Source organism: Quercus suber, unplaced genomic scaffold, assembly GCF_002906115.3.
Source record: "Quercus suber isolate HL8 unplaced genomic scaffold, Cork oak 2.0 scaffold_10, whole genome shotgun sequence".
Taxonomy (NCBI): domain Eukaryota; kingdom Viridiplantae; phylum Streptophyta; class Magnoliopsida; order Fagales; family Fagaceae; genus Quercus; species Quercus suber.
Window position 1 is genome coordinate 1,902,705 of NW_027069476.1, and position 70,295 is coordinate 1,972,999.

The window sequence follows — 70,295 nt, forward strand, 5'->3', positions numbered from 1 at the left end:
GTTAGGCTGAATTTGAAATTTATGAGCATTTCTTTGTAAAAGGCTTTTTACTTGTAAAACTTTGAGCTTTTAATTAGGGTTTTGTCACGGATTGCCAAAGGGGGAGTTTGTTAGGTTCTAAGGTCTTAGGATTTTATGTATTTAGAACTCTAATTTGTAATGTTGGCAAACCATGATCAAAACAATGTATTTAGTCTTGCTTAGGCTTGCTCAAAGTTGGTTTATTATTGTAAAGTTGGAATCGAGTGGCTGCAGAAGTACTTGGGACTTTCGACCTGGCTCGATCGATCGAAGAATAGACTCGATCGATCGAAAATCGCATAAGTTGTTTTTTCTGCAGAATTTCCAACTCAGCCCTACTTCATTAAACGTTTAGGGTTTTATGTTTTTACCCTAGGTATATAAACAAAATCCTAGCCACGTTTTTGAGGGTTGCTCCAATTGTATTATTGCTCATACATTGCTGTTTTGTGTAAATCTCTTGTGAGATCTTTGAGCAGTTTTCCTTTACACAAAGCTTAGTGTTTTCAAGTTGGAGATATTATCTACATCTTGATGATCAACTTGGTTGCTACCATTGAAGCTTAAAGATAATCAAGCGGGGGTGCTTGTAGCTGATTGAAGAATCCAAGAAAGAAGGAGTCCGTGGATTCGGAACTTACACGTGGTCGTGTCAGTAAGTTCTACTGGTGGGTAGCATTAGGAATTCGAGCGGGGAGCTTGTAGTCCTTTTGTATGAACTTCTATTATTTCATAGTGGATTCAGGTTTGCCTTGAGGATCGGTGGGTCAAATCCTCCCCAAGTTTTTACCGTGTGGTTTCCTGGGTGATCATATCATTGTGTCTTTTATTTTCCGCTGCTTTATTATTTTGATATGATTATTTGATTACTTTAACCTAGAATTGCATAATTTGACTAAGTAACAACTTGGCTAATTAACTAGGCTACGCAATCTGGTTGGTTTAAGGGGTCTAAATTTCCAATAGAATGTGAAAGGTTTGTTGAAGGTAAGTGACTCTTGAGTTTTCGTTCCATATTAAATGCGCAGTGGCGGCATTTTCCAAGTTGTAGCCCACGTGGCATACATTGATTGATGAAGTTAATGCACCATTTGTTGGGACTATTGGTCTTTCCGCTCCTTTTTCAGTTTCCAAAGCTTTGGTTTTTAAACCTCCTTCCTTCTCATTTTCCCTTTTCACTTTTCTCGAAAATTTTCAATCATTTCTCTGAGTGTCTTCTTCGCCATCCTTTCCTTCTGCAATTCTCCTTCCAACCGGTGCGCAATGCGGTAGTTTTCTTGTTTGAGGTATGTTCCTCTTTCTACTTCTTTTCATTTTGCCTATACGCAATATAGTAGATTTCTAATTTTCCATTTCTTTTGTCCTTTTTTTTTATTTATTTGGCTTCCTTTTGGTCTTAGGGTTTCTAGATTTTTTCTTCTTGCGTTTTCTAGTTTCCCCATGGTTAGTAGTTTTGAGGTCAGATTAGCTTGCCCTTCAATTTCATTTCTTTTTGCTCATTAGGGGGGTCGTTAGGAAGTTTTCCATACCTTGAGAATTTTGTTTATGAGGGTAGTTGTTTGACTACTGTATTGGCTGATTTACTACCTTTACTGCGTCAGTCAATTGATTGGTTTGATAATTTGGTGAAGGAGAGTAGGACGATGTCAAAGATTAGGTCCAGTGAGCTCAAGACTGGGTTATCGTCTAGCGGTAACCCAGTGGAGGAGGATACGACCCTTTCTAATCCTCGAGAGGTTAGGGCTTTTTATGCTCATGAGGAGGAATGTGGGTTGGACGCCGATACACTGGGTAGATTTAGGGATAGATTTCAATTCTCAGATCGAGTTAAGGTTCGTCTGCCTGGTGAGGGAGATCGGGCCTGTCACTTCTTTCCCAGGGAGGTTTATTTCTACGAATCTGCCTTTGTCTATGGATTGAGGTTTCTGGTCCATCCTTTCCTTATGGAGCTTTTGGACCGTTTTGGTATTGCTCCTGGGCAGCTTATGCCCAACTCGTGGAGGATTTTGGTGAGTTGTATGGGGATTTAGTTAGCTGCTAATGACGGGGACATGCTCAGGGTTGACGAGCTTGTTTATCTTTACCGTCTAAAAGTGTTTAAAGAGCATGGGTACTATGAATTGGTGCCCTGGGAAAGAAGAACTAGGATCGTCAAGGGTTTAACGTCCTCTTTCAGGTACTAGAAGTCTAGATTTTTCTTTGTATGTGGGGATGATTTTGAGACACCCTCTGGCGAGTTTTGGGGTGATCTCCCAAGGTTACGTCGTCAGTGGGAAACCCTGACTTTAGGTGCGTCAATATTTCTCTTCGCCTCTTGAATTTTGTTGCGCTTACCATTATGGCTGTTAAATTTTTTTTTTTTTGGCCAAGTTAAGAGACGACCGAAGCTTAAGAGCAGGTACAGAGAGCGGGTGCAGAAGGCCATTGAATACGCGCAGACAATCAAGAGTTGGGACGATCTCGTTGATCCCAGGACTCTTGCCTTTTACTGCCTTGGGCCAGAACCTTTTGCCTTCGTCTTTCGTAACCTCGATATAGAAGGAAAAAAGAGTAAGTGCTAGCTTCGTCAGTATTGACCTTCTTTTCTCTCCCCTTTCTTTCTTTTGTGTGTCTTTATTCGAGACTAACATTCTTCTTTTGACAGAGATGACGTCCAAATTTAATAAGGACATGTATGCAAAGATGAAGGCAAAGAAAGACGAGCCCTTGTTGAGCATAGGGAAGAAGATTGTGCGTGTGACCGGGAGGGGTCCTTCTTTTACTCCAACGGCCTCCGTCACTCCCCTTGTCTCCGGCACTGAGACGACAAGGACCGCTTCTCTGTCTACTTCGGTGGAAAAGCTCATGACGCCCGTCTCTAAGAGGCCACGCCTGTCGGAGAAAGAGAAGGAGAAAGGGGACTCTCGTTCGTCCACTATCTGGAGGGATGAGAGGCTGGCAGTTGAAAGGGCCCACAACATTGTAACGGCTGATGATTTGAGGGTTTTCTTTGGGGTTCCGTTTAACATCGTCGCTAGTGGCCACTTCCACAAGCTTCTTCAGGTATAGTGTTAGATGAAGAAAGTATTCGTTTGAGAAAAAAAAAAAAAAAAAAAAAAAAAACTGACGATTTGGTACTTCTTTTTAGGTGCTGGGGGAAAGCTTGCACATTGCTTCTGAGTATCTCACTCAAGAGGCCAAACTGGCATCTCTTACATCAAATGTGCAAGCTCTGGAGGGTGAAAATTCAAAGCTGAAGAAGAACCTCATTGATTCAATGGACGAAGCTACTACCCTGAAGGAGAAGGTCAAGGCCCTGGGTGATGATCTTAGAGTTGAGCGCCAGTTGAACCTGAAGAAGGATGAGCAGCTTCAAAGCGCCAAGGAATCGCTTAAGACAATTGCAACTAGGTTTGTTGAGGCTTTTCAAACCACTGACGAGTACAATACTGTGCTCTTCAGCTGGTACTTCAAAGGCTTTGAGGTTCTTCGAAGATAACTGGTCAAGCATCCAACTGGCGTTGACATGGAAAGCCTGGACTTGGAAGAGGTGGATAAAGAGATGGCTGTCGACGAAGCTACTCAATCCGTGGTTCCTGCAAGTGACGCTCCTCTAGTGTCTGAAGCCTGAACCTGTTACTTATGTTTGAAAGAAATATTTCCTTTTGTCTTTTGGTTATTGCCCATCGTGGCTTTTTTTGTAAATCTTATTTTGAAACACTTTTTCTTTCATCGATTTTGGGAATAATATTTTAACCCAGCGTTTATGGGTTTTGTAAAAACAATGGTAACTTGCCTGTTTGCTTTTGGTTCTAATTTACTTCTTGCACTTACCTGTATTTGTGATTTGCATGCTTTTAATTGCCCATGTGGTGTGCTTGGTGAAGCTCTTATATCTCCTTCTTTTCACCAGTATTTTTTGTTCTTGTGAGATGTATCCTTTTAAGAATAACATACGTCAGTGACTTATATACACCCCTTTTTTTTTAAGGGGATAGTAATCGTTAGTAGCTTATATCCGCCAAGGTGGAATTTTGCTACTTAGCCAATTTTTTTTTTTTTTTTTTGTTTTGACTGATACCTTTTTTAAGGATCTCGTCATCGTTGGTAGCTTATATCCATCAGAGCAGAATTTTGCCACTTAGTTATTTTTGGGCTTTTTATGACTCGCACCTTTTTCAAGGATCTTGTCATCGTCAGTAGCTTACATTTGTCAGAGCGGAATCTTGCTATTTAGCCATTTTTGGCCTTTTTATGACTTACACCTTTTTCAAGGATCTTGTCATCATCAGTAGCTTACATCCGTCAGAGTGGAATCTTGCTATTTAGCCATTTTTGGCCTTTTTATTGGATAGACTCCCAGAGACACGTTAGCTGAATACTTTCTTTATTAATCGTCAATAATGAATACATGTAACTGCTACGTCTATTGATGGTATTTCTTCAAGTGTTCAATGTTCCATAGCCTCGGGAGTCTCTGTCCGTCTAAGGTTTCCAAGTGGTAGCTACCCTACCTGGAGTAATGGATTCTGTAAGGTCCTTCCCAAGTGGGGCTGAGTTTTCCCTGAGCTGGGTCTTTAGTCGCCAGGGTTACTTTTCGTAGGACGAGGTCACCAACGTCAAGCCGTTTGAGTTTTACTCTATTGTTGTAACAGCTAGTTATCTTCTGCTGATACTTTGCCATTCTGCTGTAGCCTGTGTCCCTTACTTCGTCTAGACAGTCCAGGTTTTGCTGCAAACTATCGTCATTGGATTCTTCGTTGAAGACTTCTTGTTTGGTGCTAGATACCCTTATCTCGACCGGGATCACTGCTTCAGTGCCATAGGTGCGTCTGAAGGGGGTCTCTCCTGTCGGGGTTCTCGCTGTGGTTCTGTATGCCCACAAGATGTTGGGTAACTCTTCCGGCCAGGCACCCTTTGCGTCGTCTAGCTTGGTTTTTATGATCTTGAGTAAAGTCCGGTTCGTCACCTCCGCCTACCCGTTCGCCTGTGGATGTCCTAGCGACGAGAACTGGTTCTTAATGCCCAGTCCTGAGCAAAAGCTTCTAAAGCCTTGGCTGTCAAATTGTCGTCCGTTGTCAGATATGATGGTCCTTGGAATCCCGAACCTGCAAATTATATTCTTCCACACAAAACTTTGGATTCTAGCTTCAGTGATGGTCGCCAGTGGCTCTGCTTCAACCCATTTCTTAAAGTAATCAATAGCGACAAGTAGGAACTTTACCTGACCTTTACCTATGGGCATTGGACCAATGATGTCAATTCCCCATTGTGCAAATGGCCATGGGGATGTTATTGTTGTCAGTTTCTCTGCTAGAAGTCGTTGGACATTCCCGAACCGTTGACACTTGTCACACTTCTTGATGAACTCCATTGCGTCCACCTGCATAGTAGGCCAGAAATAACCTGTTCGAATGATCTTACTTACCAAGGATCTGGGGCCAGCATGGTCCCCACAAATTCCCTTATGTATCTCTTCCAGGATGTACTTAGCCTCTTCTTCGTTAACACACTTCAAGTAAGGCATGGAGAAGCCCCTATTGTATAGGATGTCGTTGAGGATAGTGAAACTGGCCTCCCTCTTCTTGATCTTCCTGGCCTTGTCATTATTCTGGGGAGGTGCCCGTTCTAGAGGAAGGATATGATGGGCGCCATTTAGCTGTTTGCGCTCTTAATTGCGAAAGTTTGAACTTCTTCAATGTTGGGGTTCTTCTGGATCTCTATCATCACGTCTGTGCTGATCGTCGCTTCTTCTGACGATGCCATCTTTGAAACTTCGTCTGCTTGAGGTACTTCTGCATTCTCTCTTCCTTTGCCTCATACCCTCCCTTAATCTGTCCAATTACCAGTTTTGAATCGCTTTGGACTAATAAGTTTTTAGCCTCCAACGCCTTTCCAAGTCTTAATCCCGTCAAGATTCCTTCATATTCAGCCTCATTGTTGGTAGCCGAAAATTTCAACTGAACTCCATACTTTAGCATTTCTCCGTCGAGGTTAATTATGACGACCCCTACTCCTCCCCTCTTTTGGGCTGACGAACCGTCAGTTTGTATCGTCCATTTCTTAGCCTCGTTGGTGAGACTATCCTCGTCTAGGGCAGTGAATTCGGCAATAAAGTCCGCCAAGGCTTGTGCTTTAATAGCTGTTCTTGGATGGTATTTGATATCAAATTGGCTAAGTTCAATTGCCCACTAGACCATTCTTCCAGCTGCTTCAGGTTTGCTCATTAACTTCTTAATAGGTTGGTCCGTCATAACTAGGATTGGGTTTGCTTGAAAGTACTGTCTTAGTTTTCGTGAGGCAACTATTAACGCAAATGCAATCTTCTCAATTTTCGGATACTTGGACTCAGCTCCTTGGAAAGCTTAACTAACGTAGTACACTGGGAGCTGTTTTTTGTCTTCTTCTCGAATCAGAGCTGCACTCACGGCTGTGTTTGATACTGCCAAGTACAAATACAGGTTTTCCCCTTCTTTTGAAGGACTCAAGAGGGGTGGATTGCTCAGGTAACGCTTTAGCTCCTGAAATGCTGCTTCGCATTCGTCTGTCTGCTTGAATGCCTGTTTCAAAGTCTTGAAGAAGGGGAGGCACTTGTCCATTGCTCTAGAGACGAACCTGTTAAGAGCTGCAATTCTTCTTGTGAGCTTTTGAACTTCCTTAACAGTCCTGGGTGATGCCATGTCCATTATGGCTTGTACCTTCTCCGGGTTTGCTCCTATTCCTCTTTGGGACACCATGAATCCCAAGAATTTGCCTGAGGCTACACCAAAGACACACTTACTAGGATTCAGTTTCATCTGGTATTGGCTGAAGGTGGCGAACGTCTCTTTTATGTCATCCAGGTGGGTGAGTTCTTCCCTACTCTTGACGAGCATATCATCTACATAAACTTCTATATTCTTACCGATCTGTTTGCTAAACATTTTGTTCACTAACCTTTGGTAAGTAGCTCCTGCGTTCTTCAGCCCAAAAGGCATTACCTTATAGCAATAGAGCCCCTGGCTCGTGATGAAGGCAGTCTTCTCTTGATCTTCGCCAACCATTTTTATCTGGTTGTATCCTGAGAAGGCGTCCATGAATGTCAACAACTTATGTCTAGCAGTAGAATCCACGAGCTAGTCTATCCTCGGTAGAGGAAAACTATCCTTCGAGCACGCTCTATTCAAGTTTGTAAAGTCGACACACATTCTCCACTTCCCATTTGCTTTCTTCACGAGGATGACGTTTGCGAGCCAATCAGGATAGTATACTTCTCGGATGAATCCTGCCTTCAACAGTTTATTTACCTCGTCTGTAACAGCCTGGTCTCGTTCTAGAGCAAAGACCCTTTGTTTCTGCTTGACGGGCTTCTTCTCTGGGTCCACCTCCAGCTTATGCTGGATGACTTCTGGGGATATACCAGGCATGTCCTCATGGCTCCAAGTGAAGAAATCCTGGTTCTCTTTTAAGAACTGGACTAGCCTTGATTTCATCTTAGGGCTTAGCGTCGTCCTTATCCTTGTCGTCTTGGTTGCCTCTTCCTCATCCAGCTTCACCGTTTCCAAGGCTTCCATTTTGTCTTCCTCTTTCTCTTCAATTGTTCAAGTGTGATTTTCTTTCACAACCAAGACGGCCTGGTAGCATTCCCTGGCCAAGACCTGATCACCTTTCACTTCTCCAACCTCGCTGTCCATTGGGAACTTCACCTTCAGACAATAGGTGGACGTAGCTGCCCTCCATTTGTTGAGTGTGGGTCTTCCAATAATCACATTGTAAAACGAAGGGCGGTCTACCACCAAAAAGTCTATCTGACGAGTCAACTGCTTCGGGGAGGTCCCCACTGTTACTGTCAACGTCACCATGCCCTTTGGATATACCCTGTCTCCGTTGAAACTGACGAGAGGGGTGTCAAATGGGCGCAGTCTCTTTGGATCTAACTTTAGCTGCTGAAATGCTGGGAGGTAGATGATATCTGTTGAACTACCATTGTCTACGAGGATTCTTTTGGTGTTGAATCCTTCCATAATCAACATTATGACCAATGGATCATTGTGAGGCTACTTCACTTCTCTGGCATCTACTTCATTGAAATTCATATCCTGATCTGTCCGTCACTGCTTGGACGGAGGCATCATGTAGACACTGTTCACTTGCCTTTGATATGCTTTCCTAAGGGATTTGAATGACCCACCCAGGGACGACCCTCCTGTTATTGTATTAATTTCACCAATAATATCCTGGGGGGGTTGGGTGGTGTTACCTTCATCTCTAGATGTGGATTCCTTCTGATTTTTGTTTTCATCCCTGAATTTGCTAGACTCTCATTTCTTTACATATCTTTGTAACTTTCCTTTCCGTATTAACTCTTTTATTTGCTCCTTAAGGTCCCGACAATCTTCGGTGTAATGGCCATGATCCTTATGGAACCGGAAATATTTGTTCTTGTCACAGACGTTTGGAGATGAATGCAATGGCCTTGGCCATTTGAGGAAATGTTCATCCTTAATCTGCGTTAAGATTTTGTCAACAGGCATTACCAGAGGAGTAAATTTTACCTATCAAGAGCTTTTATCGTCCTTCCTCCTGTTACCGTCATTGGTTCGACGATCTGGGCACTCCTTCTTATGTCCCCTATGTTCGTCCTCCTTCCTTCCTTTATCTCCTGACCTCGCTGTATCCTTTATGGCTGCTAGTGCGTCTTCAGCATTCATGTATTTCTGTGCTTTGAGGAACATTTCTGCCATCATTTTTGGGGGATTCTTAGCGAGCGAGGCCACGAGATCTCTGGATTTGAACCCTGTTTTGAAAGTCGTCAACTGTACCTTATCATCAACTTCGTCCACCTCTAGGGTCTCCCGAGTGAAACGCTTAACGTATGACCTCAAGGTTTCTTTCAATCCCTGCCGGATAATAAGCAGGTAATCTGCTGGCCTCTTGGGACGCTGTCCCCCAATAAAGTGCCGTAAAAAGGCATTGCTCAATTGGTCGAAGTTGTCAATGGACGATGTTGGCAGCTTGGTAAACCATTCCCTTGCATCTCCTTTTAGAGTGGTAGGGAAAGAACGACATAGTATCTCGTTAGGGGGCTGCTGGAGGCCCAGTGTTGTCTTGAAGGTGTTAAGATGATCCTGCGGGTCTTTGAGCCTGTCAAACTACTCAATTTGAGGAAGGCAAAATTTTGTTGGTACGGGGCATTCTAAGACAGCTGCTGTGAACGGGGAATCCATGGCTTTGACCATCCTGTCTACGCTCTGGTCCGTTTTCTCCTTGATAGCATTTCTTAACTCGTCCATCTCTTTCCTTATTTCTCGTAAAAGATCTGAATTCTGCTCGTCAGGAGTTGTGAGTCTGCGTGGATTGCTCCTTCTATGGCTATCTTCCTCATCTTCTAAGTTGCCCTTTGATTGATTCTCTTTCTGTTGGAGCCGCAGCTTCATTTCTTGGTTTTGTCTAGTAAGTTCTTCAATAGTGGCTGCGAAGGCCTGGACTTGCTGAGCCAAGGCTGCAGAGTTTGGGTTAGATTCCATCTGAATATAGAGATTTTTAGGGAAGCAACGTTTTCAAATGTAAATGTGAAAATGTCACAACAGCTCCCCACAAACGGCACCAAACTGATGAAGCGTAAGTTCGTCAGTCGAGGTAGTCAGATGGAAGCACCCTTCAGCCTGCGTGAGTGTGCTTTCAAAAAATGGTCACCAGTGTGGTGCCTGCCATAGCGCCTCCGATGCCAAAGTTAGTATATGGATATCTTTGGATAAAAATGCAATATATCAAGATAAAAAGAATTACAATCTATTTTCTATATGTACCTTCTGCTTGGTGACGTGTGGTCTTTATATACATTCTTAAGGCTCCTAGCCGTTGGAGCAGTTATGGGGGTCTAAATGCTCCTTTTAGTAACGCTTGGTACTGTGTAATGGCCTTTAATGTGCTCCAACGATTCGTACAGTTGGCCTTGTAACCACCCTGCATTGAATGGTGGATTTTGTCTTCGTCAATGATGTGGGAGTCTTTGCTCGTCTAGGAAAGTTTGTCAGTATTGTTGACTTCGTTTATGGAAAGTGAGTTCGTCAGTCCTGTCAGATAACATACTTACAATTTCTCTACTATTATAGAAAACAACATTTATGTGGATTAAGGTCGACCTTCAATGCCCTCACTGCCGCAAGAAGATCAAGAAATTGCTTTGTTAAATCCCTCGTGAGTCTCTCTTTCTTAAGTTCAATGTTAGTGTATATATGAATGTGCAAGTTTGTGTTTTTATGTGACTAAATAATAAATAAATAAATAACGAAAACTGAGTTATTACGTGTTGGTAATTTTTGTGAACAAAAGAAGTGCAAGACCAACAATACAAGGAGAAGGAAAACTTGGTGGTAATAAAAGTGGTATGTTGCAGTCCTGAAAAGATAAAGCAAAAGATAATTTGCAAGGGTGGTGATACCATTTTGAGCATTGAGATCAAAGAGACTGATAAGAAGACCAAGCCACCACCTAAGGAGGACAACCTACCAGCAAAAACTGCTGAGAAGGAGGAGAAGCCACCACCAAAAGAATACACTGAACCGGTTTCAAAGCCTCCTATTGAACCGGTTTGTGTGCCTGTACGGCCGGTTGGATTTGGGACGTGTTGTACGGAATGTTCTGAGGGTCGCGGTGGGGGGCCATGCCTTTATGGTCTTGGTAGGCCACCAAAACCGGTTCCAGTGCCGGTTCCTGTACCTGTACTAGCTTACCCGGTTGGGTTTGGGACGTGTTGTACGGAATGCTATGAGGGTCGTGATGGGGGGCCATGCCATTATGGTAGGCCACCCCCAGGTTATGATGGCTACTATTATGGAAGGCCCATTTATGATAGTTATGGTGGCGGGTATAGGAGTTGTTCGATGTGAAGAAACTTCCTCTGGATGCACCATCATGTAATTGGGAATTTGCATGCGTGCATGATGATGATAATGGTGATCATGTTCTAGTTGGCTACTTGCAAGTAAAAATGTATGTTCTAGACTCAAGTTGCCTATGGCTATATATGTCACATGGTCCGCGTGGGTTTGAATTTTCTTTTGTTGGTTTGTAGGATGTCTATGATATGGGTTTGGTTAATGAGTGTGCATGGTTGGGGACAAATGATTGTTCATTTTAGTGTTACTTTGCTTGAGTTGTAATGATTTTTTAAATATTAAAAACCTTCTATTAATCATTCCCTCTTCGATGTGCACATCATACTGTTTTGATTTCCCGTTGTAATTAATTTTAATGACATCTTTCTTGCATTAGGCCACTTAGGCCACTTAGGGCCTACTAGTAGTGGAAGGCCCCAAATGTGAGAAAAATAGGGACACGTGTCACAATTGGTGCGGCTCCAATGCACTGAAGCACCGGACATAAGCCACACCTAGAAAAATATACATTGCATCAGGTGTATGTTTCTTACCTCTTACAGTTTAATGATTTAAGTTAGTTCGAGATTATTCATGATTAACTTCTAGGATATTAAAGTGGATTCTCCGTGTAATGTACTTTTAGGGAGACCCTGGTTGCACACAGCAAGTGCAGTTTTGTCTACTCTCCACCAGAAACTCAAGTTTATATTTGAGAATCAGTTGGTGACTACCAAAAACTCAAGTTCATATCTGAGAATCAGTTAGTTACCATCATGGCAGAGAACCTATGCCTATTTATCAGGAGTTGTCCATACCTTACATTGATGATAATGCTTTTTTGGAAGCATCTTTCCACGAGCTATTTTCTATGATCCCCAATGCTTCTGAGGCTAATCCAAGATGGCCCGCAGCAATTTTGATGGCTGCTAAGGAGACGCTCAAATTTGACTACAAGTTAGCTAGGCCAAGGTCTTGGAGGATATACCCATTGTAAGGTACACATTCTCCCAAATAAGAGGGCAAAAAATTATTTTCTTTTATATGTAAGTATATATTTTTTGGAGATATAAAAAAATATTACTTTCACATTTTTCCTCTAATTTTAAAAAGACTCAAAAATTTGAGTAATACCAAAAATAATACAAATTAAAAATATATATATATAAGATCATGTGTACAACAAGAAGGAAAACTCGGGGGTAATCAAAGTGGTATGTTGCTGTCCTGAAAAGATTAAGCAAAAAATAATTTGCAAGGGTGGTTTATTATTAATTATCCTCAATAGCTACTCTAATTTGAGATCCGTCATCCCTCTTTCAACTCTTTGATTTGAGGTACTCCAAGTCCTTTCATCTCAGCCAAAAAAAAGAAAAAATGAGAGGTACTCCAAGCCTAACTTTGAGAATCCAAAAAGACTAGTTTATTGTTATCCTTAGATAACTACGAAATGTCTCTCTCTCTGTGCCGTTAAAATAGAAATATATATCGTGCAAAGTGGCTGGACTGGGCCTAGGCCCATATATTGTAATTTACCAAGAAATTTTTTTTGAGAATACCATGCTCGGGTTTGACCATTAGTGGCCCTACCTGCCCTCGATTCAAGTTGATATATATATATATATATATATATTATATAATTGTACTAAATCATATAACTTCAAACTTTGGACATTTCAAATTTGAATTTTACTCTTTTGGGGATTTAAGTTGATAAAATTTAAAAGTATATGATTCAATGTTAAATTAACAAAATTATTATGTTTAATTTGAAATCTACCTTAAAGTATGGGGCTGAAAATGTAACATACCTTTTTAAAAGTGTCTTCTATTCTCATTTAAGTTTTTTTTTTTTTTAGATAGATTTTTTTAAGAGTAAGTATGATAGAATTTAAATATATAACATTCACTCTATAATGATTGTTTTTTATTATTATTCGAATACTTTAATTGTTCGTTTAGCGATATGTAAACTCAATTCTCTTAATTAATTGCAAAAAAACTTTATTAGTTTTTTTTAGTAAAACTTTATTAGTTGAGTTTATTGTACATATAGATATCTAATTAGAGAACTTACTATTTTTTTTTTTTATGGTATACTAAAATTTTAGAATAAATAGTGTGTGGTCTTCAACTTTTATTACTTTCCCAATAATAATTAAATAATGAGATAACAAAACAAATTAAACTGCAATGCAATAAGATGTACAAAACAAAACCTATCACAATATCACTTATATAAATATAATAAAATAAAAATTCTAAAGTCATATTTAGATTGGATCAGTCTAGAAGATGAGCCCACAACTCTGACTAGAATGGGCGGAGTTTGTTAGGAGTTATGATAGATTATATACTTTCAAGTTGCAAAAGCCTGCAACTAGTTTTCTATTTTTTATATTTTTTTCAGAAGAGATAAATAGAAGGTTATGGTTAGGCTTAGCCAAACAATTTTGGACAATTCTGACTGCATGCACAATTGCACAAACATAAAATCAAGAGGTTGGGTGAAATTGGTGATTGTACAATATGAACCAGTACCTTGTGATGACAGATCAGATCTGGCCCAAACTTAAGCAATACTCTAAGAAGCCTGGGGGTTGGGGACACATGTAGGGTTCCCATTAAGGGTGCATGGCCCATAATTTCACAGGCCAAACTATGTACAGTGCCTTATATTATTATTATTAATATTAGTATTATTTTCCTTGATAATGTAGGAAAAATTGGAAGGTGAGGTGGGTCAATCAGATCCAATCCAGCACATGGAAAATGACAGATTGTAGAGTCAGCAATCAAAAAAACGAAAGTGTAAAAACCACACCCTGCAAGTAAAATAACGACAAGTTCTTTAATCTTGATGGAGCGTGAAAATTCAATGGGAAACCCCACGTGTCTGCATCCCATTGGGTGTAGACTACGACATATGACGTTTTGACGTTTTTCACGTCTTCTTAGTTAAGATGTGGTTTAGCAAAGTGGCATATATGTACTACTCTTTCTAACTCATCTCGTGGCCTATTCATTATACTTACACTCTGATTTCTCAATCGAGCGGTGTTTGCCCCTTCAATACATTTTTGGTTTGAGTTTTGAGATCTGAATTCAAAGCTGTACAGCCATGGGGGTGGATAAGGTTTGTCAATTCTGTAATCATTTTTCTCTTTGATTAATACCCATTTGATGATAACTTTTCCAGTCTCTTCTATTTTTTTTGTGTGGTGGGGATTTTGTGTCAATAGTTACTCTTTTGTTTTTGGCTCCTACCACTTATTCTTTCGCTGAAACTCTTTGTTTATGTCAGAACCTGATACTGTTTTTTTTCGTTTTCTGATTATTCTGTCGGCAACATCTCCAAGTTTCTCTTTTTTGCTCATAATTGTTCTTTGGCTTTTGTATTTTTTGTCTTAAATATGGATGATATATATACCAAAATTTCTTTGCTTTTTATAGAAGACAACATTGATGGTGATCAAGGTCGACCTTCAGTGCAGTCGCTGCTACAAGAAGATCAAGAAAGTGCTTTGTAGAATCCCTCGTGAGTCTCTCTTTCTTAAGTTCAATTTTTTTTTAGGTGTATATATGATCGAATGAACAAGTTTGTGTTTTTTTTTTTCATGTGGCTAAAAAAGAATTTTTTTTTTTTTTTTTTGGTAGAAAAGGATTGTAACATTAAAACTAAACCGGAAATACAGAAGCAGGACAAAGCCTATTTACATATAACCCACGGCAGTCAGCCTCAACAAAAGAAATAATGTCCACAGGAGGACTAGAAAAGAAAACAAAATCAGTCTCCATGGATGCTCCTAGTTTCGCCAAATGGTCTGCACACATGTTTGCTTCTCTATAAACATGCTTAAAACTGACCTGGGGGATCTGTGTTGCCAAATCTCTGTAGTCTTCCCTCAAGGAAGAAACAATAGTATAAGCTTTAGTCTGGCTTGAAAACGCATCAACCAAGGCTTTGGCATCCATCTCTACCATCAGTGCTTGAACTTGGGCTTGCACACAAAGGAATAACCCATCTCTAAGGGACCACAACTCAGCTAGAAAGCTATTCACCGAACCAATTTTCCTGGCATATCCAAGCACCCAATTCCCCTGTTCATCTCTTACTACACCTCCACCTCCAGCCAATCCAAGAGAATCAACTGAAGAACCATCCGTGTTGAGCTTTTTCCAGCCGGTATTGGGCTTCTCCCATCTAATGCTTTTCAACACCACGCTTTTTGCTGCTGTGTGACTGCTTGCACAGTAGTTGTATTCCATGGCACGGGCCAAAATCTCCTTCGTTACATTCGGGTTCTGCACTTCACCTTTAAACACATGATGGTTTCTAATTTTCCAAATCATCCATATTGCAAATAGAAAAACCTGAAACCACGGTAACTGACCAGGCCTATGACCCGGCTTAGCATTGCAATTAGAAAACAACCACTCCTTAAGATTCTCTGTAAAGAACGCAGGGTCCGAAGAAAGAACACCAAGTTGGTGCCAAATGGCTTTAGCTGATGGACAGTCCCTCAAAACATGAATTATACTCTAAGTACCATTATGACAGATGGGACACGAATTATCTACTGCCATGCCTCGTGCTGAGAGGCACTCCCTAACACCAATGCTTTGGTGCATACATTGCCAAACAAAAAATTGGATTCTTGGCAAGGTTTTAAGCTTCCAAATCCACTTCCCCCTGAAAGGCACCTCCAATTTAGACTCTAAGGTCAGAGAATACGCTGATTTTAAGTCAAAATCTCCCTTGGTTGAAAGCTTCCATGCCAGTTTATCTTCTGATCTCGCTGCAATGGGAATGGGAGTGGCTTGAATAACTCTTTTAATATCATTTGGCAACTCCATCTGCATTTTTTCCCAATTCCAACCACCAAAATGACCAACATCCTTAACTTTAAACCCGGCAGATTCTAACGTCAGGGGACCAATAATGGCCTGCCTTAACGGCCCAATCCCTAACCAATTATCATGCCAAAAATCCAAGTTGCTTTCAGCCCCAAGTAACCATCTGATGCCTTTCTTGAACACTTCCTCACCCTTCTTTAAACTCTTCCACACTCTAGAGCTGGATAGCTTGTTAACATTCCTCGAATTGACCCGTTGATGATTACAATATTTCATTCTCAACACCCTAGTCCACGGCGCTTTTTCCTCGGTGTGAAACCGCCAATTTAATTTTGCAAGCAAGGCTGTATTCCTACCCCTGGCTATTTGGAGGCCCAGCCCCCGTCTTCCTTTGGTCTAGTAACCTTTTTCCAACCTATCCAATGCATTTTTTTGTTATTTTCCGAGGAGCCCCAAAGGAAGTTTCTATTTACTCTGTCAATTCCCTCTAGCACCTTCCTAGGCAGCATACAGCTTTGCATCACATAAGACGGAATGGTCGAAGAGGCAGTTTGAATTAAGACTGATCTCCCAGCCATAGATAGGAGGTTTGCCTTCCATCCGGCGAGTTTCGACTTAACTTTGTCTAGCACAAAATTAAAATCCTGATTCGATCCTCTGCTGTGCCTAATGGGAAAGCCAAGGTACTTCCCCAAACAATTAGTAGATTGAAACCCAAGAATGGAGACCAAAGTTTCCTCTTCATCTTGGCCAATATTTGGGGAAAAGAAGACTCTAGATTTAGCTTCGCTTATAACCTGACCTAAATCTGTACAAAACTTATCAAGAACATCTTTAATAGCCAAACAATTCTCAGTATTAGCTTTTGCAAAAAGGACTAAATCATCGGCAAAAAACAGATGAGAAAAAGGAGGGGCCACTTCTTGAGGCTTTCACTGGCTTCCAAACACCCTCTTCACACTTCTCTTGGATTAGCTGACCAAGATACTCCATGCACATGATAAAGATATACGGAGAGAGGGGGTCCCCTTGCCTTATTCCTCTAGTTGGTGTAAATGGCTCCAAGCTACCTCCATTGAAGAGGATAGAAGTTGTGACGGTGGTAATGCAACTCATGATAATCTCAATGAGGCAAAAAGGAAGATTGAATCTACTCAACATACTTTTAATAAAGCTCCATTCAAGCTTATCATACGCCTTCTCTAGGTTAATTTTAATTGCCATGTACCCCACTTTCCCTCTCGTTTTACCTATTGTATGAATGACCTCTTGGACAATGATTGCATTATCCACCCCCCGTCTTCCTGGAACAAAGGCTGCCTGACAAGGGGAAATAATCTTATCCAAATAAGGGCGAATTCTCCCAACCAACACTTTGGAGATGATCTTGTACACTGAATTACAAAGGCTTATTGGCCGGTAACTCCCAATTGTCTTCGGACCTTGAACCTTCTGGATAAGGACAATGCTTGTGTTATTGAGATAGTCAGGAACTTTCCTCTCCCTAAACACTTTCTTGATTTCTTCTCTAACCGAGTCTCCCACAATGACCCAAAACCGCTGGAAGAAGCCTGCATGTAGGCCATCCGGTCCAGGGGCTTTAAAAGCCTTCAAGGACCACAAAGCAACTGAAATTTCCTCCTCTGACACCATATGGCTGATACTTTCTTTTTCTTCCTCCGAAAGTTTGGCCTGCCATTGAGAATGGTAATTTAACTCCCCTGTGGCCGAGTCCTGAGAAGTGGTGTAAAGCTCATGGAAACCTTTCCTAAAATAATTCATAACTTCTCTTTCCTCAACAATCCAGTCCCCGACCATATTTTTAACAGACACAATGTGGTTCCTTTTCCTCCTGGCAAGAGCTGATACATGATAGAAAGAAGTACTGCGATCACCCATCACCAACCAATTCATTCTAGCTTTTAAGGCCCAGAGCTCCGTTTCTTGGCCATTCACCATATCCAACTCCTTAAGAAGCTGATATTCCAACTGAATCAGAGGGGGGAAAGGATTGTTCGCCATTGCCCTTTGGACCCCATCTAGCCGCGCTATGATTCTCTTCTTCTTAGCAAAGATATTCCCGAAATGATTCTTGTTCCACAGCTTAGTCTTCTTAGCAAAATTCTCTATATTCTCCGGAAGTTCCGTCGACCTCTTCCATGCCTGATTGACAACTCTCGGAAAAGAAGGGTCGGAGAGCCAAAAGCTTTGGAACCGAAACGATCTGTTCAGATAATTCATCCTACTAGGCAGAGTTTCAAGAAGAACTGGGCAGTGGTCTGAATGGCATCTCGTGAGGTGCGAAACTCTAGCTTCTGGATATAGGAGACACCAACTTGGATTCATGAAATATCTATCAATCCTTTCCTGGATAAAACAATTCGCATCTCTCTTATTTGTCCAAGTGAATCTTGGCCCATTGAAACCTAAATCCACTATATTACACCTATCTAAGCACTCCTTGAATAGAAGGGATCTGTTGATGCTCACTGGTCTACCCCCCAGTTTATCCTCATCAATTAAGGGTTCATTAAAATCACCAGCTATCACCCAGGGTTTATTATGCATCTCTGCTACTCTGGACAGATTATTCCACAAAACACATCTCTCCTCACTCCTAGGACTAGCATAAATTGCAGTAAAAAACCAGGAGAGGTTAGAGGATAGTACCTTAACTTCAACATGAATCTCTTGTTCTATAGTAGCCAACTGCTCAATGTCCACTATATCAGTGTTCCACAGCAACCATAAACCTCCCGAGAGGCCAATTGTCTCCGTATGAATTGCACCATCAAAAGGGAGCCTGTCAGTGATCTCCCTTGCTCTATCTCCTCCAAGACGGGTTTCCATAATTACCATGATTGCCGGATTATGGATCCCAACCAAATCCCTTACATGTTTCTGAAAATTAGGCTTCAAAACACCCCTGCTATTCCAAACTATAATATTCATTATTATATGATTTATGAGAAAAGGAACCACATCAGGCAGGAGCAATAACTCCACCACCATCCTCATAATCCATCCCAGCTTCACCATCATTTTCTTTATCCAACCCCTCCCTGAGAGCAGAATCGGACACTACAACAAAACCCCCCTGTTCACTAACCTTACTGTTGAGAGTCAGCTGGACAGCGGGGTCGGCTTGAACACCTGGCTTGGAATAAACACCTGTCACGGCTTGGTGGCAAGTCAGATACCCAGTACCGTCACCAACCTCACACCCACTGGATCGGGCTGAGCATTCAACGGAACCTTCTCCTCCTCCGGAATCTCCACTACTCTTCCCCTTAACTCTAAGCCCCACTTCGGTTTGAATCGGAGTTGTAAACTGAAAGTTGTTATCAGATCTACTCTTACTGCCATCAGAGATGCGCTAACTCCAATTCTGGGTGTTAAGAGCTTCTGACTTTGTGTGGGTAGATATGGTCCTACTCCTTGCTAACCCCTTTTTACCCCTTACTGACGGGCTCAAGTGTGGGCTGACCACATGTCCATTCGAACTAGTCCCCACACGAAATGGGTCCAAATGATTTACCTTAACGCTGGGTTCCAAAGAACCATTCTTCTACGGACTAGTCTCCTTGGCCCAGCCCAATGGATTGGGCTCCATTGAAAGCCCATGTCCACCTACCTGGTGAACCACTACTCTCCACGATCCTGTGTGTCCTTCCACAACTGTGGAATTTTTTATGCCACGCTGTCCAGCTTTCTTGCGTGTCACTAACATCCAAGGCCCGTACGAGTCGTTATCCTTAGCTGTTCCACTACCTTCTGACATGCCACCCCCAGCGATTGTACTATCCATGTCATGCACCATGCGTGACCCTGCAGAATCACCATGGTCATCGTTACCTCCTATCTCCGGCGATGTAGCGGTCCGGATGATGTGTGGGCAATCATCTTTCTTGTGTCCTAGCCTACCGCACGTGAAACACAACTTCTGGATCCCCTCATAGCTCACCGGCTGCTCAAACTTACCTATAAGCACTGTATTAATGAGAGGCTTATTCATATCCACTTGAATACATAATCTTGCGTATTTCCCTCTCGCTTTCATGGCAGTTTGTGCATCAATCCGTAAAACTTTACCAATGGCATCCCCAATCTGTTCAAGTACCTCCGTTTCATAAAGTTCCAACGGTAACGCATGTAGCCGGACCCACACCGCTATCGATGAAACATTGGCCACCGCTGGTTTGAAAAAAGGCTCCCAAGGTCGGATCAATAAAAATTGCCCTCCGATGAACCAAGGGCCTTTCTCTAAAACTGAATCCATATCCTCTTTCAGGGTGAACCGAACGGAATAGAAATCATATCCTAGATCAACGCAGTCCAACCTTCCGGCTGGTTTCCAAAGAAGTTGAAGCTTGCTTTGGAGAAAGTTAAAACCCATGGATCTTCCGTACAGTTTGATTATCAGCGTTTGAGACCACGGTCCTCGAATTCGCAGCTTGGTTTCCTTGGATAGCTGCACCGCGGCTAAACCTTCCCGGAGGTCAGCAATCTCATCATCTGACTCGGCGTCATCGTCCATCAAATCCGTAAAGTCAAAAGCTTTTGCGAACGCTCCTGGGATTTCTCCGACTAGTTTGTCCCTAAAGGAAGTTTTAGGCGACCCCCCCATACTCTGGTGTCTCTGTGGTTGACTACCTTCATTTGGACCGTCATTGAATTAGCATGGTGAACGTCTTTCACCTTTTTTTTGCTTCGCAGTAACTCAGCTTCCTCCTCTCTAGAGAGAGTCCGGTGTTTGGAGGGACTCATATTTTTCCTCTTTTTTTTATGCCACACACTCTCCCAAAATTCTTTCTTATCACATACGTATTGTTGTTGCTATTTGTGTGTGTGTGTCATTTTTTTTTTTAATAATTTTTTTATAAAGTTTTTAAATTGTTTATACCAAATAGTACAATTCAAGTGTTTCCACCCCCTAATAAGAACATTTAAGTTGGTTCTTTGGCAAATTTGTCCTTTACATAAATCAATGTTTATTTTTTGTCATTGAGATGTATCACACCCACTCTCATGTGAGAGGGGTATCGCACCCATCCCATGTGAAAGTGGCATGATGTATCTCAGTGATACTGCCAAATTCCTTCTAGTGCATAAAAAATGAATGATATTTGATGTTTAGAAATATAGGTTGGAAGAATGACTCCAAAAATTGGCCTAGTAGTACTTCTGGCTCTTCCTTAAAAGAGTGAGCTCGAGTTTGGACCACTTATTTACTTTCTCTATTGGATGAGCTTTACTTTCTCTATTGGATGAGCTTGACTTTTTTCTAACCCAAAAAAAATAAAAATTTGACTCCATGAATCATACACTCACAAGTCACAATCGAACTCTTAATCTTCATCTTTACACGAAATTACCTTTAGAAATATATGTGAATTATGAAATTCACTTTCTTTGCAATGATGGATGTGGATAAGAAAGAGATTATTGAAAGGTGAGCTGTAAGCAACCATGTATATGATAGATCAAAAGGTTGAAATAAGTGTAACGAAATTTCTTTACATCTCTTTTGAAAAGCCAAAAAGAGAAAAGAACTAATAAATTGAGGTAAACAAAAGTGAAAGGGACTGGGCAAAGTGGACTCTGGTGTTGCTTCACCTAGCAGAAAGCTTTTCTTTTTTCTTTTATATATTTTTTTTAAGATAGTTGATGTTGCTCTTGCTAATTACTCTTTATCATCAAACTAATAATACCAATTAGTTTTTAGTGTAATTGTAGATCAAACCTCAAATATTTTATTCAAAGACAAAAGTATTTACCAGTTAAACTAACTGAAACTCACACCTAATGAAAGCTATCTATTTTGCTGTAAATAATTGGGCATTGTTGGTCCAGAATGTAATTGAACCAGAAAAAATATTTTATATATATGAGCCCCTTGTAACATTGTCCCTTTATCCAACTTTTACATGACTTTAAACTTTAAAATGACACATAAATCTTTTCTATAAAGCCACTAGAAAGCAAAGCACCATTTAGCACTATATTTTTGCGCTACTTTCTTCCTTTAATGAAAAAGGTCTACAAGTTTTCTTTAGCATCACTTGTCAAAGGAAACAAGAGGCGGGGGAGAAAAACAAACAGCTCTACCTCTACCAACCAGATTCACACATGTATAGAAAGATTGGAAACAGGGTAGTTGGCTAATTTAGTACCATTAAAATGAATCAAAATAGTGGGATTTGGAAGATAGCAAAATCACTTTGGCTCTCTCTGAATGGACACAGTATCTCCTATGCCCACTGTATGGAGTAGGCTAAGAAATTTACAGCTTTTTGAATGATCAAATAGTTTCCTATTTACCAAGATATGCTTTTTTATCTCAACACGTTTATAAACTTTTTTTTAAATTAGATTTAAATGATTATAGAGCATTTGGACAATAGGACTGAAGGTTACATAACAAGGTAATCTTGGCTCCACTATAATCAACGACAAAAAATATATCACATCAGGAGGGCAATAATTTAAAATAAAGCAGATTGTACAAGGAATAATGCTTAAAATATGGCATATTGCACCTTCTAGTCCTCTTTCATTATTTTTATGAGTTTGGCTGTTCATGTGCACCCATTTCGTTTTATTAGATACCATATAATTTGGAATTGTAGTGTGAATTTCATGATGATTCTCTTTACTATAACATGTTTAGACACTAACAGTTTTTTTTTATTTTATTTTTTTAAGTATAGTATAGGCAAAATTCAATTACAATTTTCTTATTCAACAACAACAAATTTGATCAATTAAAACTCACTGCGCCTATTTTAAATATAATAAAATTTCAAAAGTATTTTACTATTTTTCATATGAAGAAATTTTATACTATTTTGTTTATAAAAATCAATTTAATTGTTAGATACGTTTCCCATCAAAAGGTGTATCACTCTAATAAGTCTCGTCCAGTTCATTTCATCATGTGGCCTATGAAAATACAATGAACGAGTGATTCAAGCAATGAGAATTAAACTGATTGAGGTGACCAAGCCAGAGTGTCAAACCAACCCTCAGGCTTTTGGTTCATGAATTGTCAGTTTTTTGTTTAGGCTACGAATGAATTGACACTACAAGATAATATACAAATAAGTCTAGTCACTAAAATAGTACAATTTGATAAATTTTCGTTTGGTTGAAGTTAGCTTAATTGGTAATATAGTCCACTGAGAAAAGACAATTATCACGGGTGTGTTAAAATTCTATCTTATCTATAAATAAAAAATTTAAAAAAAAAATTCATGGCCTTTTCCTTTTGTCAATTATAGGGATAACAACGTATAATTGACTTATAATAATTACAATAAAAACAATGTAGATTCATGTAAAAATAATGTTGCACAAATTACTATTTACCATTTCAATAAATTATGAAAAAAATTGTGTAATTTTTTTTTAGATGGGTCTAACATTGTTCAAGGATAAATGGATAATATTATCTATCCTTGAACAAGTGGTTGATCCAATTAGCAAATCAGCAGAGATTGAGAAAAGATTTGTGTAGAAAGCGAGACTTATCAGTGAAGGCTTTCTCCTTCTCCTGGGCTTTTAGAGAGGCAAATCTAACTCGTTGGGCCTTGACTTTTGATTTTGTTGGGCCCTTTATCCTTCATTCGGGCCTGTGAGGATAGACCTCTGTTGTGCCCTTTGCCGTTGTTTCAATAGAGTTTATCATTCATTAACAAAATAAAAATAAGTCTATAGTTCAAGCACAAAAAAGAATTTTAAAAAATGATAAATATTATCTGTCTCCAAAAAGTGTACGGCCCTTTAGCAAAAAAGTGTATTGGTGTACTATACCCAGGCAAAAGTGTCGGAGAATCTGGAAAAAAAAAAAGAAAAAAAAAGCAGAGAATGGCCAAGTAGATTTGGAGAGACTTTTTATATTCATAAGAAATTTTTTGGAAATTTAATCCACTATAAGAATAACTCTATTATGTAAAACAAAACATCATCATTCGGCAAATATCGGTGCTTATGTTGAAACAATCCCTTCAACTATTAGTTTGCCGCTTACTCCAATTTCTAATGAACTAATCATGCTTATTACTCGTATTTACTAAGAATGGTAATGAGACGAGAAAATGTCAGATCATGGATGTTTTATCTTTGCCTCTATCTCATAAAGTCATTATCCTATCGGTTGACAAACAACGAACTTCCTGAGCGTCGCTCTTGTAGATTTCCTCAATCACGCATAATCACTATACAAGATTAAATAGAATTTTGATCATCTCTACCCTTTTAGGTATTATATTCTGTCACAGTGATATTTTTACTGAACTCATAAAATAAATCCAAATCTTCATAACTTTACCATCCAGTATGAAACCATAGTTTGTGGTTTGTATAAGGCTTGAGAAGATCATCTCCATAAAAATTATCAAACCTTTTAAAATTTCCAATAGACTACTCTAAAATTAGCTAGGTAAAAGTATCATAATTTTTTTTATTATTGGAGAGTTAATCCAATAACCCAAAACTCATAGCACCATACAATTTTATAATCCTTAACCGTCTATCAACATTGAACCATTGGTACTGCAACCGTAATCATAGTCATAACTTCAAAATGCAATTGTCTTTCAAAATAAAATCTGTTGCCACTTACATTCATAATCAACTCAAGGATCAACATCCTACCAAAATATGGGTCATTAGATTAATTTAAATATAGTACAAGCCATGGCATTTTACACAATTTGCAACATTACAATTCATCTTCTAGTGAAAAATTTAATCCATTAACTTCAGATCACTCCAAAAGAAAAATGAAAAAAAAAATTCACATTTATAATTCAAAACCTTAAACCCTAGAATGTTAAACATTTTTTAGTCCAGAAAAAAGAAGAAAAGAACATGAAGAAGAACTTCTAAATCACAAAACATATCCCAAAACATGTAGTTATTACTTTTTTGATAATTAAACCTACGATAATCAAATCTAGAGCCATTTTGTTGTCATGCTCCAATCCCAATGTATGACTTGGATGCATGACAATGGCCACACGTCCATAAAAATTCATTGTAAAAGTGTGTAAAGCCACATTAAAATTCAATATTTATTTTCATAAAAGCAATTTAAGTGACAAATAAAATCCTGTTGACATTTCTTTTTATTTTATTTATAAAAAACAGTTCCTGTAGTCGATAGTTTATCAAAAACCAATTTCCAATAGTTCAACAGCTAAAAGAGAATTCCTAGAAAATTGCAAAAAGTTAACAAATTTCAAATATTCCAACATGGACAAAGTTTAGCTACAAAATTGGTTGTAGCCTTAGGCTACAAACTCACTTAATAAAATAAATATTACTGTATATTTTGAAAATCTAACCGCTGAATTACATGTTCTTTACGCTCTTAATGCACATGTCAATTTTTGTGTCAATCGGATATCATTTACTATATAATCTATAATCTTATATTTTATGCATAATTTTAAATTACAAAAACTTGCAATTTAAAAATTTATTGATGACGTAGCTATTGATCTTTAATTTTCTTGAAATTTTACAAACATGGAGGATATAAGAAGAAAATGCAATCCAATGGTGGATTTGTCAAAATTCACTTCCAATAAAAAGATATTAAGTGAGTTTGTAGCTTAATTTTAAGTGAGTTTGTAGCTTAAGGCTACAATCGATTTTGTAGCTAAACTTTGTCCTTTCAACATTCACACTATGAGACAAAGGCCATTACTTTTTTTAAGGGGAAAATTGCATTGACCTCCGACTCGGTTTTTCGTTATTATACTTATCTCCCATCTAATTTGAAATATGGCTCACCTCTCTTGAAATACAAGCTATTTACAATAACATCCCTTAGATGATTAAAAAAAGACTTTAAAAAATATAGAATTTCATACTTTATCCTCTACTTAAACTGTTGTGTAATTCACTTAAATATAGAATTTCATATTTTTCATATATTCAAAAGAGGTCAATGAAATTTTTCCTATTTTTTAAGTGTAATTTTGTGAAAAATTAATTGCAGTTGATATATTTACCAAAAATTAAAAAAAGAAGAAGAAAAGGATAGTCAAAAGTCTTGTAAGTTGTAGCACAATTGGTACATCTATGTGTTTCCAAATAAAGACATCCACAATTTAAAACCCTATCCTCCAACTAAAAAAAAACCTGCCTTGCTATTTTTTTTTGTTGATAAATTTGATAGAGTTGGCGTTCACTCATAATGATTGCTCTTTTAGTATAGGAAGAAATCGAACTCATATCTCTTATTTAACGACAACAGATTTACCAATTGAATTAAGTTAGACAATTAACAGGAACCCCCACAACTCTGCTCACTCAAATGTTTGAATTAAGTCAGGCAATTGAGCAAGATTTGTGTAGAAAGTGAATCTATCACTGCCTCACTGGAGGCTTTCCCAGTTCTCTTTCTCCTTGGGTTTTAGAGAGGCAAAGGCAAATCCCTTTGCTCGTTGGGCCTTGACTTTCGATTTTGTTGGCCCGTTTGATGTTAATTTGGACCCTCCGTAGCCCATCCTTCATTCGTGCCATGGTCCTTTGCTGTGCCCGTTGTCGTTGTTTCAATAAAGTTTTATCATTCATTAACAAAATAAATAAATAAATTTATCATTCAAGAAAAAAAAGAAAAAGAAAAAGAAAAAAGGATAATATTATCTGTGTCCCCAGAAGATATAAGTGTACGGACCTTTAGCATAAAATGAAAAAAAAAAAAAAAAATTCACATTTATAAGTCACAACCTTTTTTTTTTTAAAGAAGAGTTATAATTCAAAACCTTAACCTTACAATGTTAAACATTTTTTTTTAGCATAAAATGAAAAAAAAAATAAAATTCACATTTATAAGTCACAACCTTTTTTTTTTTTAAAGAAGAGTTATAATTCAAAACCTTAACCTTACAATGTTAAACATTTTTTGGTCAAAAAAAGAAAAAAGAAAAAAAACAAGAATGCAAACTTCTAAATCGCAAAACATTGTAATAAAAAAAATCGCAAAATATATTCCAAAACATGTAGTTATTGCTTCTCTGATAATTAAACCTACGATAATCCCTTTAGATCAAACTTAGAGCCTTTTTATTTGCATGCCCCAATCCTAATGTATGAGTTAGATACATGACAATGGCTACACACCCATAAAAATTCATCATCAAAGTGTGCAAGGCCATATTAAATTCAATATTTATTTTCATAAAAGCAATTCAAGTGACAAATAAAATTCCATTGACATCTCTTTTTCATTTATATATATAAATAAATAGAAAATAAAAAACGGTTCCTATTGTCGACAGTTTATCAACATCCAATTTCCAATGCTTCAACAGCTAAAAGAAAATTCCTAGAAAATTGCAACAAACAGCAAAGTTAACAAATTTCAAATATTCCAACATTCACAATATAAGACAAAGGCCATTCCTTTTTTTTAAGGGGACAATTGCATTAACCTCCAATGCGGTTTTTTCCGTTATTACACTTACCTCTCTCTAGAAATAAGACACTCTCCTCTCATGAAATGCAAACTATTTACACTAACATCCCTTAAATGACTGAAAAAAAGGCTCTAAAAAATATGGAATTTCCTATTTTAGTGTCCACTTAAACCACTGTCCACACCATGTCTAATTGGAAATTAAGGTTTTTATTTTTTTTTTAAAGCCTTTTTTTTCATTCATTCATTCAAGGGAGGCCGGGTTGGTATAAATTTCCCCATATTGTTTAGGTCTTATTTTGTGAAACATTAATTGCAGTTGATGCATTTACCAAAAGTATTTTTTTGAAAAATAAAAGATAGCCAAAAATTATGTAATTGTAGCTCAATGTCAACCTCCAAGTGTTTCCAAACAAAAACATCCACGATATAAATCCCCTAAACCCATTAACTATCAAAATATAACCAAAAAAACAAAAACAAAAACAAACAAAAAAAAAACCAAATCCCATGCTAAATGGATAACCCTGCCTCGCTCTTTTTTGGTTGATAAATATGATACGGTAGGTTTCCGTTTTTTTATAATTGTTGTTTTGTATAGCCATGAATCAAATCTCATATATTTTATTTGACAAAAAAAAAAAAAAAATTTACCAATAATTAAGTCAATTAGCTGCAACCCACAACTCTACCTTACTAAAAAATGGTTGAAACTACCACTACGCACTCTTGACACGATGCACACTCTATAAATATAAATGCTTATGAAGTATGGGAGGACAATGACCAGAATTTAAGTTTATAGGAGGGAGTTTTATACCTATATCCTATATCCTAAAGGTTTGAAGCTGTTTCTCAAAAAAAAAAACAAAAAAAAAAAAAGTTTAGTAGCTACACATGAAATGATGAAACTATAAGGAGTAAGGACAATATAGTGAAAAATAAATTGCTCATAAACGGCTCACTTGATAAGGCCTCCTCCCTCCCTCTAATAAGCCCCCCAAAATAAACACAGAGAGAGAGAGGGGGAAATGGCTTACCATCTCTGCTCTTCACCTTCCTCCCTTTTCCACGACCGTCAACCTCTCTGCAACTCTCTTTCCTCTCCACCAAAACTTGGTTCCAAAACCTCAACTTTCACCTACTCTTTCAAGCCCACTCTTCTCCCATCTCAACCAAAAACCTTACTTCAAATAACCCATGTTTCTCTACAAGACCCAATCCCACAAGAAACCCAGAACTTAAACCCCTCAAAGGGCAATGATTCTCAATACCCAGATGGAAAATCTGGGTCCTCCTCCAAAAACTATATCTGGGTCAATCCCAAAAGCTCCAGAGCTTCACAGCTTCGCAAGAATTCCTATGATGCAAGGTATGCTTCTCTTGTAAAAATGGCTGAGTCTTTGAATTCATGTAGTCCAAATGAGGAAGATGTTGTTGAAGTTCTTAGGGGTTTAGGTGATAGAATTTTAGAACAAGATGCAGTGACTGTTATTAATAATATGGTGAATCCAGAAACTGCATACCTTGCACTTAGGTACTTTCAACAAAGGTTGAAGCTAAGTAGGGAGGTGATACTTTATAATGTGACTTTGAAAGTGTTTAGAAAGTGTAGGGATTTTGATAGAGCAGAGAAGCTGTTTGATGAAATGCTTGAGAGAGGAGTTAAACCTGTTAACACTACGTTTTCAACTATGATTACTTGTGCTAGGTTATGTTCTTTTCCACATAAGGCTGTCGAGTGGTTTGAGAAGATGCCCAGTTTTGGGTGTGTTCCTGATGGTGTTACGTATTCGGCTATGATAGATGCCTATGGACGGGCTGGTAATGTTAATATGGCTTTGAGCTTGTATGATAGAGCTAGAAGTCAAAAATGGCGAATTGATCCAGTGACATTCTCAACATTGATTAAAATCTATGGATCGTCAGGAAATTTTGATGGGTGCTTGAATGTTTATGAAGAGATGAAAGCTCTTGGTGTGAAGCCTAACTTGGTTATATATAACACTTTGATTGATGCAATGGGAAGAGCTAAGAGGCCTTGGCAAGCTAAGATCATTTACAGAGAGATGAAAAAAAATGGATTTTTGCCGAATTTCGGGACATATGCATCTCTTTTACGGGCTTATGGTAGAGCTCGATATGGTGAAGATGCGCTTAGTGTGTATAAGGAGGTGAAGGAGAAGGGGGTGGAGTTGTCTGTAGTTCTCTACAACACAATTTTGGCAATGTGTGCTGATCTTGGCTATGTTGATGAGGCTGTTGAGATTGTTGAAGATATGAAAAATTCCGGGACCTGCAAGCCTGACAGTTGGTCTTTTTCATCCTTGATTACCGTATATTCCTGCAGTGGTAAAGTCTCAGAGGCTGAGATGACATTGAATGAAATGTTTGAAGCAGGTTATGAGCCAAACATCTTTGTTCTGACATCACTCATACAATGTTATGGGAAAGCTCAGCGTACTGATGATGTTGTGAGGACATTCCATCAACTCTTGGAGCTGGGAATTACTCCAGATGAACGCTTCTGCTGTTGTCTTCTGAATGTCATGACCCAAACACCAAAGGAAGAACTTAGTAAGCTTACTGATTGTGTTGAGAAGGCTGATTCCAAGCTTGGTCATGTGGTACAACTATTGGTGGGGGAGCAAGATAATGATGAAGAATTTAAAAGGGGATTGTCAGAACTCTTTGATTCCATTGGTTCTGATGTAAGGAAGGCATATTGCAATTGCTTAATTGATATCTGTGTCAAACTAGATCTGTTGCAGAGAGCATGTGAGCTACTAGACTTGGGGATTACACTTGAGATATACACAGATATTCAGTCTAGGTCTTCAACCCAATGGTCTCTATATCTAAAGGGTCTCTCTCTTGGCGCAGCCTTGACTGCATTGCAGGTATGGATAAATGATTTGACCAAGGCATTGGAATCTGGGGAGGAGCTTCCTCCGTTGCTTGGAATCAATACTGGACATGGGAAGCACAAGTACTCAGATAAGGGGTTAGCAGCTGTTTTTGAGTCACATTTGAAGGAACTCAACGCTCCATTCCATGAGGCTCCAGATAAGGTTGGCTGGTTTTTGACTACAAAGGTCGCAGCCCAATCGTGGTTAGAGTCAAGAAGTTCACTTGGATTAGTTGCTGCTTAGGTGTTTCATGTACTGCTCTTCTCATTGATATGTAATGCTTAGAAGTGGTATGTGCTGCTTCTCAAATGCTTCTTTTATTTGTTTTTGATCTTTTCTCTCATAGGAGATGATATTAGACGATGAAATCTATTTATACTTTAATCTCTTGTAGAGTTAATGAAGTTTTAAGAATTGTTGGATAAAATTTCCTATAGTTGTACTCTGATCCCTTAATACATTATACATCAGATCTAATAGGACCATGATTGAATAAATTCAGGAACAGCTACATGGGAATTGGGAAAGTATTGTTTTGTATTTTACTATTTTTCAAGCAAAAAGGAAAAAAGAAAAAAAAGGAAGAAGCTGTTGCTGTGACAATGGAAGATAAAGACGGAGAGGTAATAAGTGATTCGAGACTTGAGGCAACTGGTGCCTTGCCGGTGTTGTTTCCATGGACCGCTGAAAAGATGTGATTTTGAATTCTGTTCTGTTGATGCTGGATGTGTCAAATATCCTCTGACCTATATCATTGTGGACTTTATGAAAGAATATATTGAATAGTAGGAAGAAAGTAGTTTACAAGCACAAGGTTATGATCTAGTAGGTAAAGCTATTGGCAAGAAGATAAACAAATTAATAAAACATTGTTGAAGAACTTAAATGATTTAATCAGCTTAGATATTCAAATTGGCTCATTTCTTATGATTAGATTTACATCTCTTGGGGTATGTGAATACGTGATCCTATCTCTTCTCAGGAAAATCTTAATAAATAAAAATTCAGATCTTTTATAAGAATTATTACACCCTTGAATAACTTGGCAAATGACATTTTTTTTTTTGCGTGACCATGAGATTCATGCTCCCTTGTCTTGCGCAATTTTTTGGGCTGTTCTCTTCCTAATCCCAAAGATAGGGGTGCATGGGTTAGGTTGGTTTTGGAATAGTTTCAATCCCAACACGACCTTATTAGGTTAAGAAATTTCCAACCCAATTCAATTCATGGTAACTCTAAAAACAAGCTCAATCCAATTTGTAGGCATTGAGTTGGGTTGGGTTGGGACTATTTTGCTTGATCAAATAATAAAAAAAAATTGGATTTTAATCCAACTATTTAAGCTTATTCAAGAAATAAGTATGAATTATACTGTTAAGCCTAATATTTCAATTTCATGGTAATAAAGTCTCAAAATAGTGAAAATACCAAATAAATTAAACCAACCAAGCTAAACTAAATTCCAAAATCTAAACAACTCAAAGTTAAAATTTTTAAGTAATTATATTTTTCAAACTATTAATAGTGTGGGTTGGGTCGGGTTACTTGCGTTGAAAATTTGTCAACTTAAATTTGATCCTACCCAATCTTCAAAACAAAATTTTAACCCAACCGAACCCAACAGCCCACAAAAAACCTAGTTGTGATGTTAGGCTGGGTTGGATCTTGTTTGTCGGGTTGGTGGATTGAATGCACACCCTTGCTCATAACATAGAGATAAGATAATAAATTTGTATAAAAACTGAGTAGAAGGAAACAAATCTGTTAATGCAAAGTCACGAATTCACTTTGATTTTATTGCCAAAAAGTCAGTTGGATGATTTTATATTGTAGATAATTGTAACACCACAGAAGAGGATACTGGCCTCGGTGCATGAACCTAAGCTAAGCACCATTTCTGACTGTGACTTAACCAGGGCAATTTCCTTTGTGGCCCTAAATTCGTTGACTTCTATTCTACTAAACGCTTAAAAAAAATTGACTCTAAATTCTGCTTAAAAAATAAGTTGGCTTTTGACATCTGAATAAATATTATGTTCTTTGATAAAGGACTGCAATAAAAAACGCACAGACCTCTGACTTTGTTGACATCAAGATTATCAAAATGAAAATAGTGGGATCTCTTCATGTGGGCAGGGAGCTTACTTGAAAATCCCTACCCTTGACTTGGGCAACTAAGAAAGGTTATATAAATAAAATTGAACTGATAATGAGGTAGTGATGGTATTGTTTGCACGTTGAACTGCCTCCAACTTGAAATATGGCCATGCCAAATTATAAATTGATGATCCTAATTTGTTTGTTTTCAAGCACAATGGGAAACTGCATGAATGTACTGTCCTATTCACAAAAGAAGAAAATCAAAGTTCTCATCTTTAATGGAGGAGAGAAAGAGTTCAATGCCTCAACACCAGTTGAGAAGATCACTTCTGGTCCTTACAATGGCTTTAAGCTGGTACACCATGCCCAGCCTTATTCACCATTGCCACCCAACACTAGGCTAGAACCTGGGGAGGTTTATTACCTTGTACCACTCTTGACACAGCCTAATTTCCCATGGATGTCTTCGAAAACGGCCAACCACAAAACTGGCAAAAGAAGGACAATAAAGATTGTAGTGACTAAGGAACAGTTTCAGTTTCTGTTAAGAAGCACAAAGAAGTTCCTATCTGAAGAAATTTCAGTCAGATCTTTGGGGGGCTTTCAAGTAGGAGAAGGGTGTCAGAAATGGCAGCCATCCTTAGCTACCATTCCTGAGGTATATTAGCATCCTCCTCATTTGGAATAGATCCATATGATGGTTCAGATTAGATATTACAAATCTATAGGTGTATCTAAGGCTATTTTATTTAAAATTATAAATGACATGGAACTCTGTACACTGTCAGATTCAGGAAACACAATCTTAACCGCTCTATTTCAAGTGAAATAGAGATGAGTGATAGGACAACTTCTGGTATCTTTCTTCCTTTTTCTAACTAGTTGTGCCATATCCATATCACCATGGCAATTGTATATGTAGTATATAACTATATATTTCAATCAAACAATGGTGAAGAGAACAGCAGTTCGGGATTCTCAAACTTTTCAATGTATTTCTTCTTTTTGTTCTAACAATGTAGGGAAAATTTTCAGTGTAGGATGTAGAATATGTTTATGACAGTTGCATTTTCTGTTTACAATTTGCTACACTTGTTTCAAGCTATGACAGTCATGTAAAATGTGTTTTCCTACCAAGTCAATTACAACAGTTTTATATGACTTGTGGCTTGTGTTAACTAATGACATTTTACAGTCGTTTCTTGCTACGATTGTTGTACGGATTGCTTTCCATCCTATTTAGTTACTAAAGCCATAGGACTTGTCATTATTGAGTAACAAGTGACAGTAGTATATCTCACTAGAATTCTGCAACAGTATTAGTTTCACAATAGATGTGTATATTACATAGTTCAAAAGAATCTCGTAATCATTTAGTATCTTTGTATTAATTTCATACTTCCATGATTTTGTGGCACCCATGCTATTATGCAGAAGAGTTGCTTTAGCAACTTCAGAGGCCCACCAAACTCTAGCTTTGTTACCTAAATTCATGGAATGGATATTTTCTGACTCTGGGTAAGTTTAATGCCATAGTTACCATAACCGAAGACATGTTTGTTGTGGAGCATGTGGGTATGTAGCAAATGGCTTACAAATAATTTCAGGAAAACTAAAATCCAGTGAGAGTATTTAGTTTCATTAAAGGTTATAAAATGCATGCTTGCAAGTACTTTGTTATAAGAAATGTTATAAGGATTGGGTTTCCCAATGTGTTTTGTTGATACATAATATCTTGATGTTAGAAACTTCAGCATCTTGTCAAGATTTCCCATTTAGGCTCACATAACTTTCTTGAAAGTCTGATTTTTATTTATGTGAAATGATTTCTCATTTCCCAAATTTATCAAAAAGTCGCAGTTTTCAATTATGTTTCAAATTCATGATTTTGCCATTGAGTCCTGGCTCAAATGGCAGTTCCTCCTTCCACAAGATCGTATGGAAGGTGAGGTCATGAGTTCAAAAACTCATTATGTGTGTATGTCATTAATAATTTAAAAAAAAAAAAAATCAGCACCATTTCGGTCCATAAAAAAAAAGGCAGTTGAAAGTTCATTTCCTTCTTACTATTCACAAGTATGGACACAAAACCATATTGGATACAATTTACACAATATCAAACAGAAGACAAAACAAATCTAACACATCACAAAGTCAATTCCCCCCATTCCAATCAGACCTTTATTTCTTCTAACTATCTTGGTTAAACTTCGTTTGTGTATCTACATTTGAAATCACACAAAGTGGCTGATGAATCAAATGATTTCAGATTTCCTGATACTTTCAACTTTCTCCAATGTAGGGAATATTCACAATGCTTTTGTTACCCTGCAGCAATTGGAAACCACAAGAAGTTTAATATTTGACAGCCAAAGTTAATGCAAAATCATCTTTAAATCATCTAGGACTTTCAATGCATTAGGCTAAATTAGTAATAGCTGTACCAAGAATGCTGGGTAAAGAGAGGAAAAAACCTTGTAGATGAGTTTGCATGTCTATTCTTTCTATTATCATCCACCTTCATTGATGCAGCTTCCTTTTCTCTAGCTGCTGCTTCTCTCTTCATTTTCTTGGACTCTACTTCGATGGCTTTTGTCAATGCATCAACCTTCTTTATGAGCACCTGCATGGAATTTTACCACATGCAATCAATACTCTGAGAGAGAGAGAGAGAGAGAGAGAGAGAGAGAGCATAGTTTCTTATACATTACCTTTATTTCTTCATCTTTAGTATTCAAAGTACTTTCTTTCACATCACAAAGCTTCCTTAAGTTGATGACTTCCTTTTGAAGTCTATCATACAGCAATCCTGAGACCACATCTTCATTACTTCCTTTGTTTTGTGGATCTTCATCGCCTCCACTTTTGGATTTTCTTTCTGGTGAGGCTGTTGTTTCATCATTATCTGTGTTCTCCTTTTCATTGCTATCAACAACTTTACTTCTAGATGGCCATATACTTTTTTTCAGCATATTTTCACCAGAAGCATGTTTCTTTTTCAAGTTATTTGCTTGTTTGAGCTCTAGAGTAACATTGGCTGTTTCATTTTCTACAATGGGGTTTTGCAATGGAGAGCTTATACTGACAGTAGAAGCCCTTGGCTGGGATGTAGACCTTTTTCTTAGTCCACCATTGCTTGTTAAAAAGCCAAATATGTTGCTGGACTTTTCTGTTTTTGGGGACTTACAGAATCTGTTAGGGTTGACTGAGAAACTCAAGGAATCCTTCAAACCTTCTTCAATTATTTTAAGTCTCAGCTTTAATTTATCCTGAATTAAATTCACATTAGTACAGATATTTTACTGATTTAAGAGATCAAAAGAAAAAACAAGATAGGAAATTATATGTTGACCTTAAGTTGTGCTTCTGCCTTAGCTGTTCTTTCTGATATGGTTAGTTTGTCTCTCAGTCGCTGCATCTCTGCCTACATTTGCAGGGTATGATTAATCAAACAGAAAATAAATGTAACAAATGTGTTCTTCTGTATATTTACTTGAGTTCTAACATTAACATTGCTTTTCTTGTTTATACTTCAATGATATTTTTTGTTCTTGTTTTTAAATATCTTTGATCTTGTATGGATTTAGCTAGCTAATTAAAACTGCAGAACCAGTCCCACATTCACAATAAGGGTATGTTTAAAGTGGAAAATATTTAAAAAATTGGACTTCCAATAATTTTATGTGAAGAAAAATACCTGCATAATTCTTCTCTCTTCCAACCATTGCTTGACAGGCATTACTTTGTCATTTTCATCTTTCCACTCATTAGCCACCACAGTTGCAACTCTGTTTGCTGAAACTTTGACTCTTGCTAGTTCCCTTTCCAGTGTCCTCTTTTCCTCCTGAGAAGTTGGACAAAACCATGGTTAGAAATTTGAACAAAATCCAAAAAATCGAAATCATCAGAAGACTTGGTAAATAAATTTTCAGTGGAACACTTGAAATCACCACATATCTATGAAACATACATGCAATTCTTCTATCTGCCGCCGGTAGTCACGTATAGCATTAGCAGCAGCTCCACCTGCTAGAATAGCCTCCTCAAGTTCTTGAATGGTTTGGCTCAGCTTTTCAACCTCTAAAACCTTTTGGCGATTGGTTTTCTCAAGAATTCTGTTCTCCTCCTGCATGTGTTAAGTATAACCTGGGTTAATTACTGAAACTTCATTATCTTGATCAGAATAAAAGAATCTGATGCAAAATCATGCCTGGCAAATCTCTATCTGTCTCTTCAATTCATAGTTTTGATTTTGAACCTCCTCTACTATTAAAGCCCTTTCTAGAGCACTTCTCAAAATTCTCTCTGCTTCAAGCAGGGCAGATTCTTTTGACTTAGTGAGACGTTCCAGAGCCTTTTTATCCTCCTGCATTGCTGCAATCTGAAAAGGCCAAGAGTGAAGGAAAAATGTATGCATTGTGAGCTATCAACAAAGTTGGTATATTGCATTGGTTTCTAAAAGCAATTTCCTTATAAATTTCATCACCTACCTCATTCTTGTACATCTTGATTTCAGCCTCAAGAGGAGCAATGACTGATTCTATAGGAAGAGAATCATCCTCTTTTTGGTTTGCATACACCCTTCTTAGTGTTGCTTCAGCAGCATACTGTGCTGCCAATGCATCTTTCTTCTCACTTGTAAGTTTCTTGACTTCAAGATTCTGCATTTCATCAGTTTTTGACACAATGAAGTATCGCACATTTAAACAGTCCATAATTCCAAACAATATTTAGTGACTGCTAAATATACCTTATGGTCAAGAAGATTTTCAGTAACTCGGAGTTTCTCTTCCATTTTATCAACTTCATTTCTGAGCTGGAAAAAAATTAATGAAATTCAAACAGAATTTTAGTAGTGAAAATTTGTTAAAAAATAGTTTCTTCCTACAAAACCAAAAACTTCCAATGTACTTAGTACTACAAAATTTTGGTCCTGAAATGTGAAATAATAGTACAGATTAACATATTACTCGCATGTCTGTCCTGTTAATGTGCACAAGTGTGTGGAAATTGAGTGCCAATGTTTGCATATGTTTTTTTGATTACCTCTTCTACAGCCTTATCCTTCAAAGCTTCAGTGGCTCTCAATGCCTTGATTTCACCTTGAGCAGCCCCCAACTCCCTATCCTTCTCTGAACATTCAAATCATGAAATGCCTAAGCTTTTTTTTTTCTTTAAAGAAAAAAGGAAATCGTGCTTTGAGGTGGTTATATACTCCATAAGCTAAATAAATTGGAAATAAGTTTTGAAAACGAGCCCTTAGAATAGGATTAAAAAAAAAAAAAAAACTAAGAGAGATACAAAGAGAATAGCAAGAATTTATTAGTAATGGCATAGTTCAACTCTAAAAACTCATGGGGAAAAGAAGAAACTTGTACATGCAGTACAGGCAGCATCACACGAACCACAACACTGGTCCCTACTACATATGAACTCTAGGATAACATAGAACTAAATCAGAAAGCAGAACTACAAATGATCCTATTGAACTCTCTGTAGCAATGGACACATTAACAAGTTTAATGTCATGCTAGGCAGCGTGTGTGTGTGTGCGCGCGTTTGTTTTGATAAGAAGAGAGAAACCTTTGAGTAGGTTCTGGAGGCGATTGAGCTCTAACACAAGAGGGTCTGGGTGAGAAAGAGAGAGCTCATCACATGCAACTTGTTCTTCATGACTCACCATTTTTGGTTTTTTGGATTTTTTTTTTTTTCTTGGTGCTTGGAAGTTCAAGGAATACAAAAAATCAAGTGCAAGAATAAGAACAAAGAAGTGGGTTTTAAAGGGTTTTAATGGGTGATTGAATGACAGACTTTATCTGAGGAAGAGTCATATATTTCAAGGAAATTGACCGCAAAGAGAGGGATGGCTTTCCCTTGCTATGAAGCAAAAAATTGAAAGGCACATATCATGACTTATAAGCCGGCCTAGCCGGCTGTTTTTGCTCCTCTCTTCCCTCCTCTTTACAGTAACGGTTACTTCTTCCTTATCATCATTTTTATCTTGAACCTCACTATCTTAAACTAATCCATAACCTATAGATATTCTTTCTTCCAAATATGTATATGTATATATATACAGACATATATTAGTATTTTGTTTTTTAGAAGAAAAAAATATACACATAAGTTGAGTATAAAAATTCATACCTTTTCCATGGTTCTAAGTGATGATGACTCTATTCTGGTGCAAGCTGCATATAAATGTTTTAAATTACAATTTCATATACGAACAAACAAATGTGAAACGCTTAATTATTTAATCTATTTGGCGATAGTGTATTTCATGGTTAAGAATTTATATCTTTTTATGTCTAACTGTAAATATGATGCCATATCATTTTAAATTTTAAATGGTGTAATATAAATACCTTTTTAAATTTGTAATATCTAATTTGAATAATTTGAACTTTTGAAGTAAGAAATGATTTTCCTATTTAACTTTTATATTTGGTAATTTAAGAATGGGTATGCCCATTTTCATTGTTGAAGAGAAGGATCAAAGGGATAGGGATCAGTTGGTTACATGTGTTGCAACTTGAGTTGCAAACTAATACGTGATTAGATAAATAAAACCCAAATATGTGAAAAATTAAAACAAGAAAGATAGAATACAAACCATTAGAATATCTAATCTTCCCACTAAAAATATAGTTTAAAATTACTACCAATTTTACTATAAAAAACTTACAAATTGATACATTAAGGTATGTTTGGATACCGCTTATTTTGCTGAAATTGAAAAATTATTGCTGAAAGTACTATAAATAAAGATAAAAGTTAGTTGAAATAGTACAGTGTGACCTATGAATAGTGTCAAAAAGTGCAGTAGGATCATGAATAGTAGCAAAAATAAACTAAATAATGAAATAATTTTCATTTTTCATTCCACCCAAACGCACACTAATAATATAATAGTAAAAAACATTTTCAAATAACTTTTTGAAGGTGATTCTCTTGTGATTTCATTGGCACTCACTGGAAAATCCCTCCCTCCATCATTAGTAGCCTTGGTTGTCTATGGAATTATCTACTTCTTGCATGAGTTTCGTCAGTTTGAGGTCTCACATACCCGAAGGAAAGGAAACCAAATAACTCATTATGTTACTTGAGTTGAGGAGAGCTCTTGCTTCTTAGAACACGCTCTCTCAAACGTTGTAATCCATTTTCATTCAACTTAATAAAATTTCATCTTTCCTATAATAAAAAATATATAATGGTAAATAAAATTGTCAAAGAATTGTTTGTCTTACTTACTTTTAAAGTTGACACATTATTTTTTATTTTTTTGAGCCTTAAAATTGTAATATTCCTATCATCAACAAAAAAAATCACAAAGAAAAAGAATAAAATCCGTGAGATAAACATGCATTTTTTTTTTTGTCCTTATCTTGATGAAAGTGGTTGATGATAGGTCTAGTTCTATTATTGTTATCATTTATGTGTTAAAGACTTTAATTACATAGTAATATATATCAAATATCATAGAAAAATCCATTTCCTCCGCTAGGGTCCTTTGCAAATGATAAGAAGGAGCAGTGTTGGGTCTGGTCATTATCTGAATATATTGATGGAAAGCTCTTGTTTTGGAGTAACTCAATTGCTTAAGCGCTAAATCAGTCTTTAAAAGGCAATGACTTTCTACTTAGTGGAAGTCACTCAAACAATTTTTTGAATAAAAACTAAGAAAATGAGGTATTTGATGACCTCTTGATTGAAAGGGACAAACTAAAAGTGGCTTGAAAGAACAACATATTCACTAGTGTAGATGGAGCCATTCATCTTTGCTTAAAAGCATTATTGTTTATACAAAAATTATATGAAGCTCCAGCAGCATTTGGACACTTAGCCATTTGGCAAATTCTTTTTTAGGGTATATGTTGGTGTGGCTGTTTGATTAGACGACAAAGGGAAGACTTCACCACCCCTCACCAACACCAGGTAACCCTTTAAAATAGTAAAAAAAACCAAAAACAAAAACAGAACAAAACAAAACCAAACCACCAAAATAGTCAAAAGGGTTCTTGATTATTTATATGTTATTATTTCTAGATTCAATTTCTGACCAAAGTAGCTGTGAAAGTGATGTGAAAGTGGGATCAAGCTAAGCCTTGAGTTGTTCTGTTTATTTTGTGTTCCTTATTGGTTTGAGTAGGTAGATTAAAGTAACTCTTTTAGAGTACTCAAAAGGGTGTCTCGCCCAGGTGTACAATTTATGGAATGGTTGAGATGGAGGGACCATTGATCATCTAAAAGGTTCATAGAAGGATTATAATTTAAAAAGAAAAGGCATCATAGTATTTTACTTCTATTAGGTTTTCATAAACTCAAAACTTTTTCTATTTTATTTGGCAATTGCAGCTGGTTATAGAGCCCTGAACTAGGACCTTCCTTCTTCTCAAAAAAAAAAAAAAACTAGGACCTTCCATGTCTTGTATGGTAGATTCAAATGAATAATTTGGGAGCCAAAGTACTACAAGAAGGGCGGAGCTACACGTATGAGTGGGGGCCATGGGCCCGCAAAAATTTTAAAAATATTTTAATATTATGTATAAATATTTAAAATGTTAATTATTAGCCTACAAAATGAAACTCGGCCCCTCCAAATATTTGAGCTAGTTTAATGATGTTTTTAAAAAAATTGTCCAATTGATCTAGTTGTTATAAAAAATGTTTTTTTTTTCACATTTATTTTTTATTGTAAAATATGTTTTTGTGTCTGTTAAAGTTTTGGATCATTCATGACTTTGAATATTTCATTAGATCAATTGAAATCTTTTTACTCACTTTGATAGACAATTTGGTAACTTATATTAAAAATAAAAACTTTAAGAGATTCACTACGAAGGATACTAAGTTATATGGGTATAGATGTATGTGTTTGTGCATATTTATGAAAGTTTGTATAAGCTAATAAATAGTATCATAAGTTCGCCTCTCAAACAAAAATTTCTAGCTATGCCTGTGACCAGAAGTCATCAAAATCGCATTTATGTTGAACTTCTTGTTGAACTCTAATTTGGCCACCCAAAAAAAAAAAAAACATTTGGAAATTTTTTGCTTAAGTGTTTAAACCAATTATTTGCATAAGCAATTTAACAAAAGCAATTTATTTGCTTAAGTGTTTAAACCTATAATTGGTCATGAAACCGGTGAACTAATTTAAGAAGCTTCTATGTAGCCATGCCTAGGTGAAATTAGTTCATAGGTCTTTTTCATTTTCCATAAAACAAGAATAACAACAACAGTAAAGCAACAACTATAATGTGGAAAAAGACAATCTTGAAGTAAACAACTATTCGAATCTTACGACGACAAAGAATCCCAATTAAAAGGCGGTAAACCAAACTTTACCCTTTGTAGCAATTCAATGAACAAAGAACAATGATGAAAGTAAATTTAAGTGTCAGAATCCTTTGGATTCGCCCAAAAAAATTGTCTCTGGCCCATTGGTCTCTCCAGGTATCAGTCTCGCAAAACATTTCGAGTTGGGCTGGTGGATTTTATATCTGTCTAACTTGTGGAGGGGCTAACTTAAGCCCATACTATCTTCACCACCCAATTGGCCTGGGCTTGTTCATTCCAATTGAGTTAAAGAATAGGTAGTTAATTGTATTTAGGTCCTATGCTTCTTCCATAGTTCCATTGAAAAGTCATGGTGGGCTTTTATTGTCCACTGTCCAATCAAGCCCAATTAGAGATCCCAGCAGCTTACTATTTGCCTATAAAAGTTATAGCAAGTAGTAACTAGCAACTATTCAGCAAAAAGAAGGAAAAAAAAATAAAGAGATGTTACGTGTTTTTAACAATTTTACAATATTTTTACAATAAATTATAGGTGGTTAGTTATTATTGGTTCAAATTTGAAACTAACACTAAGATTACTTTTTTGCCCTAATAATAACAACCAGTAACAACTTGCCACTTAGAATTTTTTGTAAAAATGTTGTAAAATTGTTGTAGACATATCATTTCTCAAAAAAATATAATTTATATTAGTAACTAGTAACTATACTCATGATTTTCCTTACCTTATAGACTGCGGTGGATTGGGATCATCATTCCAAATATAAGATTAATTTCATGGGACAGAAGAATCTATTTGGCTGCACATCTGAAGAGACTTTTGGCTATTATCTTAACCGACCAGAGTTCCACTTTCTCCTTTGTAACAAAAAATCAATAATGTCCTCCAAGGCTTTTATTATATTATCCCTTGACTAGAATCTGCCAATGGCATGGGAAAGAGAAACTGTTTGCTTTCCAGAAACCCTTGAAGAAGTTATCCTTTTTGGCTTTTCATTAAACGAAGTGCAAAAGAAGAATCAATTTAGCCAAGATAACTCTCCATGTATTCTTCTTTGATCAACTAATTCTTTTCCTGGATTCCATAAATACAAAGGAGAAAAAAAAGTTATTCCTTTCCTAACTTCTAATCTTCATTTAAATTGAAAAAGGACCATTTGAAAATGGACAAGGCAACCAAGCAATCAAGTAAATAAAGAATCTTTAACAAAACATTCCATTAGATCCATTGCAATGACTAATCTGCCCTTCCAAATTTCTGAATTGCAGTTGTCCCTGGGCAATCAATGTTGACAAATTAACTGGAGTAAAAACTAGACATAAAAAGGTTTTTATTTTTATATATTTATGAGTGAGTTTTTTGGCTAAGGAAAGGGGGTTGGAGAGATTTAAACAAGTAACTTCCATTACATGAGGCATGATCCTTGAGGACTCGAACCAAGTGTACTCTCCCTTGTGTGTGTCGGTTTTGTTTTTAAAAGAATATTAAAATCATGATCTGAATGCATTTGCTGCCCCCTTACAAATTGGTCTAACTTATAATGACATTAGATGACAATCTTATATTGTTTTACTAGTTTAACCGTGTAATCCTTTGCCATGAGCAGTACCACGTACATGTACAATATTTTTTACAATAAATTTCATAACTGCTGAATTATTAAGTTGTTATTAATATCATCTCATTTACAACTCGCCACCTCAATGGTTGTGAATAATTTTAGAGGGGGGTGGAATTTGTGACTCTAGACTAGAGGCTAGAGACTTATGGTTTGGCATATCAATTTGTAAATCAAAGAATAAATTAGTTAAATTAAGGGAGGACACTTTGGGAAACCATGTGTTCTATGAAAATAAGTGGAGGCCAAGCAAACTATAAAATTATTGAAACCATCATTTCCAGCATAGAACCTTAGGAAGAGATATATAGATAACCATATTCCCCAACAGAGAACCTCAAGAAAGGATATATATAATCACAATCTCTCTCTCTCTCTCTCTCTCTCTCTCTGTGGGGTTATAGTTATAATCCAAGCAGCCATGGACATCCCAGATAAGCTTCTGCAGTACAGATATCATTTTACCATAGCAGTATTTGTTCCATTAGTTCTTTCCTTGCTATTGTATGCAGCTCCTCGGCTTCTCACCATCCTGGCCTACTTTTGGCCTCTCTTTGCATCTACAGCAGTTTTGTTGATGGCATTAATAGCCTTTGGTGGTCTATCCCAGTTTTCGAATGAAGCTCATGGTGAAAAAGCAGGCGCAGGAATTCTAGATTACGTTGGAGGACAGCCAGAACATAGTTAAGATCCTCAAAATCATGTGTAAACTTATGAGGTTCAGATACAGATTTAGTATCCATTGATCAATGACCTCATTTTCTCTGTAACAATGTCTGCAAGAAAAGAATTTTCAAATTGCCACCTTGTTTTCCCCCCCTAAATCTTAAAGTGACTTGGATGACAGTGACAATGTAAATTCTGGTAATAATAAATGAAAGACAGTTTGGTTCTCTATGTACATAGTACCAACTTTTATGGCCTGAGAAATTTACTTTGTGACACCATTTCTTTTATCATTTTTGTTGTATACTTTTAATGGATTGATTGGGTTGTTGTGAATCTTGTGATGGGCTCCTAATTTTGAGAGGAACTTAATATAGGAATTAAATCATACGAAGAATTCTGGTGGGCAAGAAGTTGGTGTTTCAAGTTTCAATCATTGATCTCAAAAAATTGTCCTTTGAGTCTGCAAATCAATGTTTCCTTATAGGTCAAGTTCTTATGAGTTGTTTCATGATGAAATGAGTTTACTGATTGCCTTAAGATGTCTTAAGTTTCTGTTATGCATACACTATACATATGATATGCTTCAAGAGAGCTTGCATTCCTGCTGGTTTGGTTACCTTGTCTATTACTCTGGAAGTTCCCCTTCTCTAACAATGATCCTTGGGTAAAAGCATGAAAGTGCTTTATCCTATGCCTGTCTTTAAGCAAACCACTTCTGTAATACAAAAGTCGCAAAAGCCAAAGAAGAGACTTGAGCACTAACCTAACACCTAAGATGCACAGATACAAGTATGGTAATACAATATTTCTTGAAAAACCTAAGGTATGATACGTAGCAGATACACATATTAATTACTTATTAAATATATTTTTTATATATTGTTAAGCATTTACTTTTCATATATTGTTAAGCATATATTAATTTAAGAGCAATAATGGATAATAAAGTGAATTTATGGTCATTAAATGGTTTATAGTACAAACCAAGATCCAAAAGAGTAAATAAAAGATAACTCCTATTTTTTCTCTAAAAAAATGTTCTAAATTGAAAACAATATATAAAATATGAATAAAAATTCTTACAAGTTTGTGCTATCGCTCATTATCGGGGTTGGGTTACAACGATATCTAAGCAATATCACAGGCATATCCTAGACGTATTGGCACTTTTGTTTTGTATTATTTTTATTTTATTATTTTTTTTAACACAACTAGGCATGTATCATAGAGGTATCTAGTACAATTCTTGTACAATATGTATAATACATGGATAGGTTAGCAAAAATAGAGTATCCATGCATCCTAACACACACCTCCCTATTGGAGATATATATATATATATATATATATTTAACAAAAAGTGTACTAAGTCATAAATAAAGTGAGAACCCATGCAATACATACAGAGTTCCATGGGATGCAAAACTCATGGATGATCGAGATAAAAGTTTAAAGACTTAATTTTTCAAGGTTTTCTCAACTATTTTATCATAGAAATAACTAGACAATACCAAGTGAGTTACAAGGTTCTTGGTTATAAATGCATGACTTAATGAATTGAGTAATGAATGATTAATGATATGATATCGATATGAATTTGAGGTATGCCTAATAAGTATGCATGGAATGAAATCAAGGTGGGATTGATGATATATTAGTGTAATACGACAAGGGTAAACTTAGATGCAATATCTTAGGTGTAGTATAATGTACATTAGGTTTCTCAATTGCATTAATATGCTTGGGAATTAGCGCACGTTCAACAATTTTTTCTTCCTTTCTTTACCGAATTCAATAGTACCAGTCGACCATCTCACAGTTCTTTAGCGTTTAGCGTTTTGATTGTTGTTGAGTTTCCGTAACGGAGTGAATATATGAAGTTTAAAGCAGTCTAATCTTCACCAGATTCATCATCTCACGGTTTTGGCAAAAATATGTACTAGTCTTGTCACCAGTTCAACGAATTCATAGTCATTCCTTCTCTAGCAAAGGTACATTTGTACTTAGCTTTCAAATATAGCTACAAAATAAAAGATCTCACATCTTCAATAGTTATTATACCTTATACAAAGGGGTTAACAGGATGGTGTTAGTCAGATCTGAACTTGGGATGACTGAGATGACATAAGATCAGATACTGTCAAAGCTCCGGATTGATCAACATCAAGTCTCTTAAATGTCTCTATCACAACTGAAACATCCTCAGGGCTAATCTTCCCCATTTCCTCAAGCTTATATATGACAAATTCTGCAACACTGATGACAGAAACCAACAAGACACACATAAGAATCACAGGGACAACTCAACCAATTAATGAAAACATCATTTACAAGATCATAAAATTTTACATAGAAGGGAATAGGCATGTGTGGTGAAAGAAAAGAACCTGAAGTTACTGCTAGTTATTTTCTCTTCCTTTAGGTTTAATGTGTTCAGCACTACACAAATGACTCTTACCTGACAGCCTTATCATGATCAAGATCTGCTGCCTCAAGATCCGAGGGTGTCAAATTTCGTTTAAGAACCCATTTCACGAATGAGCTTTGCCTTCTTTCAGTGTATAGTTCAGCAAGGTAGAGAAAGAACTGAGCTAAGCAAATGGTACTGCTCAGTATCCAGAAAATAGCAAAAATACGACCCCGTTTGGTTGAGAAGCTCTCATCCCCATAACCCAGAGTGGTGATGGTTGAACAAACACAATAGAATGCATCCATAAAATTGAATTCTTCAACTACAAATAAGAAGACAGTTCCAACTATTATAAGAACAAAAATAAGGATCCCTGCCATGATAAACTTATATTTAACTTTGTGAGTTTCAACCTCCTTGAGAATCTCAGTTGGACCCTTTTTGCGCATGTAAATGGTTCTAGCTAGAAGGATTTCCTGTTTTTCTACTATATAATCTGCAGCCTGACTAAGAATCAGCCCCACAAGAACCATGCCTGTGAAGACATAAATAGTTGCAAGTAGTTTTGCCAGCATGCTATTTGGCACAAGGTCCCCATATCCGGATTGATCAACATCAAGTCTCTTAAATGTCTCTATCACAACTGAAACATCCTCAGGGCTAATCTTCCCCATTTCCTCAAGCTTATATATGACAAATTCTGCAACACTGATGACAGAAACCAACAAGACACACATAAGAATCACAGGGACAACTCAACCAATTAATGAAAACATCATTTACAAGATCATAAAATTTTACATAGAAGGGAATAGGCATGTGTGGTGAAAGAAAAGAACCTGAAGTTACTGCTAGTTATTTTCTCTTCCTTTAGGTTTAATGTGTTCAGCACTACACAAATGACTCTTACCTGACAGCCTTATCATGATCAAGATCTGCTGCCTCAAGATCCGAGGGTGTCAAATTTCGTTTAAGAACCCATTTCACGAATGAGCTTTGCCTTCTTTCAGTGTATAGTTCAGCAAGGTAGAGAAAGAACTGAGCTAAGCAAATGGTACTGCTCAGTATCCAGAAAATAGCAAAAATACGACCCCGTTTGGTTGAGAAGCTCTCATCCCCATAACCCAGAGTGGTGATGGTTGAACAAACACAATAGAATGCATCCATAAAATTGAATTCTTCAACTACAAATAAGAAGACAGTTCCAACTATTATAAGAACAAAAATAAGGATCCCTGCCATGATAAACTTATATTTAACTTTGTGAGTTTCAACCTCCTTGAGAATCTCAGTTGGACCCTTTTTGCGCATGTAAATGGTTCTAGCTAGAAGGATTTCCTGTTTTTCTACTATATAATCTGCAGCCTGACTAAGAATCAGCCCCACAAGAACCATGCCTGTGAAGACATAAATAGTTGCAAGTAGTTTTGCCAGCATGCTATTTGGCACAAGGTCCCCATATCCAACAGTAGTCATTGTAACAACACAAAAGTAAATGGAATCAAGAATTCCATTCGTTTTTTGACCCTTGATCTGATGCCTGATGAGGAAGAAACAAATGGTGCCTCCACCTAGGTAAGCAGCCAACCACATGAACACTTGCTTGAAATTAAATTGTGGTTTCGCAGGTATTGATGCAGGATGTAAAGGAGATTCAACTCCATTTTCTTCAGGGCGATTGGTCTCAGCTAAAGAAAGAGCACTACCACGTTGTTGTCTGAACTCTGAAAGCAATGATTCATTAGCATCATTATAAGCCATCAGAAAACTAAACTTAGGTTCATCTGAACGGGAAACCTGCAGAACACAATTGTAAAATGAGCTGAAATTAGCCATGTGACATAATGTGTCTGAATTCTAACCTTACATAAAATCATTGAACATTAGTCATTTTACATTAATTTCTAGTGGCCAGTAGTTAATAACTATAATCATCATTGCTTGCCAAAAATCAACGTATTTAATGTACAAAACTTTTCACTTCCCTAGTAGCTCATAAACAGTGACACCAATTTCTTCGATATGCACTGATGAGAATGAATTATTTTGTTTCTGTACAATTTGCATTGCCATATTCATTGCTGAGCACTAAACTGAAATTCAGTCATTAAAAAAGCAATCATGCTTCTGCCCATTCAATAGCAGTTTGGCAAATTTTTTCCTTGTAAGTGACCCCATGCGATTTTAGCATATAAAATGCACTTGCAGTTAACAATTGCACTTGGTGCCATCTCCGAGAGATTACTGTGCGTGGGGGACGGAGGAATTACACATACCAAGAGGAATAGTCAGCTACTCAAAGAGCTCAGGACACTTTCATTAGGAGTAAAAAAAATAATAATAACATTTACATTGAATTGAAATCAAGGTGAACATGGTTAGAAGGTTAGCCAACTTGTTCCAAAGGAAATCAAGGAAAACAAAATTTTAATTATCCTAGTTTTATCATTAATTATCTATTTAAAACACAAAGGTCCTGGCTTTTAACTGAATATCCATTATAACTGAATCAAACAACATGCAATTCTTACCATCATATTGGATCCTAACATGTATAGCAAATCAACTTTCTCTCGTTAGATATGCAATCAAATAAAATGGCTTCTCAGAAACTATAAATTTGTTTTGAAAAATTAGAAGAAAAAAAAAGTTAATAGAAGAAAGAATGAATATGAATTAATATGCTTTTAGATTATTATATTTCTTAAACTCATAAAAATAAAATGTTATATGTGAAGATAAGGCAAATAAAATGTTATATATGAAGATTAAGCACCATACCAATATGAACATTCACACAAACAAAGAGAAAAAGGAAAAAGAAAGTAGATGAATTAATGTTTATGGAAAGATAGAAACAGAACCCAGAGGGTATTGAAAATTGGAGATTTTGTCTTACACGAGAAAGCCGTTATTGCAAATCAATTGCTCAATTTGAAAGTGATGTGTCTGTACTTTTGCATGACCCACAGAGAACTCAGAAACATAGGACCCGAAAGAACTGTAATATCCCAGGAAAGTAGTATCAAAGTGATAAAAAAAAGGAACCAAGATTCACTCTGATGCTTCCAACTGGCCAGTTTCTCACCACTAATAGGAACCAAACATGGACTTTGACCTCCAATTATTAAGACCCAAATGGCCAATGTCACATACCAGAAAGCATGCTCTAATCTTCTTCTGTTTTTATCTTTTAAAAATATAAAAATAGTATGCTATAATCTAGAATGCCATAAAAGCTAACAAGTGAAAATTACTTAAGGCCCATATGGCTAATGTCACATACCAGAAAGCATGCTCTAATCTTCTTCTGTTTTTATCTTTTAATAATATTAAATAGTATGCTATAATCTAGAATGCCATAAAAGCTAACAAGTAACAATTACTTGAAACTAGGGAGCTAATTTTTTTATTTTATTAGTTTTAAGTGGTATATCAACTTTGTTAAATTAATCTACTCATTGTCCATGAGATAGTTTGAAAATAGCATGAAGATAGTCTGAAAATCCCATGAATCAATAGTGTGGTTGATTAAGAATATTTAATTCTTAATCCAACCCAAAATGTTGAAAATAGTTAAATATACATGAACACGCACCCAACAATCAACATAAACAAAAATGAGGGCGCAATCCCAAATAAGAAACACACGCATACACACATGAACACGCCAGCTATGATAAAATGTTTGCATTATCTTGTTTGACGGCTATAACTACATACACTATTTGAATAGGAACATACCAGTAACTAATGGAACGAATAATGCAAATATAAATATAAATTGTTTTTCGTAGGGTTGACATGGATAGTTCTAAACAAAATGTGAAATCTATGACCCTTATTAGGCTTATTTGGTCTTTTTCGGTCAGGTCAACTCGTTATAATTTGTATTTTTTTCACATGCAAAATAAAAATAAAATTGAAACTTTTTAATATTGACTTTATCTCATTTTCAACACAAAAAACCAAAGAACAAATAAACAAAAGCACTCGTAGAAGGAGTAAATTTTATATTTTAGCCACCAAAACCATTGCAAAAATTACAAACACGCAGCCACTCAAGCCGTAGTTATTAAACTCAACTCAAATATTAACTTGATCTATGAGCTGGGTCATTGGGCTACTAGTTCAACCAGTACGTTATTAGTCAAACTACATGGTTAAATAAAATTTTTTATTTTACAATAAATATATATAAAAATAAGTTTGAGAATCGTAACATAAATATGTAAATTAAAAAAAAGAAGAAAAAAAAAAGAAGAAGAAGCATATGCCTAAATTAAACTGGCCATCATAATTCAAAATCAAGGTTCGCAATAACATAGTAGTCTTTTGATAGGATGATAGTCTTAGTGGTAGATAGATCGATAGAAAAGCACTTTTTTAAAAATTCTTTAGGTTTTTTTATTTCAAAAAAAAAATTCTTTAGGTTTTTTCCTCTTTAAATTATCATATGGACAAAGTTTAGCTACAAAATTGATTGTAACCTTAGGCTACAACTTTACTTAATATCTTTTTATTGGATATGAATTTTGACAAATTCACTGTTGGATTACTTCTTCTTCTTATATTCCCATGCTTGCAAAATTTCTTGAAAATTAAAGAACAATAACTATGTCATCAATAAATTGTTTAAATTGTAAGTTTTTGTAATTTAAAATTGTGCATAAAATATAAAGTTATAAATTATATAGTAAATAATATCTGATTGACACAAAAGATGACATGTGTATTAATAGTGTAAAGAACATACAACTCAACGATTAAATTTTTAAAATATACAGTAATTCTTATTTTATTGAGTAAGATTGTAATTTTATGCTAAACCAATTTTATAGATAAACTTTTTTCTTACCATACTGTAACATATTAAGCAGTAAAACAAGTCAATAAAGTGGATCTATATATATGTAAGTTTACAAATTTCACAGACCCGGGTGACAAAAACTCATTCGGGTTACACGGGCCACTTCAAACCCACCAGGTTTGATTGAGTTTAACGTGGTCTTGTGCATGTATGATCCATTTAAACACCTAGACCGATTTAGGTGCCGGGTCACCGGTTTTCGGTCCAACCAGCTGGGTAGGTCCATGTTTAACAACTACGACCCAAGCCCAATCTGTGGTCTTAATGACTTACTTCTCTTTACAGGCCCAATAAAAAGTAAAAACAAAAGGATCCGTCTCTACACACTACACTCTGTGAGAGTTGGAGTTTTTTAGTTTCAGTTTTATATTATTATTTTTTTTTGTCAGAGACTCTGAGTAGAGGGAAAATCCAGAAGTGGAACTGTAGAAGCACTCGACCTGGGAAAGAAAGAAGAAGAAAAACAAGGGCTTAAGCACTTCCCCTCCCTCTCTCACTGGTACAACACTTACCAAGTTTTCTTACACTAACTCATGCTTCAATTGCACATTTACTTTGTTTGCTTCTTTCTCTGTATATTTTCAAACCCTTTGCAGCTTAAAACCCATATTTCTCTTGCCATTTGTAGTTCATAAATCTTAGCGTTTCTGGGTATTAGCTCTTTACTTTGTTCTAGGAAGAAAAAACCCATTTTTGTTTTACCTTTTAATTTTCTGTTTCTTAGACCATTTGTTGAATTTGTACTACCAGCTTGCTTTTGGGGCTTTGAGTAGCTTTAATTGAAGTTTATGCTTTAACAGTATTAATTTTTGTAGTCTGTTTTATATCCTATGCTAGCAAGAGTAGACCATTTTTGTTTTATCTTTTGGTTTTTCTGTTTCTAATGCCATTTTTGAATTTGTACTGCCAGCTAGCTTTTGGGGCTTTGGGTAACTATAATTGAACTGTATACTTTAGTCCAAGTGTAAGTAATGACATCATTACCGTCGAAAAATATATGGATACGGCGGCAACAGTGCCCATGTGGGGATTGGAAATGTTATGTTTCATATGAGGGTGATGCTGAAGAAACATCCATAGCATCTCAATTGGTAAAGAATGATATGGTGCCATCGGAATCTATGGTTGCTCCTTATGTTGGAATGGTGTTTAAGAGTGATGATGACGCGTTTGAGTATTATGGCAATTTTGCTAGAAAGAATGGATTTTCAATTAGGAAAGAGAGGTCAAGACTTAGCCCGCAATTGGGTATTTATAAACGCGACTTTGTTTGTTATCGTTCTGGATTTGCGCCTGCAAAGAAAAAGCCTATCGGGGAGCACCATAGGGATAGGAAATCGGTGAGATGTGGATGTGATGCAAAAATGTATTTATCGAAAGAGATAGTTGAAGGAGTTTCTCAGTGGTTTGTTGTACAGTTCAGTAATGTTCATAACCATGAACTTTTGGAAGATGACCAAGTACGCCTCCTTCCAGCATATCGTAAAATTCATGAGGCAGATCAAGAACGCATACTGTTACTTTCTAAAGCTGGGTTTCCTATTCATCGTATAGTGAAGGTGCTGGAGTTGGAAAAGGGGATTCAAGGTGGGCATTTACCATTTTTGGAGAGGGATGTCAGAAATTTTGTTCAGAACCGTAAGAAGGTTGTTCAAGAAAATGATGCTTTGCTCACTGAAAAAAGGGAAAATGATACACTGGAACTGCTGGAGGCATGCAAGACCACAAAAGAAACAGATGAAGACTTTGTTTATGATTTTTCTGTGGATGAGAATGATAAGGTTGAAAATATTGCTTGGTCCTATGGTGACTCAGTTCATGCATACACCATGTTTGGTGATGTGGTTTATTTTGACACTACTTATCGATCAATCACATACGGAATGCTTTTTGGAGCATGGCTTGGCATTGACAACCATGGTAGAACCATATTCTTTGGTTGTGTCCTGTTACAGGATGAAACATCCCGTTCCTTCTCATGGGCTTTACAGGTTTACTGCTAATATCCTTTATAATGGTTTTAGTTATGTATTCATATATCTTCCCTTGCAATAATTATTTCCCACCTTGAATACAGACTTTTGTCCGTTTCATGAGAGGAAGATGTCCACAAACAATTCTAACTGATTTGGACCCTGGGCTTATAGATGCCATAAGAAGTGAGCTACCAAACACTAAACATGTCACTTCTATATGGAATATTATCTCCAAACTACCAAGTTGGTTCTCTATTCTGCTTGGATCTCGCTATGCAGAATTTAAATCTGAGTTTGATGTGTTATATCATGTGGATACCGTGGATGAATTTGATCTTCGATGGAATCAAATGCTTTCCATGTTTGGACTTGGTTCAGACAAACACATTGCTTTACTCTTTTCTTTCCGGGCATCTTGGGCACTATCCTATATGAGAGGTTACTTTCTTGCTCGAATGGCGACGACAGCATATTCAAAGTCTGTAGATTCATTCTTGAAAGGGGTTTTTAGTGCACAAACATGTTTGCGTAGCTTTTTTGAGCAGGTATATTAGTTAAAAGTTATTTTCCCTATTCTCCTTGCATTCATGTTTTCCCTGTAGTCCATGCACTGATATTGCTTCTCTTGCTTGAACTCTTTCAGGTTGGTATTTCTGCTAACTTTCAAAATCATGCACATCTAGCAATGCAGTATATGCGTATAAAAACATGCATACCCATTGAAGATCATGCACGAAGCATTCTTACGCCTTTTGCCTTCAATGCTTTACAAAATGAGTTGGTGATGACCATGCAGTATGCAACATCTGAGATGGCTAATGGATCATATATTGTACGCCACTTCAAGAAGATGGATGGAGAGCATCTTGTCATATGGATACCAGAAGATGAACAGATCCATTGTTCCTGTAAAGAATTTGAGTCTTCAGGAATTTTGTGCAGACATGCTCTTAAGATACTTATAGTAAAAAACTACTTTCATCTTCCTGATAAATATTTTCTGAGTAGATGGCGCCGAGAAAGTTCTCCAGTTATTTATGAAGATAATTGTACTCAAAATGGTGAGGATGAATGGTTTCAAGAATATCATTGCCTTACTGAAACTCTATTCTCAGAATCGTCTATTACAAAGGAGCGTTCTGATTATGTTCGTATTGAACTCACTAAAGAGCTCACAAGGCTCCTTAATGAGGTCAGAAACCTCCCAGAGATTGATGGAGTTGCTATGGATTTGACACTGTCCCCGACTTGTTGATTTGAAGTGAAGGATTCTATGCATGCTAGCAAATGCAGCTTTATTTTCATCTAATGGAGAGCAAAGACAGGTGAAAGAAAGTATGAGCAAAAGTTGAAGAAGGTGAAAAAGGGGGGACAAAATGTTAATGGATTCTCATTGACCACTTCCAATCAGAAGAGGTAACATTTTGAGAAGGGTTAACCAGGAGTGTATATTACAATATTTATTGTTGTTAATAGCCAGCTGTGACTGTGGCTTCCTGGATGAATAATTAGGCTGAAAAGAATGCAGATGGGGTCAATAGATATACCTAGGAAGGTGTACTTTGTAACATGTGACAATGTTCTTTTAGTAATGAAGCAGAATCATAGTTTCTATCTTATACCGTTCTTAACTTGGAATAGGTGCATTTCAATAAGTGTTTGCTTGATTTATTAAGGTGTAAGAATGATTTTTCGTTGATACTGCAGCCATGCTGTCTTTTGCATACGATACTTTTGACATAAAATACCTTTTCATCATTTTATCCCTTTTGACAAATAAAGTGGTCGTGATGGCACAACCTACTCCAAAGCATCTATATATATATATATATACCTTGACTCGTGTCTTGCCATCCAAGCCTTGTATTGTATTTCTTACTCATCATGTATTGGGCATACCAATGAGGTTTTATCCAGAATCTTACTTAACCATCTCTTTTAGTTTCAAACATCTAATACTTTTTTTTATGCTATAAAAAGTAGCTGCTTGTAAATGTTTTGAGTCCGTTTTCCTCTAAATTGGTGATGTCATTAATTATTTGATGATTATGCTGTTTAAACCTATGTTGATGGACTGTGTATTAAATGAATGTGAGAAGATGTTGATCTAAATTCTCTTTTACGTAAATATATAACAGCATATATGCCTAAGTTTCTTTGTAAATTGGATTCATGACTAAAATTATCACCGCAATAGAAAGTAGAAACTATCTCATCTTTACACCTGTCCTTGTAACATGACAACAACAACACCTTAGACCCAAAATGTTGGTATCTGCTATATATCCATGACAGATTAATTTGAATCAACCACATGTATTCTTTCTTCCATTCTATCCTATCCAAAATCATACTCTATGTACCTTAATTAACATGTCCCTTTTTATTACTTCTACTAATATTATTTTAGGTGTTTCTCTACCTCTTTTTGTTCCCTCAACTTAAATCCACTTTTTTTTTTTATTTGGTGAATCAATTGCTCTCCTTTGCAATATCATAAAGTTTTCAACACCTTTAAAACATAACATAATGGATTCAACTGGGACATATAAGAATAACATGAAGGGTTCAATTCCGAAGTCTCTTGTATCCTTGGATATTGCCAATAACTAATTAGATTTTACAGCAACTAAGGTACTTAGCAGCAAAAAAAAAGGGTATCTCGTTTCCTTGGATGCACTAGTCCTTGATGCTTACCTTAACTTTTTTTTTTTTTTTTTACTAACTATAGCTTCATCTGGTGCTCTTGTATTATTTGCAATGGTTATATAATCTTCAAGATGTAGGATACCCAGTAATAAAATAATTATGTTCCGTTGTCTATGAATGGAGTGATGGTCCTTTGTTTGAGGACACTGTGAGTGAAGTTATATCCAACAGACTTTTTATCATTGAATGTACTTGCCCTCATCTGTTGAACATCCAGAACAGTAGTACATACTATTGAACAATTTCTGATCTCTAGTGGACCTCTCAATAGGATTCGAACCCAGATGAAGTTCTGGCCATCTATCAGAGAAAAAAGAACAAATGGATCTTGTAGGATTCCCAAGAAATTTTTCAATTTCTTCCTGCCATGCATAAAAGAATCTTAAAATGATTGGTTTGTAGATTCATGTTGGAAATTTACAGTCCAGAGTCCATACACAACTGCTAGTGGTTTGAATGATAGAGTTTCTCGTCTGGATGATATATTTGTTAAAGATATTGGGTTTATGTTGATGTAAGTATGTAATGGCCCCAGAGGCCTAGTTATGTTGTAAGCCCATCTAGGGCTAACCCTAGCTTCTAGTCTCTGAACCTTGTTAAGGGTTCACTATAATCATTGACTTGAGTATACACTAAAGATGTAGCCGCTAAGGCTTTATCCTGTGGATGTTAGCTGTTGGTCAAACCATGTAATCCCTCGTTTTCTTCTCTCTTTTTTGCTTCTGCTTCTCTATTTTATTTTATTCTCATCTTTAACAGTTATTGTTTCTGGAGCAGTTGGACCAGGCAGTAATTTCCTTGTTTGAGGCACTACTTGCAATGTTAGGGTGATGCAACTTAATTGATCCTTCCAAGTTTGTTTCAATTTAAGAGATAATGGGGGTAAATTTTCACTTATTAGACTGGTAGATGTATAATCAGGTGAGATGTTTGAAAGAGAGTTTCCATTATTTATTGATAATTTTTCACAATTGAACCCAGAGTGCTTCAGGGAGGGACTCACAAATCATGAATGCATGATTGAGGTTCCCCTTCTATTCCTTGAGGGAGAAATTATCTCATCTTTTGGATATGTGTATCCTCCCTCTCACAATGCATAGGTCCCACATGATCGTAGGGCCCCATTGTAAGAGGGAAAATGCATGAGATAATTATTGTCCTTAAGGAGTGCTTTGATTAGTTTTCTGCTGTCTCAGTCTTTTAATAGTGATATGTCTCTGCAAGGATCACAAATTGATAGGGGTAGTTAGTATGCACAATATATGTGAAGTTACCAATACCATTAATTTGATCTAATTTGTCCAATGGTTGACTTTTCTACTTACCTGAAATGATTTTAGAGGCTCTACTTATGGCATGTTTGGATGTTTAAAAAAGGAGGGGGAGTAGAGTAGAGGGAGGGAGAGTAATGCAATTACCTTGTTTGGAAGTTTTTTAAAGAATGAGGGGGAGGAGTTTGGTGGAGTTTGGAGGGGTTTGGACTCTCTCTAACCCCCCAATTTTAATTCCCCCAAATTGGAGAGATTTGGAAGGGGAGTAGAGTACATAAACTATTGACCAAGTAAATTACCTAATTTACCCTTATTATATTAACAAAATTACACAAGGGGAAGGACTAATTACTCCCTTCCCCCTTACTAATTTTAAAAACATCCAAATAAGGTGAAGGTGAATCATTCTCCTCTACTCTCCTCCCCACTACTCCCCTTCCCTCTACTCCCCTCTACTCTCCTCCCTCTCTAAACTTCCAAACAAGCCATTAATTCAAATGACTTCAGGTTGGATGATCTGGATCCACATTCACTAGCCTCATTTGGATAAAGGACAGTAACATTGTACTGATCTTCATACTATCCAAACCCTTTGTTTCTTCCAGAAAAAATTTTTGTTCTCTTAAAATGGTTGTTGAGCTGCACCATACTTGAGTATTGACAATTATTTAGCACCAACATTCTTGTCCCCACTTGCAGGCAGATAAATCTGGTCTTTTCCATGTTGCAATGGTGCTCATCAATCTGGGCTCCTTCCATATCTCTCTTCCATAAATGAATGGCAGTGGCAGGTAACAATTTTATTGATTCACTCAACTTGAATCTTAACTCAATAGAGGGTCCCCTTTGGGAGAAGCCCTGTCCATGATATTTGTTATTAAATACAAATTTTAAAAGAATGAAAATGATAGTTGCAAACTTCTAGCCACGTGAGTGCAGAAACATGAATGGTCGGTTTCCTGTACTGTACAATATTAGACATGACAAAAATGACAAATATCAATTTGCCAAGAAAGATAGTTGTCAAGTAAATATCAACCCTCAATTATAAGTGTTCCTATGTGAAATTTTGTCCTGTAACCTTTTCATGAAATGGTTAATTGATATTTGCTTTTTGGAACCGTCTTAATCACCTAGGCGGACCTACAGCTTTTTTTGTGGAGGGATGGGGCTTGACCTGGGGTTCATGTCTGGTTGCACCTTTATGAATCCTAAAAGTTATGAATGTGTGTCTGTATTAGTGGTCTCATTTGGATGTATTTGGCTGCAAGGAAATGGAGGCTTGTGGAAAGTTTAGTCGGAAGGAAATGCAAGGATGTGGTTTCTTTTATTTGTCTAATGGGGGTGCATTAAACGAGAGACTATATGCTTAAAAGTTAAAAGCTGATTAAAGGTATTCTTTTCTTTTTCTTTTGTTCTTTATCCTTAAGAAAGTTATGTAGGAGTTGAAATCTGAGTATTCTTTTATTGGTTTCAATAGAATAATTTCTATGGAATGTCCTTTACTCTTCACTTTGGAGGGAGAGAATAAAAATTTTATGTTAACCCGTTAACCCACATATTCACCTTGGAGAAAAGAGGTGGATTTATCTCTTTGATAACACTTGTTCCAAAAGTTTAAGTTGTTACAAAATAATGATCTTAATTATTTTACCATTATTCTAATGCTAACAAGTTTCCAAAATGCTTAAAAAACAGCACTGTAATAAAAATAAAAAATTTATAGAGCAGTAGTCAATTAATCACACCCAAAAAAAAAAAATGACAATCACTTTTGCGCACCTTGAATTTGGTATTAAGATTCTCTCAATTTGTTTTTGAAATGGAGTAATTTGAAACAGAGAATGATCATTTCACGGAAACAGCTTTTGCATTAAGAATACTCTGGTTTTTTATGGAAGGATAGGAACTATTTTATGGTAAATATTTAGTTTTTTGTGAATCTAAATGTATAATAGTTAACGATGCAATCATATAAACTTTCTTTGAAAGATGGACAATAAAGTAGTTCTATAGTCTACTGTCAATCTTTTCTCCAACCTCTAATTTTATAATTAGAGGAAAGGAAATTTAAACCTTAAATGTCTTCGTTGGAGATACTAAGAGGTGCTAGTTGAGCTATAAAGATCTTGGCATTCCTCTAATCAGTTGTGTACAGTAGTGCATTAATAAGGCATTGAGAATTCAAATGACATAAGAATGAGATGGAGGTGAGATAATGGGTCAATGAAGATTACCAATGAATAAAAAATAATTCACTACCATGATCTCATTGAGAACTTAAATGACATAAGAGTGAGATGGAGGTGAGATAATGGGTCAATGAAAATTAATAATAATAATAATAATAATATAAGAATTCATTACCTTGACCTTCAGAGGTAGCCTAGTAGGGCCTTAAGCAAGTGTCTTCCACTAAAAGCAACCTCTTACCAAAAGCAACAAGTTGCGGGTTCAAATTTGGTACTCAATCTCTCCAATAAAAATTAGGGGTAAGTTGCCTAATCAACTCTACCAGATGTCACAAAAGTGGGAGTTTTGTGCATGAGTACAACTAGTGTGATTTCATAAATAATTATCTATGTTATAAAAAAAAAAGTAAAAGAAACTCCATAAACAATTATCCTTGTTAGTGCTGTAGTATATACTTGATTTATATTTGATTTCTTCTACTATAATAAGTTTAGAGACATGAAATTTTTAATAATATTATGAAAATTTTCCCAATATTATTCATAACTTCTAACGCATAATAAAAGTAGTGTCAATAAATGAATCCATGTGAAATGATTGTAGTTTAGCAACAAAAAAAAAAAAAAATGTGAAATTGATTGTACTCTAATTCTGAGGAAATTGTGAAATAAGTTGTGTTGTGAAATAAGTTGTGTCTCAAGGAGTGCTCCCTGTAACAATTGCTATCTCTTACACATTTGCAATACACAAATTTTCACTGCTATTAAGGCTACATCTTATTGCTACGTATTAAAGCGGTGTCAACGATAGATTTATGTGAAAGTTGTATCTATCCGTTATATTCTTTTAAAAGGGTTAGTGTACATCCTTAATGTCTTTCTCTATTTATTATTAAATTTTTTACTTATCACGAAAAAAGAGGTGATATTGCTCCTATTATAATTTGTCATCTTAAAAAAAAAAAAAAAAAATGTTGTCTACTAACATTTCTCTTTGATTTAATGTATTAATATATTCTTCAGTAACTAAAAATGTTCTGCGTGGTCTTGTCGTTCCTAGTATTTTCCACAAAACTCCGGCCAGGAGTCCACCAAAATATTTTATTGTCTTCAAGGGTAGGCTCAAGGCTGGACTGGAAATATCTTCCACTCCAAACTCTTTGTTTATTTATTAATTTATTATTATTTTCCTGATCCTTCAAACTCTTCTTCAAGTCATACTATTAATTTGTTGTCTTGTCTAATTAATCTCATAACCAACAAACTAGTGGTTTTTAAGTTTTTTAATTTTCATCAAATTAAAATTATTTTGCTGCTTTGCCAAATTTGGTGAAGTAAAAGAACAAGAAGAAAGTAGCATAATTTATTCAGACTCATGGCGTTTTACAAGCCTAAGTTACATTACAACAAAGGAGAACTTAACAAGAAGCAAAGCTCTGCATGCGTACATAATATGAAAAAGGGCTTGAAAAAAAAACCATTAGAGCTTTAGGCATCTTAAAAGAAACCAAAGCTATATGCCAATGACATTGAAAAAGGACTTTAGACATATATAGGAGAGAACTTAGTGATTTTGAAAGTGACCAAATCATTTTGGCAGTATGATATATCTCTAAAAATATATACATATCAGACTGCAATTAGATGTTGTTGAGCTTCAATCCTGATTTCTTCCTTCATTTTCCTTATGAATTCTTCAAATTTTTTGTTTAATTCATCTGTACTAGGAAATTCCTCATTTACTGCAGCTGCTGCAAGTTCTTTGTCACCATCTGTTCTCAACAGAACCCCATTCTCTTCTTCCTCTATCCCTTCATCTTCTGCAGGAAAAGCTTCACTCTCTCTTTCTTCTTTCTCTGTATTTGAAGACCCATCTTCCTGTTCTTCTACTCTTTCAGCTTCAGCTACTTCTTCTCTCTCAGCTACAAGGTCAACATTCTCCAGTGATCCAATATCATTCTCAGTACATGAAGCGCTATAAGAAACCGCGCTTTTGGCTAGAATAGCAAGTATTCCATTACAAATGAGAAACATGTACTTCCTTTCAATTGTGTGGGTGAATAGGGAGAAAAAGAATGTGGAGAAGTAGACATTGTAGAAATAAGGAAAGAAGCAGAAGCCTGAAGTATAGTAAATAAACAAAGTAATTAGAGAGACTGAGAAAACAAACAGCAAAGTCCTTTTCAAGAACTGGAACTTGTTGAATTTGCAAACAGTTTGGAACTTCTGGTCCTCAATTTGCTCCATCTTTCTTTGTTTTTTTTTTTCTGTAAAGCAAAAGTTAAAGCTCTAGGTAGAGAAGAATCTTATAAGGATGGCCTTGAAAGAGGGGTCTTTGTCTTTTGGGTTCTTAAATTTGTATGTTGGTTGGGCATTCATGCCCCTCTCTATTTATAGGAGCTTTAAAAACTTCTACAGTTTCATGTACTATTGAATTCACATAAGAATGAGAGTGGGAATAAAACTTTTTACAAATTTTCATTTGCTAAAATAGTAATACAGTATGAAACTTTAACATAGCTACTATTTTCTTATTAATACACATGGATCATGTTAAAGGGTCCTTTAAGACATTTATCAACTGATCATTTTAGAAAAATTTTAATAACACTTGCATGAAAAATATAAAAAGTTGTCAAAATAATCAATAATTTTTTTTTTTCATTTTTCATAAAAAATTTTAAAAATATATTCTAAGCCAATACTTTTAGGATATCGGTTAACTTTTTACCTACACCAATTACAAATACTAATATAATGGTTGTAAAAAAAAGTTACAAAAACTTCTATTTCACTAGATTTATTGTATACAAAAATACCTGCATTTTTTTTTTTTTTTTTGGTTGATAAACATACATGCTTGATTGTAGGAAATGAATTGGAACTTTCTAAGCAATCATGACCATGAGACCCAAGTCAGTTAACTTTCCGCGTATACGATTCTATTGAAGGAATCAAAGGTTAAAGAAACGAAAAGACGCCGTTGTAATCTTATAGAGGATTTTCTTTGAAGGTTCTAGTGTTCACAAAACTACACAGAACGATATACTACGTAAATAACACGGTATGAAGTCAAGGGTAGACTTCATAAGTATTTCCCATGAAGGTCAGTATCTGCGTACATTGTTGAAAAATATGGACTCAATAATACAGTATTCAAGGTCATGGGATCTACCTTCTGAATTAATGACCACTACAGGAAAGCAATTTTTTTATTAAAAAAAATTACTTTTTTTTTTTTAAAATTACTAATTATTCCATATAATTTAGCCATATTAAAAACTAGTTTTTAACCTGTGCGATATACAAGAATAGCTGCTAAATGAGTTTTTAGGAAAAAATATATTTTATATTTTAGTTGGAGTAGTTAGTAAAAATGCATGAAATTTAAATTTTTTTTAAAAATGATATTGAAAGAAATAGCACAAAGTTTTATTAGTTAAACAAAAGAAATCAATATTGTTTTATTTATTAATTTTTTGTGAAAATGAAAAAAAGATAGAATGTTGCGTCTCTAGTTTAGTTTGTGTTATATATATATAGGTTTAAATGAGGTAGGTTGTAATATATATATGCAAAAAAATGCCTATTGGCCGAAAATGTTTCTATTAAATGAAAAAGTGTTTACCAATAGGTGTCTATTGAAAATTTATAACCCTTCATATTAGATATACCAAAAAGTTACTATTAACCAAAAATGTATCTATTGAATGAAAATGTGCACATTGACAGAAAATGTGCCTATTAAATGAAAATGTGTCTAACGGAAGGTGTAACGTGCCAGTCACAAAAAAAAAGAAAAAAAGGTCAGATATTTTAAGTGTCCCACGTGCTCCCACCATTCTCCACCACTCATTTTCACACTATCCCTTTTCTCTCTTTTGGCCGGTCAACAAGGGTCCTCTACTCTTGTTTTCTTTTTCATCTTCTCACAAATACAAACATTTGTCTCACACTCCCTCACACTCTCCCACCAGTATCTCTATGCCACCATCTCCACCATAATTTTTTAGGCAATGTCACCGAAAAATCCTTAAGAACCTCTAAGCATCTTCATCTTTTATTTGAGGTAAAATTTCTAATACTTTTGGTGAGTTTTATATTTTCCTTGAGTTTATATTTTTATCTAAACTTTAATAATGATACCTATGTGATTTACAAGCATTGAAAGTGATATTTATGTGTTTATATGTATGGTTTAACCTTATAAATTGGAGTCTATGCCTTGTAAATTAATTTGTTGAGAAACTTTGGAAGAGAAATATGTTATTGATGAGGTTAAATACTAGACTTGCCTAATTAAGTGCTTATTTGGCAATTCCTAAATTGTAGCTAGATACAATTTTAAGTTTTATGCTTATTGTGTTAGGTTTGTTTGATATTGTTAAGGTTCTAGCTAATCTCCTTTGGAGCTTGGAGAATTAGGCTTTTTTGCAGGTTGCAAGGTAAGTAGCTTTTTAATGGAATTTTTTAAAAATAATCATGTTGCATAAATGTTGTTTTTGGGTTAGACACGCTTTTGGAAACTACCTATGGAAACTATATCTTCCTAGAAACTATTGTGTCATAACCTTAACATATATATGATTATATATGAAAATGCATCATATTTGGTATTGCATTTGGGAAAATGCATGAATTGTTGACATGAAAAATATGAGCATCTTTTATTTAATCTTTAATAAGGAAATCATGGATTTTATGGTATATTAGAAAATTTAAAGATGCTTATCTTGTCTTGTTATTTGGGAAATTGATAGAAATTCTTTTTGACAAGAATGAAGTTGAAAACCTTACAAACTTTGTAGAAGTTAGATTATTTAAGATTTTTCTGAAACTACCTGGATGTAAACTATGTGTTTCAAAGTAATGTAACATGTAAGCTTTATGTGGTTTTAACACCAATATGCCATGTGTGATTTCCCTATGATCACTCAATTTAGTTTTTGTACTCTTTGTGACAACGGAATCAAATCTAGGTCAGTTCCGTTTCACTTCAGATGACGCGTTCTTCCCTGTTGCCCATGGGGGGAAGAGGTTCCTTAATTGTGTGTGGGTGAGGCTGATGCCCTAAAAGACCACATGCAAAAAAGGTCCTATTTGACGTGCTCTCCCTGTTACCCATGGGGGGAAAAAAAAACCTTGAGGGTATGGGTGAGGCTGCTGCCCATGAAGTCAAGAGTCTGCATACCAGAAAGGACAATATCATGCCAGTTATGAATGGGTGGATCCCCTGACCGATCTATGTGGTAATGTGGTACATTTGTAATAATTTACTTTATGTTAGATATTATGGCTTTGGAAATTATATTGTTGAGGCTCACTGATTATAGTATATAATTTCAAGCTATTTATTTTGAGAAACTTTGTACTTCATTATTTAATCTTTCTTGTCATATTATTATTATTGAAGATGAAACTTGCATTTTCTCCGCCCCCATTAATTATGCTACTTACTAGGCGTTAGCTCATCCCACCCTCTAACAGTTTTTCAGATTTATTAGCTATACCTTGGATAAGGAGCTTACTTCTTTGGTGATGATTAAAGTGCTATGTTAAATTTGGAGATTCTTGCTATAAATGGTTGGTGACTCGATCTTGCTATGTTCAACGAGACCTTAATTAATTCTATTGGAGGTGGGTCGCTTGAGGTTTGTTAGCCTCTAGCGTGGTAGGCCTAGACTCGATGTTAAGGTCCTTATTCTTGATAAGATTGTGACTTTGTGGAATTTAATCAGAGTTTTGTAATATATTCATGTATTATGTGGAGGTACATGATTTTTAGTTATTGTTCGTAAATGTGTTATAAAGCTCTAACTTGTAATGCGGAGATTTTAGTATGGTTATATATTCTTATCCTATGGAAAAGAAAGGAAAATAAAGATCTCCTATAATTTGATTTGCCAAAAAGTAAAAATCTATATGTATCCTTGGGATGTATATCTCATGCTTTGGACCCTTTTGGGTTTAGGGTGTGACAAAAGGCATCTATTGAAAGGTCATAACCCTTCATATTAGATGTACCAAAAGGTGTCTATTGACTGAAAAGGTGTCTATTGGCCGAAAAGGTATCTATTGAATGAAAATGTGCCTATTGACCAAAAAGATGCCAATTGAAAAATGAAAAGTCACAATTGTTTCGGTGTTTTTAAAGGTATATGTGGCATTAATTTATGTAGCCATATGGCGTAATAAGGAGCGGTTAATAAAATGTCAAACGTTTCAATTTTATATTACACTAGTTGCAAACTCGTGCAATGCACAGAAATAACTACTGGATGTGTCTCTAGTTTAGTTTATATATATATATATATATATATAACCTCTCTAGTTTAGTTTGTGTTGTATTTATAGGAATATGCGGTTAGAAACATAGTATGGAGTGAATAAGAAATTGACTCCTAATATGTCTACTTGAAGATGTTATTAAAAGTGGTAAAAATTCTTGAGTCTACATAGGAAAGGAAATAGATAATATATGAGTTTATACATTCATGGGCTGGATATTGAGTTGGGCTTTGGCATATGTGGACTAGGCCCCTTTGCCCAAATAATAATATTTTATTATTTTATTTTTTTGAGCGAGTTAGTCTGTGCATAGTAGTTATTCTTGAACAAAGTGTCTATTCAGTTATTTTTGAACAATGTGTATGTTACTAACGTATATATATATTCATAGTCCATCATTCATAAAAACTCTCTTTTTAAGAGAAACTCTCCTAAAGAAACTAGCTTCTGGGCACGCGCTCACATGTGTGCTCAGAGGCTCTTCTTCGTGCCATAGATCATTTTATCCTTAAAGGTAGATGTTCGTGAGTCTCAAAACATCACAAATTATGTGAAGATAGAAATCTTAAAGCAGAATTTGGTTTTTCTTAATTTATTTTTGTGATATATGTGAAAGGATTTAGCGTTGGATCCACTATTGAGAAATTTGATTTTGTTTATTTGTGTTTCTTCGAATCTAGCAAATACTATGGTTTTGCTAGGGCTGTAAACGAGCTAAGCTTTGTTGTGTAGTGAATGTTCAATCTCGGCTTGACAGCAAAAGTAGAATGTTCAAGTTTGGCTTGATCTTAATACAAGCCTAAAAATAATGTTCAAGCTTGAGCTTGTTATAGAGTATAAAAGCTTGAACTCGACTTGGCTTGGCTTGACTTGTGTTAAATGTAATATTATTATTAACAACGCGACGTGTGATACCATGTTGTATATGTTAGAGTGGATGTGGAAGAGGAAGCATAGAATAGGAACACTGAGAACACGAGGGTTACGTGGTTCAGCCTTGACGGCTTACATCCACGGAGGAATCCCTTAAGGGCTACATCTTTATTGTATAAGAGTGTAGTACAAAACCTGTGTTACAATGAACCCTAACATGAGTATATATAGGCGACTAAACCCTAGACTACTAGTACAAGCAGGAATGGGTTTGGGCCTATTACATTGGGCTAATATGTCTAATATATATCTCTAACACTGTTAAATATTAGCTCTGATACCATGTTAAATGGACAATATTATTAGCAAACGTGATGTGATATACTATGTTGTGTATGCTAGAGTGGATGCGGAAGAGGAAGCATAGAATAGGAACACTGAGAACACGAGGGTTACGTGGTTCAGCCTTGACGGCTTACATCCACGGAGGAATCCCTTAAGGGTTACATCTTTATTGTATAAGAGTGTAGTACAAAACATGTGTTACAATGAATCCTAACATGAGTATATATAGGCGACTAAACCCTAGACTACTAGTACAAGCAGGAATGGGTTTGGGCCTATTACATTGGGCTAATATGTCTAATATATATCTCTAACAACTTGATTCATTAGTCAAGCCAAGCACAAGCTCAATATCAAGCCCAAACTCAAGTTCAATATCATGCTTTTGATCTTGAGATCCAACACAAGTATAATATCAAGCCTATATCAAGTTTATTATCTAACCTATTTGGTTTGGATGAATGGTCTCAACTTATAATTAATTAAAGTCTTAGAAGGATATGAGTTTACTTGTCAAGCTCATATCAATTTTATTACCAGACTCATAGACAAGCTTAGGCTCAATTTGTTTTGTTACTTTTGTATCGAGTTTGGGTATTCACGAGCTTGTTCATGAACAATATTTTTTACTCAAGCTCGGCTCATTTATTAAACAATCCTAAAACTAAAGCTTAAACTTGGCTTGTTTATAAACAAACAAATATGAACAAGCCTTTTATCGAGCCAAGCTTGAGCTGTTTATGAACGGTTTGGTTCATATACAGCCCTAGGTTTTGCAATGGTTCGTAAACATAGACACATAGTATCAATTTTCCTTCTATATTGCCTTTATTGTGACGTAAGGTAATTTACATTGTTATTAAATTACAAACATTGTTACTATGTCGTATCAGATTGGTTCATTGAAAATGTTTATAAAGTCATAAACAAATATGTGGTATAGAATCTAGTTTTGTTTATGTGATTCATTTATAAACAAACTGTTTGACAATTTGATCTTGGTAAAAATTTAAATGGTTTTGTCAATCTATTTTTAACTCTTTTGCAAGAGGAAGCAATTTCATTAAATCTTGGTCAAAATGGCTTTTATAATTTGATGAGATTGTGTTAAACGTAAGACTTGATCAGTGCATTCATCCTCCACACATTTGGTCTATGAGTTCTTAATTATTTTGCAGATTTCTTCTTATATATATATATATATATAGTATTTATTTATTATTTTTTCCTATCACATCTTTTTGTGTTACTGCTTATAATTAGATTTGTATGTTGTTTTCAAAAAAGTAAATGGGATAATTATAGTAAGCCCACCTGTGGTATGACCCGCTTTTACTTTGCCTACCCATGGTTCAATCATTTACACTTTGCCCACCTGAACTTCAATCTGTTACCCACCTGTTACCCACCTCACCCTCAGACGTTAGAAAAACATCATTTTATTAAAAATTAGACATAACACGGATCAAAAACATGAACTATTAAATTTTTTCCTCGCGAACACAAGAACACAACATTTGTAAATATAATTCAAAATTTTCAGTTACACATCCAAAACCAATTAAATCTTCTAAATCCAGACCACAAATCCCTCTCATTTTTCAAGCCACTAGCAAGCCAAAATCAAATAAAACCCACAACCAAAAAAAAAAATTTGAAACCCACGAAATGTTGCCACCCACTCCACCACCACCACTATTAGAACCCACAACTCAGCACCACCAACACCTCACCCACAATCCACAACCACCACAAGCCACAACCCATAACCCCACCATAATTAGATCATTATCAAACCCATAACCCAAAAGCAAAAAAAAAGAAAAAAAAAAAAAGAAAACCCATGAAGCAAAGATAGTGGTCAATCTGAGATCAAACTCCATTTTGGCCATGACAGAGGCCGAGATTGAGCTCCATTCTCTCTACACCACCGCCGACCCTCTTCTTGGATCTACTCCAAACTGCCGAGATGGAGGCTGAGACCGAGATGGATGCGAGAATAAAGGAAATCAGATGAACCCACAACTAAAACCACAAAAAAATGAAACCCATGAAGCAAGAACAAAGGAAAATGAAACCCATTGCTATGGTGGCCGATGTCCTCCTTAACTCCACCATCGGGGAGAAAGAGAGAGAGAGAGACTAATATGGAAATTCTGGGCATATGTTTGTTTTGAACCACGGGTAAATATTAGTTAACACTTTACCTGTGGTTAGGTTCGATTTTTCTGGGCATATTAGTTAACACTTGACTTGTATCATTCAATCCCTTTGCCATTAACTAAATATTTGTTTCAACTTGACATTTTACCTATGGTTAGGTTTGATTTTTTTTGGGCATATGTTCTCATAGAAGTTCTTAAGCAATCAAAAGCCCTAATATTTTGATTTTTGTTATGTTTGTTTTTCCCTAAAACTATGTTTTTCTAACGTCTAAGGGTAAGGTGGGTAACAGATAGGTAACAGATTGAAGTTCAAGTAGGCAAAGTGTAAATGATTGAATCACAGATAGGCAAAGTGAAAACGGGTCATACCACATGTAAATTGTTGAAATATTTATCCCAAAGTAAATTGTTGAAATATTTACAACATATACAGAATAAGTTGTAATATATATACCAAAAGGTGCCTATTGAAAGGCCATAACCCTTCAAATTGGATATACCAAAAGGTGTTTATTGAAAGGTCATAACCATTTATATTGGATATACCAAAATTTACCTATTGAAAGGTTATAATCCTTCATATTGGATATTTATTAAAAGTGTCCATTGAATGAAAATGTGTCTATAAATGAAAATGCACAACTATTCGGTGTTTTTAAATATATATGTGGCATAAATTTATGTAACCACATGACACAATGAGGAGTGATAAAAAAAAAAGTCAAACATTTTGTTTTTATATTATATATAGATATAGACTAATCGCTAACTCGTGCGATGTAAGGAAATAATTACTAAATGAGTTTAAGGGGAAAAAACCATTATTTTTTTAGTTTGAATAGTAAGCAAAAATGCATAATTTTTTTTTAAATGATATTAAAAGAAATAGTACAAATTTTTATCTGTTAGTTTTATTTATTAGTTTTTTATGTTAAGAAATAAGAGATAGAATGTTGCATATCTAGTTTAGTTTGTGTTGTATATATAGGTATATATAAGATAAGTTGTAAGATATATACCAAAAGGAGCCTATTGAAATGTCAAAATCTTTCAAATTGGATATATTAAAAGGTGCCTATTGAAATGTCACAAATCTTCATATTGGATATACCAAAAGATGTCTAATGAAAAGTCATAACTCTTCATATTGGATATACCAAAAAGTACCTATTGAAAAGTCATAACCCTTTATATGAGATATATATTAAAGATACTTATTGAATGAAAATGTGCCTATTGACCAAAAATGTTTCTATTAACTGAAAATATGTCTATTGCATAAAAATTTTCCTATTGACCGAAAATGTACTTATTGAATGAAAAAAAAAAAATGACTATTGGCCGAAAATTTGCATATTGAATGAAAATATATTTATTGAAGGGTCATAATCCTTTGGGTATAAATAGTGGTTCATATTTGTTTAGTAATTTCTTATCAACTTCTTTTCTTTC

General features: G+C 35.8%; 7 protein-coding genes, 1 long non-coding RNA gene and 1 other non-coding gene across 17 annotated transcripts; 4 read left to right on the forward strand and 5 right to left on the reverse strand.

Moving 5' to 3' along the window:
* Positions 1-8,537: 8,537 nt before the first annotated feature.
* Positions 8,538-9,506, reverse strand: LOC111985515 (uncharacterized). The gene is made up of 2 exons (XM_024017169.1): positions 9,216-9,506; positions 8,538-9,131 (listed from the first exon to the last, which is right to left on the reverse strand). The coding sequence occupies exons 1-2, from the start codon at positions 9,504-9,506 to the stop codon at positions 8,538-8,540; spliced, it is 885 nt and encodes a 294-aa protein (XP_023872937.1).
* A 4,043-nt stretch (positions 9,507-13,549) lies between these two features.
* On the forward strand, positions 13,550-14,397 carry LOC111988026 (uncharacterized). Its single transcript, XR_010630607.1, has 2 exons — positions 13,550-13,995; positions 14,313-14,397. It is a non-coding gene; the product is annotated as an uncharacterized LOC111988026 (transcript).
* Positions 14,398-18,699: 4,302 nt separating this feature from the next.
* Positions 18,700-20,343, reverse strand: LOC136069532 (uncharacterized). The gene is made up of 2 exons (XM_065778200.1): positions 19,351-20,343; positions 18,700-19,047 (listed from the first exon to the last, which is right to left on the reverse strand). Exons 1-2 carry the CDS (start codon positions 20,341-20,343, stop codon positions 18,700-18,702), a joined length of 1,341 nt encoding a protein of 446 aa, XP_065634272.1.
* Positions 20,344-28,086: 7,743 nt separating this feature from the next.
* LOC111995601 (pentatricopeptide repeat-containing protein At4g16390, chloroplastic) lies at positions 28,087-30,866 on the forward strand. 2 transcript variants are annotated; one of them, XM_024027513.2, is made up of 2 exons: positions 28,087-30,343; positions 30,556-30,866. In XM_024027513.2, the coding sequence occupies exon 1, from the start codon at positions 28,176-28,178 to the stop codon at positions 30,294-30,296; it is 2,121 nt and encodes a 706-aa protein (XP_023883281.1). In that variant the 5' UTR covers positions 28,087-28,175; the 3' UTR covers positions 30,297-30,343; positions 30,556-30,866. The 2 variants fall into 2 exon arrangements, with proteins under 2 accessions (XP_023883281.1, XP_065633886.1); XM_065777814.1 differs by lacking the exon at positions 30,556-30,866 and having other exon boundaries at positions 28,087-28,516; positions 28,856-30,480.
* Positions 30,867-34,182: 3,316 nt separating this feature from the next.
* On the reverse strand, positions 34,183-38,147 carry LOC111995591 (microtubule-associated protein 70-5). The gene is made up of 11 exons (XM_024027499.2): positions 37,737-38,147; positions 37,200-37,285; positions 36,904-36,969; positions 36,644-36,814; positions 36,364-36,534; positions 36,124-36,279; positions 35,851-35,997; positions 35,506-35,577; positions 34,865-35,422; positions 34,628-34,776; positions 34,183-34,481 (listed from the first exon to the last, which is right to left on the reverse strand). Exons 1-11 carry the CDS (start codon positions 37,834-37,836, stop codon positions 34,463-34,465), a joined length of 1,695 nt encoding a protein of 564 aa, XP_023883267.2. The 5' UTR covers positions 37,837-38,147; the 3' UTR covers positions 34,183-34,462.
* Positions 38,148-45,741: 7,594 nt separating this feature from the next.
* LOC111995581 (two-pore potassium channel 1) lies at positions 45,742-49,262 on the reverse strand. The gene is made up of 4 exons (XM_065778204.1): positions 49,054-49,262; positions 47,065-47,951; positions 46,203-46,862; positions 45,742-46,000 (listed from the first exon to the last, which is right to left on the reverse strand). Exons 2-4 carry the CDS (start codon positions 47,913-47,915, stop codon positions 45,838-45,840), a joined length of 1,674 nt encoding a protein of 557 aa, XP_065634276.1. The 5' UTR covers positions 47,916-47,951; positions 49,054-49,262; the 3' UTR covers positions 45,742-45,837.
* Positions 49,263-51,367: 2,105 nt separating this feature from the next.
* Positions 51,368-54,619, forward strand: LOC111995594 (putative protein FAR1-RELATED SEQUENCE 10). Of its 2 annotated transcripts, none has more exons than XM_024027503.2 (4): positions 51,368-51,523; positions 51,935-53,015; positions 53,102-53,545; positions 53,644-54,619. In XM_024027503.2, the coding sequence occupies exons 2-4, from the start codon at positions 51,996-51,998 to the stop codon at positions 54,253-54,255; spliced, it is 2,076 nt and encodes a 691-aa protein (XP_023883271.1). In that variant the 5' UTR covers positions 51,368-51,523; positions 51,935-51,995; the 3' UTR covers positions 54,256-54,619. The 2 variants fall into 2 exon arrangements, with proteins under 2 accessions (XP_023883271.1, XP_065633892.1); XM_065777820.1 differs by having other exon boundaries at positions 53,797-54,619.
* A 5,893-nt stretch (positions 54,620-60,512) lies between these two features.
* LOC111995608 (uncharacterized) lies at positions 60,513-61,548 on the reverse strand. Its single transcript, XM_024027519.2, has one exon. The coding sequence runs from the start codon at positions 61,417-61,419 to the stop codon at positions 60,802-60,804; it is 618 nt and encodes a 205-aa protein (XP_023883287.1). The 5' UTR covers positions 61,420-61,548; the 3' UTR covers positions 60,513-60,801.
* Positions 61,549-63,081: 1,533 nt separating this feature from the next.
* On the forward strand, positions 63,082-65,030 carry LOC111995586 (uncharacterized). Of its 7 annotated transcripts, none has more exons than XR_010630879.1 (4): positions 63,082-63,241; positions 63,562-63,617; positions 64,157-64,421; positions 64,660-65,030. It is a non-coding gene; the product is annotated as an uncharacterized LOC111995586 (long non-coding RNA). The 7 variants fall into 7 exon arrangements; XR_010630872.1 differs by having other exon boundaries at positions 63,083-63,241; positions 64,152-64,421; XR_010630876.1 differs by lacking the exon at positions 63,562-63,617 and having other exon boundaries at positions 63,092-63,241; positions 64,152-64,421; positions 64,660-65,028.
* The last annotated feature ends 5,265 nt before the right edge of the window (positions 65,031-70,295 follow it).

Bases quoted from the DNA above. Each gene is read 5' to 3' on its own strand.
- LOC111995581 (XM_065778204.1), bottom strand. From the start codon at position 47,915: ATGGCTTATAATGATGCTAATGAATCATTGCTTTCAGAGTTCAGACAA. The intron at 46,863-47,064 runs GTAAGAGTCATT...TTCTGTCATCAG, and splicing joins GATCATGATAAGGCTGTCAG to TGTTGCAGAATTTGTCATAT. The intron at 46,001-46,202 runs GTAAGAGTCATT...TTCTGTCATCAG, and splicing joins GATCATGATAAGGCTGTCAG to TGTTGCAGAATTTGTCATAT.
- LOC111985515 (XM_024017169.1), bottom strand. From the start codon at position 9,506: ATGGAATCTAACCCAAACTCTGCAGCCTTGGCTCAGCAAGTCCAGGCC. The intron at 9,132-9,215 runs GTCAAAGCCATG...CAAATTGAGTAG, and splicing joins ACCAGAGCGTAGACAGGATG to TTTGACAGGCTCAAAGACCC.
- LOC111995591 (XM_024027499.2), bottom strand. From the start codon at position 37,836: ATGGTGAGTCATGAAGAACAAGTTGCATGTGATGAGCTCTCTCTTTCT. The intron at 36,970-37,199 runs GTAATCAAAAAA...ATTTTTTTCCAG, and splicing joins AGGATAAGGCTGTAGAAGAG to CTCAGAAATGAAGTTGATAA. The intron at 36,535-36,643 runs GTAGGTGATGAA...TGGCCTTTTCAG, and splicing joins TCAAGATGTACAAGAATGAG to ATTGCAGCAATGCAGGAGGA.
- LOC111995594 (XM_024027503.2), top strand. From the start codon at position 51,996: ATGACATCATTACCGTCGAAAAATATATGGATACGGCGGCAACAGTGC. The intron at 53,016-53,101 runs GTTTACTGCTAA...CCTTGAATACAG, and splicing joins CCTTCTCATGGGCTTTACAG to ACTTTTGTCCGTTTCATGAG. The intron at 53,546-53,643 runs GTATATTAGTTA...GAACTCTTTCAG, and splicing joins TGCGTAGCTTTTTTGAGCAG to GTTGGTATTTCTGCTAACTT.
- LOC111995601 (XM_024027513.2), top strand. From the start codon at position 28,176: ATGGCTTACCATCTCTGCTCTTCACCTTCCTCCCTTTTCCACGACCGT.
- LOC111995608 (XM_024027519.2), bottom strand. From the start codon at position 61,419: ATGGAGCAAATTGAGGACCAGAAGTTCCAAACTGTTTGCAAATTCAAC.
- LOC136069532 (XM_065778200.1), bottom strand. From the start codon at position 20,343: ATGGGGGGGTCGCCTAAAACTTCCTTTAGGGACAAACTAGTCGGAGAA. The intron at 19,048-19,350 runs GTAGGTGGACAT...AACAACTTTCAG, and splicing joins GGAGAGTAGTGGTTCACCAG to TTTACAACTCCGATTCAAAC.